Below are 59,603 nucleotides of genomic sequence, written 5' to 3'. Positions count from 1 at the left end.
GGACGCCCGGTCGCGAAGCAATCCGCCTATCATTCGTCAGCAAGGTAGCGTGCCGTGTTGCGATATTTCTAAAAGCAGGGTCGCAGAACGGAAGGCGGAAGGAGGGAAGGCACAAGAGAGCCGTCACTGTCTGGGCGAGGGTCTGGTCTTCTGCCGTGGGGATGCCCGAGACAGAAGGCTGCACGCTGCTTGCTTGCTATTGCTTTCACAATTTGTATACAAGTGCAAGCGCTCGCGGCTACGTGGAACACACCGCAAGAGCTTTTTGATAGGGTAATGCCAGGACAGGGTGTTGGCCGTAAACCCGACGGAAAGGTGGTTCACGCCAATTCGTTTTCAGCATAAAAACCTCGCGATATGAAGAACCCCATACAGCGAATGACGGCGTGAACTCAACAGACGCTCGCATCACCAGCAGACTGTAATTGTCTACCCGGAACACCAACGAGGGGCATAACGCCTCTAGAACTCTAGAACCTCTTTCCTGCTGTTGCGTAACGACGTTTCAACAACGCTGCTGTCTTACAACGAGCATTCGGCGGTCGTGGGCATAGCGCCTTGCAGTTGTAGGCAAGCTGCGGTTTTACGGAATTCACTGGAGAAGACTTATGGCTATGTGTCTGCGGCAACCTGCTAAGCGCGGAAAATTGTAATCACTGTCGCTCATTCAAAAATTAATTTCGAGGGCGTGATTTGCCATTGTTGACGTTCTTGGTCAGAGGTGTTATGATGAACCCTGAGTATGTATGGCGTTTTTCACCAGTCGGGTGCCACAGAGGATCGTGATAATCATATTTAGACTACATGTGGCAAATATGGCACGTGTCTTCGCCACATGTGAACACGTAGCAACCGTCCGTTTCAAGAAGTTCATAATGTAACACACCGGGAGTGATAAAGGTATATTTCAGAATTTTTCCACGCTATATTGGAACCAGACAGAAAAAACTCACGATATCTCAATTAATCTCCAGTCGTTAAAACATGGACGCAGAGAGTGAAAGGAAAAAGGTAGCGTATCTTGGTTTACACGGTGAAAACACCTTACTGCGCTGCATATTGCTCACGAACACCTAGAGGATTTTGCAGACCAAATGATATCTAAAACTAGCACCATGTCATCAGCATACGTGTCATATTGCCTACCTAGGTAATGGAGATCCATACAGTGAACAAAACGGTAGTAATACACCTCATGGTGGAATGGCTTTTCCATCGAAAAGTCACGTGACGCATAGCTACATATTCCAGAGGGAGTATTTGAGACCCACGCGACGGCCGACCAGCCTCACCACACGCGCATTCACACTCCCACAGGACAGTTTCTCATGGAGCCAGCCAGAACGCAGTTATATGCTTTACAGGCGTGCAGGAAGCTAAGGGGCACGTGGCCGTTGATACACTCAATATATGCCATGATTTTCTGGACAACATGATTGTGATGTCATGATTGGATGATTCGATGGATGTGGTCAGATCATTCGCCTAAAAAGAAAGGTTGTTTGAGGGTACGAGTTAAAAGCTATTTCCCAAACCACACATCAACGATTTCCATCGGTATGCCGCATAAATTGGCCCGTTTCCAGCTCCAGTCCCCGGTATGGTACAGTGTGCTACGGCTTCAAAACGGCAGAAGAGTTAGTTGATTGCTGAACCTCCCCACTGCATTGACGGTGGCCGTGGAGACACGTGACCCCGCCGCCTTCCGCCGCAGCCACTGCTGATGTTCCTGGACAGTGTGGATCAGCTGACGGGCGCAACAGACGTCAACAAGGTGCTCTGGCTGCCCACGCGCCTACCGCCGCACGTCAAGGTAGGTCAACATCGTGTCGAAGGCACGAGACACAAGGACCTGCTCTGGTTCGCTGTGAGCAGACGCAGGCGTGTGAACAGACTGACATGAATGGTACTGCGGCGAGACTAGCGCATAGATTCATCGGACATTCAATTGATATATATATATATATATATATATATATATATATATGTATGTATGTATATATAACCTATATATATATATATATATATATATATTTATCTCGACAGGCAGTGTCGCCTTCCCTTCACATCAGCAGGTGCAGTGTTGTATTTATTGGTGCACTCACGACTATTGCGCATGAGTTGGCGATATGTAAGCTTGTGTGTGATGTCTGCAGATTGTTGTGTCGTGTGTGTACGAGGAGAACGACCCTGCCATATCACAAGACTGCATCACGCTGCGCAAAATAATTGAAAATGATGACAACTTCCTGGAGGTGAAGTCTCTCGGATATGACCTCGCCATGGACGTGATCAAGTGAGACATTGCTGGGCACATACGAAGGGAACCCCGTAGTGCACCTATGACAGCAGCTGCCTTTCAGCTAATGTAACATTTACGACGAAGGCGCAGGTGGTGCGGCTTGGCTTCACAGGAAGCTTTTTGGTGTAGCAAAAAAGCAAAACGAAAACGGGGATGTATCTTCAAGCATATCAAAACCATGAAAGTGACGATGACATTCAGGCAAAACACATGGGCAATAAAGCCGCCTGCCGGCTTTCCGAATGGTACATTTTTAACACGCGCTTAGGGGCCAGATTGATCCTTATGAACCTTCCCAGAGTTATTTCCGAACGGTGCGGCGTAGCCTCGCCAAACTTTGCATAGTTGTAGCGAATTGAATAGCGGATCTTTTGATGCGAATAAATGTACCTTGCAAAGCTGCTGGCCTATGGCAGGTCAAACTCAGGCCATGGCTGTCAGCGAAGGACATTTCGGGGGAATTCTTCAGTGTAATGCAAGAAGGAGTGTTAGACAAAACCATGCACATCTGAGATCGTTTCTTAGACAATAAAACAGCTGAAGTCAAAATTAGTACTAATTCATTGGCCTATGGCCAAGTATGAAAGCCACACCGAGGTCAAAACTGTCCTACTTTTTAACTTGTGAACTTGATTTTATGGGGTAGTTTATTGTGCTCATCTCGAATTTATTAATGGCGGGGATCGCAGCAGACAAGTTCCATGGACTGTTAAACGTCAGAGTAAGTCACTGACTTCGAATGACCGAGTTCAACACTTTTTTAGGACCATACCACCTAGTATAATCCCTTATTCGAATGGCAACATGGCAGCAATCTCGTGAATACCTTGACCTTGTAATGTCAAACCACCTTGACCTTGTAATGTCAAAAAAGGTCACTGACCTCATTAACCTTTGGCTTAGAAAATGCATCCAGCTTCACGGTGGATGCACGAGGACGTCTGGGGCACTTGAAATTCTTACCTGGTGTCTGACATTATTTGACCTTAATTGACTCTAAGGTCATGACTTAGGAACCTCAAATTTTGACACAAGTGAGTCCACGTACGGGACAATCCATTCTGTGAATTTGGTGTCTCTACCTGTCTTAGCTTTTTTAGATCTCAGGGGGTCAAATTGACCCTCACTGGAGCGAAGGGTATTCAACCGGCCACCCGGGCGCGTGTTAATCTCCAGTCATCCCTTTTTTCTTCCACCTTCACCTTGATCGTTTGCACAGATACACCGTAAGGTCAGCATCGCAAAAGGGAACTTGATCAACTCTAAACTCTCGCACAGATATCAAACTGGCAGGGAGCAGAGACTACCGCACTATACAAACACGACCAGAATATGCGAGCGCGCAGTGCACTGCAGGGGCAGCCCCTTACAGCCGTGGTCCAAAGCGCCTTCCATACTTGATGCACCGCAAAAAAGAGCTGCAGAGGCTCGAGTCCGAAGAGCGGAAGTGGCAGACCGTCTCACGATAGTGCGAGGCTCCAGCCAGACGACGCTTTTGGTCTCACGCCGTTACAGGCCGAAAATAACCTGGCTGCCAATTGTTATATGTCCACACAATGCACGCTTCGTTAAAGCACGTTTGTAAGTAGGCGAGAAAAACACCACCTCTTGTACCAGCTTACAAAACCGAAGCTTGTGCGTACCACTAGTAGAAGCCGACGAGAAGGCCATGCGACACATTTCAGGTTGGTCATGCATGAAGGCTTTGGCAGTGAGCCTAGTTCTTCCGCTGTCAAGCAGAGCAAGCAGACGTCGCTCTGACAGGCAGAGCAGGCAGGTGCCGCCCGGTGAGGCAGGCGTCGCTCCGACAGACAGAGCAGGCAGGCGTCGCTCAGTGAGGCAGGCGTCGCTCAGTGAGGCAGGCGTCGCTCCGACAGACAGAGCAGGCAGGCGTCGCTCAGTGAGGCAGGCTCCGCTCTGACAGGCAGAACAGGCAGGCGTCGCTCCGACAGCAGAGCAGGCGGGCGTCGCTCTGACAGGCAGAGCAAGCAGGCGTCGCTCTGACAGGTAGAGCAAGCAGGCGTCGCTCTGACAGGTAGAGCAAGCAGGCGTCGCTCTGACAGGCAGTCGCACATCATTTCTGTGAAGAGCGGGGAGCACAGCAGCAGCGGCCATCACCCTGTCATTGCTCGGGGATCAGTGCCCCTCGCGAGACTTACGGCAGCCCGGCTTCCAACACAAATCTGGATGGAAACGTGACAGAGCATTCCGAACGGCGCGGCCAATTCCGTGGAAGAGCCCTGAGAACTGGCACACCGAGACCGTCGGAGCCACACGCGCCTGCACAATTCAATAAACCGTTGCTCCAGTTTTCCTTGCCGGCGTTCAGAGTGCCCCAAGACAGCTGTTTTTAGCACAGCAGCCTGCGAGACATAGTTAGCGGGGGTTGGGGGGGGGGGGGGGCTCTCAGGGCGTTTGCAAATACAATGACGAAAAAAGCTGGTCCATTGTCAGCCACTTTTGTGGGTGTTGCCCTCGTGAACGAGTATGGGTAACGAGCAAGAGGAAGATCTCAGTTACCTTGTGAAGGTTAAAAGTATTTGAGGGCATTCTTAAAACAGCTGACCAGGTGTAGTAGGTACTGGCGGCAGTTAAATCGGCTGATATTTTTTAGGTTAAAAACTGCTGGACATTATTGGTGAAATGATGGAGTCGATGTCCTGATACTGAGAAATTATGTCCTTGACAGGGACGTAGCTTTCCAAAATAAGCTGGTGGTAGGGGGGTGATGAGCGGTGAAAAATGACTCAACCTGTCAAACCCCAGATAATAACCTGAACCGTAAGATATGTGAACAAACATGCATCTCCCCACATTTTGTTCACATTTTTCCTAACGTTGAGAGGGCTGAAGCTCAAGTTGGGGATAGGGGGTTAAAGCTGTCCCAACTGCGCGGGAAACTATACCGCTGCTCCCTGAGAGGGTACCAATCTGTGTTTGCATTCATTTGAGATGAAGTGTTCTCCAGACATTACGGTCAAATGACGATGGATGTCACCTCCATAATATTCCCTAATTGTCGACTCCATAACCATGGGTTAGAGAGTGTTGAAATTGAAGATCGCCGCGATAACAAGGTCATATTGTCCGCATCTGACACACAGGGGCGGGTCTGACACACTGGGGCAGGTCTGACACACTGAGGCGGGTCTGACACACTGGGGTGGGTCCGACTCACTGGGGTGGGTTTGACACACTGGGGCGGGCCTAACACACTGGGGCGGACCTAACACACTGGGACGGGCCGGACACACTGGGGCAGGTCTGACACTGGGGCGGGCCTGCTCGATGGCGTGTTGATCTGAACCGACGTGATACCGTGATATCGGACGGGATTCGCGGCATCCGCCACCAGATACCACCTCTGCGCCTCCGGACACCTCCAGGTTGATCGCTCTGACGAATCTGCAGAAGAGAACTTTGTCCTTGTGCGCGCCAGCACATGCCAAGGGTGCCTCGGAGAGACAGGTCGTTGGCCAGTGGTAATGGATGGCGACTTGCACGCACCTTCGCAGCAGTTTGCCATATTATCCATGTCAAAATTGGCACCAGGGAGACCACGCCATAACACGACCGTCGCCGAGGTCGCACCCCTGTTTGGGTGGCGAGCGGCGCACAGCGGGACGCCAGGTCCGTGTGACGGATCAAACACGTGCTGCTGCGAGTCGCGCACCCCACTCCTCCGTCGTGGCCGGCCCGATCTTGTTTGAACCGAGCCCGATATGGCTGGACCGTCCACGATGCGGGCGAAAAGTTGTCATCCTCCGAGGTGGCAGCCTCCGACGCATACCGTCGCTGCAGATTGGAGGCATGCCCGACAGGAAGAAAAAAATAAAGGAAGGGTGACGCCTGCCTGCTGTGCTTGACAAGGGACGCCTGCCTGCCCAGCCTGACAACAACAAAAAAACAGGAAGAAAAAAAGAAAAATGTCACAACGACGGATCATTGCGCGCGCACACGGCGTATAATAGTTATATGCCAGCAATTGAAACTGCTCCGAAACATCTTTGTAATACAGCCGGAGCAGAAAACGCGATGTTTGGATTGCTTTACGAAAATAGGCAGATGGATCGGTGCCCGCGTTTGATTTCGTTATATGGCGCATGCGGCGCGTCAATGTTCCAGCATGTGTGCTTTCAGTAACCAAACCTCATTTTTCAGTCATATTGCAAACATTTGCGGCTAACCCACAGCATGTCGTTGAAATTAACGTATTGTACTTATATTGCACTTATTGCACTTACACTCCATGAATATGGAAACTCAAAATGTCACTGAAATGCGTTTAGTTACTTAGGTATAGCAGTAATCAAACGCAGACGCATTAGTTCGGCCACTCAAAGACCTGCCAAATTTACCCCTTCACGCACCGAAAACTGTCTAAATTTATAGGTAGTGGATATCGATCATGGAAAGTTGAAATTCACTAATGATAGCTGTGTCTTTTACAAGGGTTCCGGAAGTGACTATCTCCCTTGCATTAATCTCCCTTACTGCTTGCTGGTCTGTGAAAGGACTCATCCTTAAAGAAGGGTGAGCTAAATTCCACAAGCCAAGGAAATTTAGGAGCCTTCAGAGAAGCCGTGGGACACTTTCAGGTTCCGAGCTCCTCTGACAAATTCGCCCTCCCGCCGTTGACAGATCCCGGCTTGGACTCCAACAGGAACTAATTCGGAATCGATTTGATGCTAGTCGTTTATACCTTGTAGCTCCGCTGGACTGGAGAATGAGAAGGATTAGGCAGTTGTCATGGGGAGCTGCTATGATCTGAAAAGTTCACTAACGTAAATATTACACGCAATTCCTTCGCACTGCATGCGACCTCATTTGGTATGAGATTCATTTCAGTTGTGAACTGTTGACGTCTTGGTCTCGCTCTGTCCCATCCGTCTCATGGGTCTTCACATTGACAACTTTTCTTTCTGGCAAAACTGCGAAAGCGGCTGGCTTATAAAGTTTGATGCTGTTGGTTACGTAACTTGAGACAAAGTGGCCCCAATTATTTACAATCACAGACTGACAGGGCTCCTAAGCGTCATGCAATATTCGCAACGGACAAACTACGGTGCACGTGCGTTTATAGGCCGTGGATCCGCCAGAACCGGTGTGCACGTTGTCACTCCCCGCATCTCCGCCAGCCTGTCAGTAACCATGCAGAGAACGGACACGGCCTGTGTTCCCCGCTCTGCCGACATGGGCCCCGTCAGCGCCGGCCGCCGCGTCACCTCGTCCGTATGACGTCACTCCTGGGCCAGGCGCTGGATGGTGGACGGCCACCGGGACCTCAACAACTACCAGATGCGGATGGTGAGCAACGCGCTCGGCCGCTGCTCGTTGCCCATCTTCGTCAAGCTCGTGTTCGCCGAGATCTGCCGCTGGAAGAGCTACTCGCGGCCGCAGGACACCCACCTGGCCAGCAACGTCATGGACTCCATCATGATGCTCTTCGAGAAAATCGAGAAGCAGGTGGGAGAAGGGTGACCGTCTTTCGTGCCTTAATACGGTAACTGCGCTGAACATGGCACTGTCACGTGTTGGAGCGCGAGCAGGTCTCTCAGAATGGCCGGCGACCTGGGGCCGGTAGAGTCCCCAGATAAGGTGGCTGGTGGTCTGTCATTCACTCGGTCGTTATCACGCAGCGAGTTTAAGTTCGCGCCCACCTGCCTCGGATGCTGTGTGTTATCCCTTGCTGGCCGTCCTTCAAGTGCTCTGTGGAATGCTAGAATTGTTTACTAAGAGCCTTTACCGACATCTTGGGAGCGATAACAGATTCTGCGTTTACGGATTGTAAGTATACAGGCTCTGTGATGAGAGAGATTACCTTCCACCTTGAGTTCCGCGATCCTCCCGTCTCCAGAAAGTGTGTATCGTTTTCTCAAGCACCAACGAGTGATTGGACAACACTTACTTGAAGCCTTGTCGTGGCCTGTTTTCCCCGTTTTCTGCGACTCTCCGTCGTCCCGCTGGCGCGCTATCTGGCGCGCCTGGAGTACCTCCCGTGGCGACTCCTCCCCTGCGTGACGCTACACCCCCTCCCCTTCCCGCCCACTCACTCAGCACGGACGTCTGCTGGTGTCGCACGCGCTGGCCTACATCACCGCCTCCAAGTCTGGCCTCTCCGAGTCCGAGCTGGAGGACCTCATTTCACTGGATGACAAGGTACCCCCTCCGTTCGCCGCGCCGTGCGACGCTGCTGCGGCGGGCAGCGGCACCGCCGGATCGTGCTTCCGTCGACGAGCCGCTCCAGCGCGCGCTCTAACAGGACTGCTGCATCAGAGCCGCGTGAACCCGACGGCCCCTGTTGGCGCGAGCGGATTCTCGGGCTGCAGAGAACGCAGGCTCAGAAAAACGCTGATTAACAGGGGCTCAGAAAGAACGCTAATTAACGGAGGCTCAGAAAGAACGCTGATAAACGGAGGAACGATGAACGCTGATAAACGGTGATCAGTCGCCAATCGCTCAGGTGCTATTCATAAATATCACGTGCCGTCATCACCTGATGGGGAGTTTGCCTTCCTTGCTACTGATCAAGTGCCCAGTCTATCTTGATTAATAATGGTGTGAATAATTACAACGGAACATTACGCTTCCCACGAGTTCCGGCTATTGGTAGTACCCCGATGCCCACAGCATTGCGACTCCATCTGTCAATGAGACCATTAACGTTGTCTAAGCTCATAAATATTAAGCAGCGCCCAGTCCAGGTGCGAGTGCTGCCTCCCACCCAAGTTTGGGCCCAAATTGAGCACAAGCTGAGCCCAAGTTGAGCCTAAGTTTCCGGGCAGTGGGGGACCGGGCAGCGTCGTCAGGCACCGATGTTCCCGGTGCTCGATTCCGCCTGATGCGGGCGCGACGTAACTTGTCATGGCTCGCAGCTGTGACCGGGCCTTTTGCCCCCCCCCCCGTCCCCCACCCCTTACTCCTGGCATTGGCAATGCGATCCAGAACGCGTGGCGTTCTCTCGTAGCATTTTGACACTTGATTGTGAAACTCTACGTTGCCTTAGATGCCTCATAGAGCCTTGCTCATGTGTTACCTGTGTATGGGTATTCTGTTTGTTTGTTCGTGATGCAAGTCAAAGTTCAGTAATTTTGTGGACCGAAAATCAACATAAGTCGTCCCGATTTTCGGGCCGGTCAAAATAAGGCCTTTTGAACATTTTTGGTAAATATTAATGAAACCCTACCGCGATGAATTCATTAAATGCATCACTATGGTTGTGGAGCCCAGTAGTTTTGTTGTCTGTACAGTCCTTCCAGCACGCATTTTTGAAGGTTGTCCAGAATCATAACCGATGAAATGAAATTCTGCATGTTTTCAAATTTATGAAAAAAGAGCTATGACACATAAATTTGTGCTGTCTACCCAAGCGGGTTTCAATTCTTCTGTCGAATCGATGTCGTCCCAGACAATCTTTTGCAACTGCTGAAATCTGACCTACATATTTCGTGCGTGCCGTTCTGTTCCTGATCGCCGCACGGTTACATGTTCATCCATGTAGCATCCGCCAAATGTTGACCTGACCGTAGTTTTGGAAAATGCCTCGGGGGAACAGCAATAAATGGCTAAGCCCACACGCAAAATGCTCGTGAAAAACAAATTTCTCTCTGAAATCGAGCCACTTTCATTTCGGAGGACCAGCTAAAACTCGCGGAGCTCTGGCTCCCCCCCCCCCCCCCTCCAGCCCAACCGAATAGGAAACCACACCTGGCTGCTTGGAGACCAGACCTGGCTGCATATGCTTGGAGATTGCAAACGTTGCGTCGGCGCTTGCGTTGGCGGATACACCGTTGCATGTTTTGATCTGTAATTCAAAATTAACCATTGTTTGCGCAGCCCGTGGCGTTGCTTAGCATATTTGCATAGCTGGACCCACCGCCATTTCGCAAGCATTGGTGAAGCAATTACAGCCACTTCCAGAGATAAAATAAGCCGTATGTTATTCCAAGTCCGCCTCCTGGTTATTATAGAACCTTAGCTCCTTGACTACCCCACTCCCTTGCATGTGCCCGCCGGTGACTCTGATTTCTTGATGTCTAAATGCCGGCGGTGTTCTGCTACCGACATTGTGCGTCGAACATAGCGGGAATCGGGTCTTTCCAGCCTCACAAGCCATGTTTCCTTTGTTCGTTCGTTCATCATATGCGCAGGTTTCCAGTCAAGCTGTGGCATGTACCAATGTCACCGGCACCCGACGTTCCCAGGCATTCTCTGGTGTTTACCCGTAACACCTGCCACCGTTATAATGAGGCACTCGATTACCTGCACCAGCGCTACCTGCCGCCAGTATTATCAGGTACTCGATGACTTGTACCAGTGCCACCTGCCTCGGTTATTATCAGGCCCTCGATGACTGTACCAGTGCCACCTGCCTACCGTTATTATCAGGCCCTCGATGACGTGTACCAGTGCCACCTGCCACCGTTATTATCAGGCCCCCGATGACTGTACCAGTGCCACCTGCCACCGTTATTATCAGGCCCTCGATGACGTGTACCAGTGCCATCAGCCACCGGTCTTATCAGGTACTCGATGACGTGTACCAGTACCACCTGCCGCCGGTCCGGAGAATCCCACCGCTGCTCTGGACCAGGATCAGGAACGATCTGCCCAACTATCTCTCCGAGCGGGAGGCGGACGGGGTCAGCGTCCTCAACTGGTACCACAGGTACGTACCGTTACCTCTGCCACTGGGTAGGTACCGCCACTGCTGCCACTGGTACCACAGGCTAGCCCCGTTAGTGCTGCCGGCCGCCGCTGGTTTTATGATGGGCGTAATCAGCAGCGCGGCCGCGGCGGCCACGACCGATTCGGGTCAGCGCTCTGGTAGACTGACCCGCTCTGCTCCGGAGCACTGCGGCGCAGTTTGGCCGTCCGCCATTTTGCCGGCGCAGGGGCTCAGAGCTGATTGCTGGCCGTCCAGGTTCCCTCGGAGCGGAAGAGGCATGGCCACCTGTTTCCTACAGTTACTGGTAATTGAGGGATGCGGATGAAAGGGAAACAACCGAGCTGGGCCAGACATACCGACATTAAGCAATAGAGTCGGGGGTTGAAGCCGCCAGGGCCCGTCAAAAATTGGAAGTTACGAGGAAACTGCGGCGCGATGGTAGAGGCTTTGTAGATGGCATAAAAATAGATCAAATGAAATATTAGGACTGAGCGATGCAAGAGAAGCCAATCGGAATGCATTGCTCTGCCCCCTCTTCCTCCACCTGTCTCTCCCCGCCCGTCCCACAAACCTGGGCGAGTCCTTTTGCTACTCTCGTTTGTATATTCTGTGTGGCTTAAACTGTAAGCGTGCAACCGTAAGTATAACCTGGACTAGAACGCATTGCCTAAACAAAAAAGGAAAGTGAATTTAACGCGTACCAATAGGCAACGATCGCTTTCTCCTTTTCACTGTCTGACCCATGAACGAACTCTGAGTTACACTTCGTCCACTCACCCTCCACAGACAGTTCAAAGAGGCGGCCAAGAAGCGTTACTTCACGAACCAGAACCTGAGCCAGTATTTCCACTCGTCCATCGCCGACTACTTCCTGGGCATCTGGGGCGGTGGCACGCCCAAGCCATTCCGGTTTACCGAGATACAGCGGCACAGGTCAGTGGCCTCTCGTTGGGATACAGCAGCCCAGGCCAGTGGCCTCTCGCTGGGATACAGCGGCGCAGGTCAGTGGCCTCTCGTTGGGATACAGCAGCCCAGGTCAGTGGCCTCTCGCTGGGATACAGCGGCACAGGTCAGCGGCCTCTCGTTGGAATACAGCGGCACTGGTCAGTGGCCTCTCGCTGGGATACAGCGGCACGGGTCAGTGGCCTCTCGCCGGTATAACACTGGTCGTTAGCGTGTGCTCAAACATTGTTGCTGGCGCGGAGCGTTGGCCGTCCTTCGAGCCATGCCATTACATCGGAGTGAACAATCGTCGATGCTGCAGACATCCGTGTTACCAAAAGCGACCGGGTGATTGACATTTTTCGTTGCCTCGGGTTGATACTGCAGGCGGATGTCGGCTAACGACCTTTTGAATTTAGCTGTTCCCATGCCTGCTGAGACTTACATGGACATATCGATCATCGGGAAGGTATCCAGATAAAGCGTTGCCGCGGTTTTGTGGCAGTTGCGGAGAGCACCGCGGCATTTCAGAAGGCTGGTTTGGTTTAGTCCTGTCTGTCAGCGCTCCTCAACTTACTAACACTAGGCAGCGTGCTCGGTTTCGAAGGCTAGTGAAAGATGCCCAACAAGTGTGGACGTGATAAGTTCATTCACCATCGTGCAGCGGGATTTGCTGCGGTACGAATGCGAGGCTGCCATCTATGTGCGTTTGCAGGGCTTATGTGTTTATGTGACTTTCAAAGAGTAATGAGTCTCATTTATAATAAGGAGGCAAAAAATAAGGCAAAAACAGGACCTTGAGTGCATCTCCCTCATTTGAAACAACGAACCATGAACCGCAGTATTGGTCTGTCCGTACCGACGGCAGTGTTCATGAAGTTAGATCACAATGAAGTCGTCGTCACTGCCGTGCCTGCGAATCCCTGTAGTTCAGTATTTGTCCTGACCAGTAGCGTTTTCTGTTCGTTTTGCCGTGATAAGAAGCTGTTGGTCCTGTGCCGCCTAGAGCTGTTCGGGAGTGGATGTCCAGACGCGATCCAGCAAACAGTGCTGCAAACCGTACATCAAAACGATAAACATAATGTTTGTCACGACTTTCAATATGCGTGTGCGCTATTACCTTTAGGTATAACCCTGCATCGTGGCTGAAATAACGGACACAAGGTGTCCGAACTGTGCAATCATGGAGCATTTAGGGAAAGAATTTCAGAAGAATTTCAGAACACTTCAGTTTGCTATGCAACTGTATTCCTATGAAGCTATCTGATCGATAACATATGTGACACGTAAGCCAATGATAAATAAGTTAAGCAATTAATTTTTGTGAATAGTTTCATTCCCTTGGGGGTTTTTCGAATGCAGTCCGCGAAACTAGGCCGTATTACCTCTTGGAGGTGAAGCGCTTGAAGCACTACATCACCACAACACCACTCCAAGCTCCACAACGTTTTCCCAGCGAGGAGGTTCTCAATAAGCAACGCACCGCTGGTGTAAGGTGTCTTGTAATTCGTGCTCTGAGTGGCGACGCGTACCAAAGCGAAACGAAAGTGATGAAAAGTGAAACTACCAGTGCTTTGAGGAATGGGCACCGAACATGATGACTTGGTTTAGTCGGCAGCTGTCTGATTATGTTTGTAATTGATCACATTTGGACACAGTTTCACACATGTTGCGGTCAGGGGGTCGCGATGCCGTGATCATTCTAGATAATATGCACGTTGACATAAAACTGGCGTAAAAATAACGCACTGAAGCATTGAGACATATCTTCGTCAGATCCAGGCAACCATTTCAGTTTTTATTTTATTTGGCCATAGAAGTGGTAGAGCGTCTTGACATTTGAATCATGACAATGATTATGACCATTTTTACAAGGAATGTTTTTTCTTGTATCTGTCCAGAAGCAAATGATACCGAAACGCTGAGATCAGTGTTGCATGCGATGATGAACAATTTTGACATTGGCTTGTTCGTGTACTCGCTCTTCGTTAAATTGCGCTGCTTTTTTGTTTAATGTAGTTCTGGATATTGTGTAAGCGCGCTTTCCTGCTGCCCACTCGGACGCAGCCATTCGGTCGGACTGTGAGAGAATGTCGCTGTTTTCATTCGCGCAGGAGCTTTCAAATTCTGAACGCATTGGAAGAGCGCTGTATTTGATGACGAAGGCCGTGAGTGATTGTTACGAGTTTCCCTTCGCCATTACCACGTCGGCGAAGTGACCACGGGACACGTGGCCAGTGAGTGAGTGAGTGACCAGTAAGTGACCTCGTTGGGGCTCACAGGAAATTTGCACCGTAATTGCTTGTTGGAAAATATGTGACGCAAACTCCTCTTGTCTGTCAGATTTACATACGTCATAAAACGCTCAACACATGGATGCAAAATGCTCGTTTTGTTAGTTTTCGAGTTTTCTTCCGCGTCTGGCCTTAAGATTATAAACTGTCACCGTAAAAATACATTGCTTAGAATATGCCTACGGTAATGTTCCGATTTTTATGCGATGGTGTCATCGTCGAACTTGACGATGTTAGACGATCTTTCGAGATTTTCCAAGATCAAGGCAAATGAAGGCCATGGAACGAGCTAATAATTTTGTTTTATCCCTTACAAGTAAAAAGGGTCATGCGTTGTCTGCAGTTAAAGGTCGATAAGCCGTAACATGACTGACCTGTTATTGAAAACTTGCAGGCTGATAAATGAGCAATGATCTGAGGAAGAGTTGAGGAAATAATTTTTGGCATTGGTTTTCATCATGTTGGTAGGGGAGAGAAAGTGGAAGAAAAGAAGGCAATACCCCTACACACGCACGCCACGTCAGTAAAGGTCATAACACTTGACGGTAGATACTGATCATAAACCCTAAAAAACTGACCTGTTTGCCCTTGCGACTTGTAAACTGAGAAATGAGCGAAAATGAGGGAAAATGGGGTCATGAGTTTTTGAAGTTTGGTATCATCAGATGCATGGGAGAAAAAGAGGAGAAACAAAATGGAGTGACGCACCCACGCGTCCCTTGCCACTAACGTCTCTGTTGGGTGGGTGTAACACTTACTCAACAGCTGCCACCTCCTACTGCAGCATCGAACATCACCACCGAAGGAAAGGCAAACGCTCGCCATTCAACTTCTGCCTATTTGTTTCTTTCTTTGTTGGTTGAGCACATTTTGTATGGGATCTGAGAAAGCCCTTTTAGCCTGCACGGTGCAGGTCGACAAAACAGGCGAAGCTGGTGCAGCTCAATAATAGCGTGGGCTTGCAACTCAACAGAGCCTTTGTGAAGCTATACACTCGTGTGTAACTAGCTTTCCCGGCGGAGCCGTCTTGACGAACAGTGGATTTTTAAATGTTTTTGGTACACAAAAGAGGTCTACGGTGGCAAACGAGTTCAACAAATATTTCATGTTGCCAGAAGGCGACTGAATTACAAATTTTGAACAGCCTGGCCCTGCCAAATTAAATCTCCAAAGACGAGGTGGCGTTATCCATCAGACCTGTGCAGATAGCTGAAAGGAGATAAGTGATGCCGAGTCGTTGGTAGACGTATTGTAGATGGATATTGGATCGTTCTGTGCAAACTGGTGATATTAGGGATATTGCCAGTTATTTGTTATGAGGAACACCAGAAAGTGTGCGAGGAGAGTTTTGCAGTCCAGTCTGTTAGTACAGCACCAGGCCAAACTACACTGCTATGCACCATAAAGGTCCGCGCATGTGCATCAAACGTGCCAAGCGAGCTCCGCCATGGGCGAAATGAGCGTGACGGTGTAGATAGGGATTTCACGCGCTGGGTATCATCAGCCCGGACATTGGCTTTGCCTTTGAGTCTGCTGCGCCTACATGAGCGGCAAAAGTTAGTTGTAAGTCGAGCATAATGAGGTCCGACAGCGCCTGCTCCGCGCCCAGCGCTGTTCTGCCGGTAGCATGCAACGATTGGGCATTATCTTTGTCAGTGCAAGCATTAATGCTGCATTTAATGGGGTTCAGTTTGGTCCACACGTTCGGAAACGTCATATCTTGCAGTATATCATTACGTTCGGACAAGTACAGAAGTAATTTTTTTCATGGCATCAGCGCTACGTGACCCCTGTAAAACGCCACGAGCACATTTTGTGGGCGCTCCTCAGCCTCCGGCCACCTTCCGCTTGGCACGTCTTTGTTTTGAGGCGGATTCAGCGGACCAGGTGGTCTGCGGTGTCACCCAAATATCGTCTTCACAGCCGTTCAGCCATTTTTGGTGACACTCGAGATCATTGGTATCATACTGGGCTTTTGCTGACGACATTGAGCTTAATGTCTGTGAGTTTCGGAGAACGGACTTCGGGGCGTGAATCGGACACGATTGTTCTCAGACGCATTAGCTTTTTCAGTTTATCTGGCAGGCTTCCCTAATTCAAAAGTTGTTCATTAGCGGCGCAGTTTTTGGAACCCAGGGAACTGCACGTGTGTCAAGTGCCAAGCGCCTCAAATGCCAACTTAGATTGGTCGTTTCAAGTTAAATTGGTTTTCGTGCCAAGCTGTGCATTGCACCTTCAAAACTTGTCCATATTTGTGGTTTCCCTCCGATACGTTTGAACAAAGCGGCAGCAGCGATGCTGACGTACACTTAATCGATGTTTTTTTGTCGCCCTGTTGGTAAACCACAATCGCGATGGCTTATTTTCACCGAACCGGAAAATCTTTTCTGTTACAGTCAGGCGGTACAACATTGAGCTTGGCACTGGCAGCCTGGGAGCGCGCTCCAAGTGTCGTCCACTTAAGCCAGCTGGACCACATTCCTTATATGGATCTAACTCGAGCAGCCGTCGCTCCTCTTTGCACGACGGAAAATCGAAACAGTCAAGGGTCTCATATTTTAAAAGGGGAACCTCTGGGACCTGGTCGTCACGTGGTCGATCTGGTCGATGTAGTCGTAGATCTGGTCTTGGTTCGTAACTCTTTGGCGAAACAGTGGTGGAAACCGTTTGCCCGCTCAGAATTCCTGCTGTCTACAGCGCCTTCGTGGACAAGGATGGGCGATGGATGAGAAGATTATGTAAGCGGCTTTATGAAATACCTAAGTGTTTGATGGTTACCTGAAAGGCGTTAAAAGGAATCAGAAAACCCTCGCCGTATTTGACATTTGTAGCATTTTGAACTCAAACCTGGCTTTGGGCAATCGCCGTCGGATGTTTCCACAGAAGTCTGCCACGTCTTATTAGCTCCTTGCTTTACTACGTGACCGGGAAGTTATGAACACACCCCATGCTATCGATCACAAGTATTTGCCGCATCACGACTACTTGCAGTTATATATATATATATATATATATATATATATATATATATATATATATATATATATATATGTGTGTGTGTGTGTGTGTGTGTGTGTGTGTGTGTGTGTGTGTGTGTGTGTACACATGCATATATACAAAAAGACAGGCTTACTTTGATATTCTGATATTCAAGGTGGCGACTTTCGTGAATGGCAGCATAAAGAACACCAGTTTCGTCCTGATTTACGAGGCCTGTGTTCGTTGGACGCCTGTGATTACAGTACCGCGCACAAGGATTCGGAATACAGGCTTATAACAGTGCCACTATTTTGTATAAATCCAGCACCCCAGGGCCTCAATGTAACTCCATGCCACACGCACGTGACTAAGTGTTTGCGGGGAGGCTTTCCTGAGGCTCGTTCTGCCCCGTGAACAGGTTCAACCTGAAGGAGAAGGAGGGTGAGGCGGACCGCAAGGTGCCCTTGCAGCCGCTGGTGTTCCACGCCAAGGACGGCACCGTCTCCCGCTACAACCTCCGCAAGGTGGGGTCCACGCCTGCGTCGCCGCGATGTCGACCGTGGAGTACAGCTGAGCGGACGGTTTTTTGTGTCTGGCGGGGGGGGGGGGAAGTAACGACTAGGATTTGCTGGCTATGTAAATTCTGACGATAGAGAATATATGCAAATTGTGTAATACCAGCAACATTATCGCACCGGTGATTCCGTTCACATGCCATCGTAAACTGGGAGATGTTCCCTGTTGCGCCGGATGGACCACGGCGACCACCGGTTATGTAAGCCACAGGTGTATAAGCGAAAGAATTCAGTCTATATTTTCCAGCTCGCTCGCACATTGCAGCGGTCGGGGATTCTCGTGATCAAATCGGGGTCGTTCTGGGATTCCCATGGTCAAAGCAGCTCCGCTGACGTTTGCAACCTGATTCCACTTGGATGCACATGGCTTGGCAATGCCGTGTGAAGATTGTCAAAATAGCGCTGCAGACGTCACGCGCCCTGTCACCGGGCGGTCCACGTGACCGTCCAGCCTGTCACGGAAGCTGAAGTCCTCGGCTCGATGTGGGCCGCCGTGTGACCCTAGCCGTGGCTCACCTCCCCCCCCCCCCCCCCCTCCGCAGTTCGGAGAATTACCGTTCCATCTAGTGCGCGCCCGTCGGTTCGCCGGCCTCTACGAGCACGTCCTCTTCAACTACCAGTGGCTGCATGCCAAGATGTGCTCGTGTCCGCTGCAGGCGGTGCTCAGTGACTTCGAGGACGCGTGCAACAACGTCCACGACCGAGAGGCGTCTAGGTGAGAGTGGCACGACTGCAGCGCCGCCACCGGCCGTCGGGAGAACCGGCAGTGACGGGATCGGCGGCCAGGGGCTGTCGTACGGTTCAATGGCGGCCTGCCTGCCCCCAGAAGTTCTTTTGGTGGTTTGAAAACGGGTAACGTATACTGTTTAATCGTAGAGCTACGTAAGAAATTGGCTGCGGTGATTAACAAAATTCGAAGAGTTGACCGTTTAGCATGCGTATGGTCTTCTACCACCCGTCTCGCGTGCTACGTTATGCCTGCTACGTTATGCCCTTCGGCACCTAAATGATAATAATGTCACAGCCAGCTGTCGCGTGGCCGGATCCGTCACTGTCGGGCCCAATAAACTGCATGAATCTGACATGAAACTCAATCTGAAATGTTTGTTCGCCGATAAAGTTGTGGAACAAGTTTATCGTTGTTCGTGAATTTTCATGCATTAAGCTCGAATAAACTGGCCTTGAACAATGGTTAGGGTGTACGCTCTGGCAACGACATTTCTTCTTCAGGCTCATTTTCAATGCTGAGCATGGTGGGGTTGCCGCTTTTCACTGTGTTCGCATGTTTGGAATTCTCAGCATCGTGTCGCTCCTCAGCCATTACGGTCCGATGGCATGAAGAGGCGTAACAAAAACACCAATCTCGAAATAAATGCAGTGACTGTGCAGTGATCACCGTCCTTGATTGCATCCTGCCCCGCCGTTGAGCTTGTTTTACATGAATGATAGTCTTCGAACCACCACGCCCAATCAGCGGCTAAATGCACATCATCGATTGCTGCCGACAGCTTGCAGTTGCTACAGATGGTGGCTGCCAACCGCGCATTGCATGAGTTTTTACGAATCGGCCCCATCTAAACTGTGCAGTACCCCAAATAAACTGCCTGGCGTTAAGTGATGGGCCGCAAACCAGTAAACCAATGTACCGCCAAAACGAGAGCGCTCAAGGACACAGTTGTCGTTGTCACCGCTAAAGGAAGGGGTCCTCCATTTATCACACCACGTGTGCTTTTTCCTAGGGTGATATTGCCCTACACCGACCTCGGCTGCCTGGGTCATGCCCCATAGCCCGTGGCTCAGGGGCTGTGTCCTTGAGTTGAGCTCTTGATAAATGCGTTTGGTTTGGCATGCGGTGAGGCGTCTCTCCCGTCTCTTGTCTCACACTGTCATTGCTCGACACCGCTGTCGCCCGCAACAGAGAGGAGATCTACCGGCGCAAAAGGCGAGTTCCGTCGCTGTCACCTCGTCATTTGAACGGAGTCATGGTCTGGCAATGTTAATGGCGGGTGCTGCGATCGTGTTACCGTCGTTACTTATGGCATTTACGGTGATTTGTCACGGATTCGGAAGACTGAGTTCGAATCTTGAATGGTGCATACTTTATCATGAGCCATGTGGATGCGCTGCTGTAGCCAAACGACATGGGCAATGTGGGACGCATTCACCACCATCGAGCTGAGCGTAACGAAACTGACCTCGGCCTTGAAATGTCTCTCACTGCACCGGTATTACGAAGCCCAGATTGCCACGGGGTGTGGAGCACTGGCCAGGGCTGGTCACGTTCCGATCGCGTGCGCTGGACCTGCGCACGAGCGCACGCGCAGCAGCCGCTGACCGACCACGCGGCGCCGCCCAGGGAGATGATGCTGGTGGCGGACGCGCTGCGGCTGGGTGGCGCCATCTTGTCCGTGTACCCGGACATGCTGGCGTCGCAGCTGGTGGGGCGGCTCCTGCCCGAGCGGGCGGCCAACGCCAATGTGCGCGCGCTGCTCGAGCTCTGCGACGAGGAGGGACCGCGCGACTGTGCCCTGCTGCCCACCTACCACTGCCTGCACACGCCCGGCGGCCCACTCAAGGTGGGCTCCGCACCAGACCCGCCTACGCCTCCGTCACAGGGGCACATCCTCGGTCACGTGACCGCTTGGAGGGAGGGCTCCGGGTGCGGGACACGGGGTCGGCTTTGTGGACCAGGCGCATATGTGTGCCGTCCTGGTATCTACCGCCACGGGCGTATACGTTCGCTCAAGTCACATGCCCATGGGCTTACACGAGAGGGACAGACCCCCCCCCCCCCCCGTTGTCGCTCGGTAGGGGCTTGTCGCGCTAGGTCCCCTGCATCGCCCGCTGTTGTTGCCGCGCCACGGACCGTCCCTGTGCAGTGTGTTGATCAGCCGCTCGGCCCGCCAGCTCGCTCCTCAGCTCTCCTCCCGCTCGCTGCCGCCGCGCTCGTTTGGCATCGCGGTAGGTGGAATCCCCCACGAGCGAGTCGATGTAGGCAGTGGCGTGCGAGACGTGCCCGGGCAGGTACTGGCAGTGCTGTCGCCGCAGACGTGCGCTAGTAGTGAGGAGCAATCTCTTCAGAACAGCTTGCTGGACAATGCACCGGTGACAGACGACTGGTGGCGTGCGCTTCCAATGGCCGGCACGCGGCCTGAGGTATGACGCGAGCGGCGGCCCGCCTGCCGCCAGTACTCGCTGGAGGGCCACCAGTTCGCCGTGTTCGGGTTCCGCTTGACGGCCGACCTGCGCTACATCGTCTCCGTCAGCAACAAGTTCGTCACCTGGGACCTGAGCACGAGCGATCTGACGCGCGAGACCAACCCGCGCATCGAGGGCATCATGCAGGGTCTGCAGCTCAGCCCCGACAACAAGTACGCCTCGGCGCACAGCAGCAATAACCAGGTGCGGCCGCCGGCGCCAGCGACCCGCGCTGCGGCCCGGCACAGCTGCGGCGCTGGTGGCATCGACTGGGTGGGCACGTAGCGGGCTGCCACGGCCTGCTGCCGGCGCAGCTCTTGGTCACGCCACGGCTGGCACTTGGCCAGCGGACACTCAGCCCAGGATATCTTCAGTTCGTCATTGGAACGAGGCTGGCCTTAGATACCTTCAGCTCGGCATTGAAGCGAGGCTGACCTTAGATAGCTTCAGCTCGTCATTGGAGCAAGGCTGGCCTTAGATACCTTCAGCTCGTCATTGGAGCGAAGCTGGGTCTAGATACCTTCAGCTCGTCATTGGAGCAAGGCTGGCCTTAGATACCTTCAGCTCGTCATTGGAGCGAAGCTGGGTCCAGATACCTTCAGCTCGTCATTGGAGTGAGACTGGCCTTAGATCCCTTCAGCTCGTCATTGGAGCGATGCTGGCCTTAGATACCTTCAGCTCGTCATTGGAGCGATGCTGGCCTTAGATACCTTCAGCCCGTTATTGGAGAGAGGCTGGCCTTAGATACCTTCAGCTCGTTATTGGAACGAGGCTGGCCTTAGATACATTCAGCTCATTATTGGAGCGAGGCTGGTCTTAGATACCCTCAGCTCGTCATTGGAGTGAGACTGGCCTTAGATACCTTCAGCTCCTCATTGAAGCGCGGCTGGCGCTAGAGATCTTCAGCTCTTCGTTGAAGCGAGGCTGATCTTAGACACCTTCAGCTCATCATTCGAGCGCGGCTGGCTCTAGATACCTTAAGCTCATCATTAGAGCGAGGCGGTACTTAGATACCTTCAGCTCCTCATTAGATTTAGATTCCTCCGTTCCTCGTTCCTCGAGCCCTTACAGTTTTATAATATATGAATATATATCAACATATATATATATATATATATATATATATATATATATATATATATATATATATATATATATATATATATATATATATACACACATATATGTTGATATATGTAGGCAGCAAATAATCTTCCGTCGGTGCTGATAAAGACCTTGGCATAGGTGCATTTTATAAGCTTTTTCTGTTCTTGCTCTAGTTTTCTAATTATGGCTCTCTGCTCACCATTACGACTAAAAAGTAGCTCGCCGATGTTTGACACCTATTGATCGTACTAACGTTTCGGAATGATATATTCTATTCTCAAAGTTGTGCACACGGCATACAAGTCACGAATATATGATTACATATTACAGTTAGGTATAGCAATTAGATTTCACCAAGTTCAGTTCAACCGCCAAATTGTACAGAGTCTCAAGTAGGTGGTTGACATTTTTTAGGAACGTAAGAATTCAAGCAGCAAAACACGTGCTGAATAGTAAGATATACCACCCACGGATGGTTTCAATCTTCCCTAAATGAGGTGAAGAGCGACTGAGGGGTTAGTTTGCTTGTTCAGTTCCATCGATGATGTTTTGATCGTGACAGCCTTAGGAACATAAAGATTCTTCCTGTTTGATGATGGTGTTACGACGGCAGCATTTCCGGTGAGGTCGTCTCGGTTGATGTTCCGGCCGTGCTCTTTTCGCACATGCTCTTTTCCAGCGCCGTCAACCAAGTGCATCGTAAACCGCCTCGAAAGTGCAGTGGTGGTGACACCAACATAGCGTCATCGACCATGAGATCAGCAGCTTTATTTCTCCATATCAGACAAAAACTGTCGCCATCAAACATAAAACAATTTCAATCGAGCTGTTCTATCCGAATCAAATGTCTTATAGGTATAAGACGGACGAGCGTATCCTCAAGAAAATGATATCTGGGAGCGTCATGCCAGTCAACCAGGGCGACAGGATAACGCTCACCATCTACTACGAAAACAGAACGACCACTAAACTCATCATGAAAAATAACCTCACAGCACACTCTGGCCCTCTGAAACGAACCAACGTCGTTAACAGATTGCATTGTGACATAGGAGATTGCAGGCTTCTAAAGCAATCAAACTGCGTTGGTGTCACTACCACTACACTTCCAAGATGGTTGACGATGCATTTGGTTGACGGCGCTGGAAAAGAGCACGTGCAAAAAAAAAACACGGCCGGAACATCAACCGAGACGACCTCACCAGAAACCCTACCATCATAACATCATTAAACAGGAGGAAGCTTTATGTTTCTAAGACTGTCACGATCAAAACATCGCCACCGGAACTAAAACAAACAATCCGGTCCCTCAGCCACCTTTCACCCCATTTAGGAACGATCGAAATCATCCATAGATGGTACATCTTACTATTCAGTACATATTTTGCCGCTTGAATTCTTGTGCCCTTAAAAAATGTCAGCCACCTAATTTAGAATCTATACAATTTGGCAACTATATTTAACTGAAATTGATGAAGCCTTATTCTTATACCTAACTGCAAGATGTAATCATATATTCGTCACTTGTATGCTGTATGTTCAATCTTGAACATGAAATATGTCATTCCGAACCGTCAGTACAATCAATGAATGCCAAACATCGGCGGACTACTTTTTAGTCTTAATGGTGGGCAGAGAGCCATTGCGCAGCAGAGAACCATCCAGAAAATTGGAGCAAGAACATAAAAAACTTATGAATGCACCTACGCCAAGGTCTTTAACAACACTTGCATATATATATATATATATATATATATATATATATATATATATATTGGGTATAAGGATAGTAATGTTTTCCTTCGTTGCCGGCGCGCAATTATGTGAACAAAAGAAAGATGCAAGCTCCACCTTACACCTTCAGCTCGTCATTGGGGCGAGGCTGGCTTTAGATACCTTCCGCTGATCATTGGAACTCGGCTGGCCGATAGAGCGGAGCGCTGTCGGGAACTCCCGTCGGACGTGGTTTGTGGCGAGGTAATGTAATACGCGCGTGACTGCGCAGGCCGCTGTGTGGGACCCCCCCCCCCCCCCCCCCCCCCCAAGTGCGACATCCACGCTTGGCTCAATGGCGTGTAATCAGCTCACATCGGACGCCGGATGGGGTCCGTCGTCGGCTTTGGTCGCACACGTCAGATCCAATCTACTGACTTGTTGTGAGGTTGATACCTTTCTGACTAGGAGTATTGTATGCCATTCAGTTTGGGGCCTTTCCCTCTCTTGTACTTTGAGAAAAAGGTGGATCAAAGTTGAAGAGAATATGTTTTTTGCGTATTTCAGAGATAGGCTTAGCCACTTTCCATTATCAAACCTCTAACTTGTTCGCAAAACGACACCTCCTTTAAGAGCTTGATATTGCAGTTACCGTCTGGCCATGAACTGCCGCGCGTCAGCAGCGCCTAGTTGTTCCTGGTGCGCGTCCTCCCCCCCCCCCCCCCCACCCCCCGGCTGCTCTCTAGAGCTGTTTCCGCTGTACGCCGTTGTGTCCATTGACACCGCCCACCTGGACTTTTGTGGCCCCCTGTGAGCATTGGCATGGTCCACATGTGGCATGCTTGCAACTATCGGCCCTATTCACCTGGCCTCTCCTCACACCCTGTGAATGCTGACCGCATCCACCTGACTTGTTCTCACCCCCTGTGACTACTGGCCGTTCACCTGACCAACTCGCGCGGTTGCCGACCGTCTTCATCTGACTACCTCAAGCAACCATTGACTGTGCCCACCTGATCATCCCCTGTGGCTGCTGGCCTTCTCTCCCTGACTTCTTATCACTCCGGGTGGCTGCAGATCCGGTCCGATTCGGTCCACCTTTCGCGATTATCCACCGTATCCAACCGACCGCTGTCTGCGACTACTGACCCAGTCCATCTAACCTTATTTTGACCCTTGACTCTGCCCACCTGACTACCTCCCATCACTATCGGTCGTGTCTACCCGATCACTTCCTGGAACTATTGACTGTCCATCTGGCCGCCCCTGCTACTATTGATCCTGTTCGCAGACGGTAGCTATCAACCTGATGACCAGCGAGTACGTGGTGGTGGAGAACCCGCACCCGGAGTATGACATCGTGGGCACCCAGCTCTCCAACAGCCGACTGGTGATCTACAGCCAGGCGGGCAGCGTGCTGTTCGACCTGCGAGGCCAGGAGCTCGAACGTTGGGACAACACCACCGGACACCAGGTGCTCGGTACGTCTGGGACAACATCACCGGACGCCAGATGTTCAGTACGTCTAGGACAACACCACCGGACACCAGGTGCTCGGTACGTGTGGGACAACATCACGGGACACCAGGTGCTCAGTACGTGTGGGACAACATCACGGGACACCAGGTGCTCGGTACGTATGGGACGATGCCACTGAGCGCCAGGTGCTCGGTACGTCTAGGACAACACCACCGGACGCCAGGTGCTCGGTACGTGTGGGACAACATCACCGGACACCAGGTGCTCGGTAAGTGTGGGACAACATCACCGGACACCAGGTGCGCGGTACGTATGGGACAACACCACGAAAGACCAGGTGTTCGGTACGTTTGGGACAACACTACTGGACACCAGGTGCTCGGTACGTGTGGACAACATCACCGGACACCAGGTGCTCGGTACGTGTGGGACAACATCACCGGACACCAAGTGCTCGGTACGTGTGGGACAACATCACCCGACACCAGGTGCGCGGTACGTATGGGACAACACCACGAAAGACCAGGTGTTCGGTACGTTTGGGACAACACTACTGGACACCAGGTGCTCGGTACGTGTGGGACAACATCACCGGACACCAGGTGCTCGGTACGTGTGGGACAACATCACCGGACACCAGGTGCTCGGTACGTGTGGGACAACATCACCGGACATCAGGTGCGCGGTACGTATGGGACAACACCACGACAGACCAGGTGTTCGGTACGTTTGGGACAACACTACTGGACACCAGGTGCTCGGTACGTGTGGGACAACATCACCGGACACCAGGTGCGCGGTACGTATGGGACAACACCACGAAAGGCCAGGTGCTCGGTACGTTTGGGACAACACTACTGGACACCAGGTGCTCGGTACGTGTGGGATAACATCACCGGATACCAGGTGCTCGGAACGTCTGGGACAACATCACCGGACACCAGGTGCGCGGTACGTATGGGATAACACCACGAAAGACCAGGTGTTTGGTACGTTTGGGACAACACTACTGGACACCAGGTGCTCGGTACGTGTGGGATAACATTACCGGACACCAGGTGCTCGGAACGTCTGGGACAACATCACCGGACACCAGGTGCGCGGTGCGTATAGGACAACACCACGAAAGACCAGGTGTTCGGTACGTTTGGGACAACACTACTGGACACCAGGTGCTCGGTACGTGTGGGATAACATCACCGGACACCAGGTGCTCGGAACGTCTAGGACAACATCACCGGACACCAGGTGCTCGGAACGTCTGGGATAACATCACCGGACACCAGGTGCTCGGAACGTCTGGGACAACATCACCGGACACCAGGTGCTCGGAACGTCTGGGACAACATCACCGGACACCAGGTGCTCGGTACGTCCGGACGCCGATTTACGGGCGGCGGCTGGTGCAGCGCTGTGAGGGAGGAGGTGCGCAGGGCAGCTGTCGGGGGTCGCCGAATAGCCGCTGCCGCTCGCTTGGTCTTATTATTGAGTGCCATCTACGTGACCTGTGGTCGAAATTGATGGGAAGTGGTTGAACTGGTGGAGGGAGGGGGAAAGCGGCAAGCAAGGCCTTACTTCAGATCCATTGAGCTCGGTACGATGCTTGAAACTGGCAATCTTGAAGCGGTACTTTCACCAAACTTAACGAGTAACTTCAAAGTTAGGACTTATGGACTGCACGAACCAGATGCACGCAGTTGATAAACAGGCACTCAAGTTCAGGCATTAGAGGCAGCTGACTAAGAGAGAGTTGGTCTAGTAGTAGAAGTTTACGTAGTTCTGCGTAGTGATGAAAGCCGTCGGTTGATGCTTCGAAGAGTGAAGGAGCGCTGGTTCAGTTGTGGCATCCGGGGCGTGGCCGTCGGGCCCTGGGGCGTTGTGTGATCCTGACCAGTGACAGTGCCGGTCGTGGCTGCTTCGCTAATACCAACCAGCGTGCCGGTGACGCTTCCGTCCCTTCCCTGGGCTGGTAAAGTGTAGCATTATGATGGTTGGTATGCTGTAGCATCATGCGTCTCCCTGCGCGTATCAGGACATCCCACCGTATAACCGAGTGTGCTGCAAGGTGGATCTGACTAGATTAAGTATTGACATTGTTTTGTGAACCGCGTGTGTGTGCTTGAGTTGTGAGTCAACACGGACGCCTCCAGTCAGCAGTGTGAATCCGTCAAAAGCCCGCTCTGCTGGTGGTGCGCTGGCGGGTCGACGGCCCCGGTCCGCGGCTTACGTCGGCACCCGGCCCGCCTTTGTCCGACAGCGATGGACTTTGTGTCCGAGAGTGAACACTCGACCATCTACCGAACGAGCGACGATCCGAACAGGATGCGTCTGGCGTCCGTTCTGGAAGGCCGGGTACTGGAGCCTCTGGAATTCTTCAGGTCAGCGTCCGAGACACGTCGCCATTGTTGGTGATCGCTGACTGATCGGAATGGCATGGCGTAATTGTGAAGCTGTTGTCATTCACTCTCGCACTGGAAACACCCTGCAGTCAGCCGCTCTCGGAACTTTCAGTTTTATTGCGTGCGCCACTTTCTCAGAATGGCAGCGATATCACCGATACAAATTTAATGAAATGGTGGCCAGGGAGCTCTAAATTGGCGGCGGAAAGTAATATGTTCTCCGTGATTCCAACTGCCCTTTACACAGGTAACATATTGGACCGATGGGAGCGGAAACCTGAATGACACCTCATCTTATCTTGTTTCCGCTCTAATTCGTGATCGCTGCTCGTTGCTGGGTTGTTGCGAGATGCCAGCCTCCCGCCTGCCGGCGCTGGCCCACGTGTTGACCCGACAGAGCAGGGAATCGCACCTCCGCGCCGCCTGTTCGTCTCCATGCGCTAACGACCGTCCCCCGCCCGGCGAGTCTGCTCGAGCAGGGGCAGAGTTTTGCATCATAAGTTGAGGTTATCCCCGACCGACTAGTCCACTGCACGCGCGCAATCTGACCTGGTCGGCCGGCCGCGCCGCCAGCGCCCTGGTGACGGAGATGCCCGGCCGGGGCCGCGTGTTTACGTGCCAGGGCGACGACGACCTGGGCGTGGCGGTACTGAGCCGCGGCCGCCAGCGCTACTCCCAGCTGGAGTTGCTGGAGAACAGGCAGCCCCTGCTGCAGCTGCAGCTGGAGGACAACGGCGCCTACCTGCTCGGCACCTTCATGCAGGGGTTCCAGGTGCGCGCCCGTGGCTGATGCAGCCACTGTCACGGGCGAACTGGACAGAGATGCCCCTCGCGGAGACATTTAGCCGATGAAATATGGCGCAGCCAATGAAAATGAGCCCTTGTGCTGTCTCAAAGGCAGTTCAAACACTTCAGGTGTACAACGACTATGTGTACAATGGGGAACTAATGAATCCTGAAAATGGTTGCTGAGAGAATATTGCCGGGATCAGGATTGTATCGTAGTACATTTGAAATTGTGCGTTAGATCATAAGTCAGCATAGCGACTGTAAAAAAAAAACTGTACTTCACATAACGTGATGCAGAGAGGTACAAAGGCCACCTTCCCTGTTCATACATGCAGTCTTGCAATGTACATATGATATGCCCGGTGGCCAGTACACCGAGTAAAGCCTGCGAGTGGGGACCAAGTCTTCGGCAAAAACCTTTGTCGCACCACTTACAACACGGCTCCTTTCGCTTGTACGGCATAACCTTGATTACCCAAGTGGGGCGCGAACGTTTGCGGCTTGAGAGGTCCTCAGCCTCTGCTGATCTCTCGGCCTCGCCAGATCTGGGACCTGAGGACGACCGTGACGGACAGCAAGAGGCGGCCGTGCACCAGCCTCCTGCTGCCGCACGGAATCCGCAACGTCAGCTCGCGACCGATGCGGTCCAACTCGTGTGTGCTCAGCCTGGAGAAGGACTACGCCATTGCCGGCGTCAGGTCAGTCACTGCGGGTCACGCCCGAGCTCCCCAGGTCACGGGAGAGGGGCTCCCCGAGTCACGGCGGGGCTCCCCGGGTCACGGCGGGGATCCCCGGGTCACGGCGGGGATCCCCGGGTCACGGGAGAGGGGCTCCCCGAGTCACGGCGGGGCTCCCCGGGTCACGGCGGGGCTCCCCGGGTCACGGCGGGGATCCCCGGGTCACGGGAGAGGGGCTCCCCGGGTCACGGCGGGGATCCCCGGGTCACGGCGGGGCTCCCCGGGTCACGGCGGGGATCCCCGGGTCACGGGAGAGGGGCTCCCCGGGTCACGGCGGGGCTCCCCGGGTCACGGCGGGGCTCCCCGGGTCACGGCGGGGATCCCCGGGTCACGGCGGGGATCCCCGGGTCACGGCGGGGCTCCCCGGGTTACAGCTGATCTCTACAGGTCATGGGAGGGGATCCCCGAGTCACGGCAGGGCTCCCCGGGTCACAGGAGAGGGGCTCCCCGAGTCACGGCGGGGCTCCCCGGGTCACGGTTGGTCTCTACGGGTCATAGGAGGAGATCCCTGGGTCACGGCGGGGCTCCGCGCTCAACACCGGTCCGGTTACATGGGATGACGAGCCGGGGCTGCGGTTGTGGACGGTTGCGTTGGCTCAGATCCGGGCGTGCTCGCGCCGTGTCCGGGTCTGACAGGCGCAGTACCGGTGACGGGGTGTACGATTACGCAAGCGATATAGGTAACTGTCGGGGTTATTTTATTCACGTGTGATCGCATTTCTCTTGTGCGCGGTGCTGGCTGTCGCTCTTATTGCGATTTAGTTCTCCGGCGAATAGGGGGCCGGTGTTCATGTGGCAGGGGAGTTCCTGAGTATGCAGAACCCGGATCAAACACTGAGTGCAGTTAGATGAGAGAATATTTGACATTTCCCTGTCCCATTGTCGGGTATTCGTTTCAGGAAGAGTCTGTACGTGTGGAGTTTGCAGACCTGTAAGCTGATGAAGGTGTTGGACGCCCACTTCGGCCGCATCATCCACACGACGTCACTCACCGTCGGCACGTGGAACTCGGTCAGCGCAGTTCCCCTTCCCTCGCCCCCCCCCCCCCCCCCATCAGGGCATGCTTACTCTCGGGTAGATGACTACCTTATCACGGATGGGAAGAGGGCTGGTGTATTCTCAACTGCGAGAAACCCTTGCAGATAAACGTTGTGGTGGTGACGTGTGGCTCCGCAATTTCTGACCATGCGTCTGTCTCGGTGAGACCGAGTGTCCAAGTTCACCCTCAAAAGCCGACATCTGTGCCACAAATGGCCCCAATGCAACTGAAGCACAGCTGTACTGGAGCATCCACTGAGGCTGATCCACCGGCTGAAACACAGCTGTTTTCTAAATGTCCAGAAATTTGAATGGCTGCCGTGACGTAGTCAGAGACTGGGCACCACTCCACGCTCCGCTTATTGTATCCCATTGCCCATCTCATCACCCTGCAGGAGTGCACATGCAGGCTCGTCGTTTGACACAGTCATTTTGCTGAACCACACTGCCGACCTTGTTTAAAAGCTTCTGTCCGTACTTGGGTGTCTGTGTGTTGCCTGCAGGTCATCACTTCATCGCTGGACCGGACGGTCAAGGTGTGGAACATCAACAACATCTTCGAGCAGGTGTACCACATCGACCGGCACGAGATGCAGGTGGACTCCATCAGCCTCTCCCAGGTGAAGTGAACCCGTCCAGGTGGTCGATCGCGCCCCCACGCGATCACCCTGGATCGAGCCGACCGGCTTCGGCCTCTCGATGCCGTCCTTGCGAGATCTTTCACTCAGTGACTCATCAGCCACAGCGAGACTTGGATAAATAGAAAACGACCAGTAAAACACGAGAAACGTTTGGCAGGATGGAGTAACAACATCACAATTCGGAGGCTTCATGCGCGTTGGTGACCGGGATATCCCGTGAGGAATACAGCTCTTTAATAGCGACCCATTGTGATGCGCACCCTTAGGCGACATTCTTAGTGTCCAACAAACAGCCATTCTAGGCTGTTCTGCTAATCCTAAACGCTACGAAGCTTAAATTCGGCTCAGCACTGCGTCTACACATCGTCACGGCTGACTTTCAATATTATCAAAACTTTCAAAAACTTCAATCCAGACATGTCGTGGATGATTCGGATCGGGTCAGCCGGTGCCGTGACTCTGACGCCGGCGTCGGTGCCGTGACTCTGACTCCGGCTCCAGTGCCGTGACTGACCCCGGCGCCGGTGCCGTGACTCTGACCCGGCGCCGGTGCCGTGACTCTGACCCCGGCGCCGGTGCCGTGGCTCTGACCCCGGCGCCGGTGCCGTGACTCTGACCCCGGCGTCGGTGCCGTGACTCTGACCCGGCGCCGGTGCCGTGATTCTGATCCCGGCACCGGTGCCGTGACTCTGACCCGGTGCCGGTGCCGTGACTCTGACCCGGCGCCGGTGCCGTGACTCTGACCCCGGCGCCGGTGCCGTGACTCTGACCCGGACGCCGGGCTGAGCGGGGCGCGCGTGTGACGGGCCGGTGCTGTGACGTCAGAGGCGCGACATTGCCGTGACGGTGGCGCGCAGCTGCGTGGGCATCTGGCACCTGAAGCTGGGCAAGCTGCTCAACCGGCTGGCGGACTCGCCGCTCGGCGCCATCGTCACCCACGCCGAGGTCACCACCGACGGCAGGTCAGAGTCACGTGTCAGCTGGAGCCCGGGCTGACTTCTCACGCTGTTTTGACGAGCGCGGAGTCACCACCGACAACAGATCCGATGAACGTGGGGTCACCTGTCAGAATGGCCAGGGGTCACCTATCCGGCTGTTGTGACTCGGAGGTCACCACTGACAACAGATCCGCTGAACATGGGGTCACCTGTCAAAATGGCCAGGGGTCACCTATCCGGCTGTTGTGACTCGGAGGTCACCACCGACGTCAGGGTAGGTTCACAAGGTTACATGCTGACCTGACCTGTTGCTTGTAATGACCCAAGGCTGTGGTGACGCTAATGGAAGACGCCATGGGCACAGGACAGTTTAATACACCACCGCACTCTTTGAAATATTGGTTCTACTCTCCCCAACCAACGCTAACCCACAACATTGTTGGAACGAATGGTTTTAGGCCTTGGCTTGGTTCACGTTCCCATGGTTACGCTGCCCAGCACTAAAGGCATGCCTGTTTATGCTCTTGTGCTTTGCCTGAATGTGTTTATTTTGTTTGATCGATGACGCGTTATGCTGTCTTCATATTGGCAGCAGCCATAGACTGTGGCGTGTAACTCCAGGCCGCTCAGACCACTCCTTCCTATGTGTCAGACACATACGCGGGTTGCGGTGCCGCCTGAACGGCACCCCGGCCAGGCGCCACGCACGCGCCGGCCCGGTGGCCCCGCCCCTTTTCTTGGCTCACCTCTTCACCGAGCGTCGGCAAACTCCTGTAACCTGCCCTCCGATCTACACCTCCGGCTCCGCCTTGCCGCTGCGACAAGACACGCCAGCGTTGCCAACTGTTACTCATGCTCACCATGCATCTGTAACGAATGCGACCAAAGGGTACCAAATGTGATGACGCCATTTTCATCAGCTTACGCTGCCCACTGGTGTCCCCATGTCGTCCTGCACACACAGCTACATCGTCAACACCGAGTCGGGAAACATCTTGATCTGGAACGTGACGACCGGCGAGGTGCTCTTCCGCACCGAGGAGAAGAACGTGAAGCAGCTGACCCTGTTCGACAAGGACACCAAGTTTCTGTCCGTCTGCAAGACGGGCTCCATCGGAGACAGCCGATGCGTGGTGAGTATGGCGGCATTTGGTAATGTGAAGGGTATGCGGCCACCCAGCGCTGGTCACGCTGGTGTTCACAGCATACGGCCACCCAGCGCTGGTCACGCCGGTGTTCACAGTATGCGGCCACCCAGCGCTGGTCACGCTGGTGTTCACAGTATGCGGCCACCCAGCGCTGGTCACGCTGGTGTTCACAGTATGCGGCCACCCAGCGCTGGTCACGCTGGTGTTCACAGTATGCGGCCACCCAGCGCTGGTCACGCTGGTGTTCACAGTATGCGGCCACCCAGCGCTGGTCACGCTGGTGTTCACAGTATGCGGCCACCCAGCGCTGGTCACGCTGGTGTTCACAGTATGCGGCCACCCAGCGCTGGTCACGCTGGTGTTCACAGTATGCGGCCACCCAGCGCTGGTCACGCTGGTGTTAACAGTATGCGGTCACTCAGCGCTGGTCCCGCACCGCCTCATCTCGCAGGTTGGCGGTATTCTAAAGCTCATTTGGTTGAATGCCAAGGATGTAAATTAAATACAGGCTACCAGACTCATGGCTCCCTATTGCACCACGCCAAGCATGTTGTTGCATTGGTAATGCGTTGTCGTTTGACCCTGAACACTACGCCTGACCTGCCCGGTCAATTTACCAAGCCTGATGCCCAGATGCCGAGTTGACTAGATTCCGGTTCGATGCTGACTGGCCGATGTTGAGCAGGGGAGGGGCAACAAACAGTGAATCTGGAGCCGGCATGGATGGTATGAAAAATATAAACATCCATGGTGCTCAAGTGACTAAATATTGCCCCACTGCAGCCTGGTTATTGACTTACGAGCACCTAAAATATAGTTAATTAGTTTGTTATTGAGTTTTAAAGGCGCGTCTCTCGCATTGGTTATTCGCGCCCATCTAAATGACAAATGTTAGTGGAAGTAATGGGAGCAGTGATTGCGCCCGTCCTGCACATCACTGACCTACATCTGCAAAGGAAAGCGACGGATCTTTCTAAGTACACTTGTGCGTCATTAGGTATCACCGGGTCGTACCGATCCCTGACCACGCGGGGTTCCCCCCGGGCGCCCACCCGTTGTCAATGTACATCCTGCAGTAATGGGTGAAGGAAGGATGGGAAGGTTACTGCGTGGTTGTCCGTTTGTGTACCGATAGCGCCCGTCACACGTCCGCCGGCATGTGCACGTGGATGGGGAGGTCACTGCCTGGCTGTCCGTTTGTGTATCGGGAGCGCCCGTCACACGTCCGCCGGCATGTGCACGTGGATGGGGAGGTCACTGCCTGGCTGTCCGTTTGTGTATCGGGAGCGCCCGTCACACGTCCGCCGGCACATGCACGTGGATGTGGAGGTTACTGCGTGATTGTCCGTTTGTGTATCGGGAGCGCCCGTGACACGTCCGCCGGCATGTGCACGTGGATGTGGAGGTTGCTGCGTGATTGTCCGTTTGTGTATCGGGAGCGCCCGTCACACGTCCGCCGGCACATGCACGTGGATGTGGAGGTTACTGCGTGATTGTCCATTTATGTATCGGGAGCGCCCGTCACACTTCCGCCGGCATGTGCACGTGGATGTGGAGGTTGCTGCGTGATTGTCCGTTTGTGTACCGAGAGCGCCCGTCACACGTCCGCCGGCATGTGCACGTGGATGTGGAGGTTGCTGCGTGATTGTCCGTTTGTGTACTGAGAGCGCCCGTCACACGTCCGCCGGCATGTGCACGTGGATGTGGAGGTTGCTGCGTGATTGTCCGTTTGTGTACCGAGAGCGCCCGTCACACGTCGGCCGGCACGTGCACCAAGTCTAGCGTTCCCCGCCCCGTCCACTGACCAGGTGACGGCCAGGACCATCCCGTCCGGCGAGCAGCTGTACCAGATCGAGTACCCGATCCGGCTCCTGCGCAGCGTCGTGGTCACCTCCGATAATGTCCACCTGGTGTTGCCTGGCAACGAGGCGCTCAAGGACACGCTGTTCGTGCACAACGCCAAGACCGGCGCGCTCATCAACAAGATGGTTCTGAAGTACTCCAACTACAAGGACTTCCACCAGATCGTAAGGGCTGGTCAGCCAGCAGTGATTGATCTTTGGCCGGGAGATAGCACCAGGATATGCATCTAGTTCGGTGCATCTAATGGGACAGCGCATGGTTATGCTCAATTGATTTTATCGTCCGCGTGATGATGTCATGGACGGAAGCGAAATAATGCGTGCACCCCGACACGGAGAATTCCAAACAGGACCCGACAAATATGTCCGTGGCCCTCGTTTTACCGCGCCACCTCTGAGGAAGGAAGCGTGGTAAAAACCACTTGCAAAAACCATGATCTCAAAAGGCGCATTGTCAGGAAGCCAAGCTAAACACCCCCAGTGCATGACCATTTCATTGACCTCCGGTCTGTCGCGGCAGCGGCCGCGCCAGCAGTTACCGTTACTTCTGCGTGTCTTCGCGTGATGTTTCACCAGCCCTCCGCACCGCCCGCCAGGTGGTGATGCCCAACAAGCCGTCGCAGGTGGCGCTGATCGACTCGGACAAGGGTAACCTGCTGGACGTGCGCACGCGCCGCTTCCTGCGCTCGGTGCCGCGCTGGAACGGCTCGGTCACGCGCGACGGCCGTCACGGCCTGTTCGCGCCGGCCCGCGGCGGTCTGGAGGTCAGTTGGGCTGACCACCTGGTGACCGAAAGGTCTGTGGTGCTGATAGTCACGTGGTCGAGAGGTCTGCGGTGCTGGCAGCCCGCGGTGCTGACGGTCACGTGGTCGAGAGGTCTGCGGTGCTGATAGTCATGTGGCCGAGAGGTCTGCGGTGCTGGCAGTCACGTGGTCGAGAGGTCTGCGGTACTGACGGTCACGTGGTCGAGAGGTCTGCGGTGCTGACGGCCACGTGGCCGAGAAGTCTGCGGTGCTGACAGTCCGGTGGCCGAGAGGTCTGCGGTGCGGACAGTCACGTGGTCGAGAGGTCCGCGGTGCTGACGGTCTGTCCGCCGGCGCCGGCCTGAGCTTCAGTGGTGCTAATAGCACGTCCGGCTGGGACGAGGAGCTGACGGCTCGCGTGGCGCGTTAAGCTGCCTACGATGGTGGTCTCCGTTGTGGGATGACACCTAAGGACAGCGCTGGCGGAGACCTGGCGCCGAGCCCGACAGCCCCGGGCCATTTTCCCGCACGCGGTGCAATGGGACTGTCCTTGTTGCGCGAGCAAGTTCATTCGAATATTTTTTTGGTTTTGCTTAGAGAATGAGGTAATCATGTCACTGCAGGATGGATCAACGAAAAAAGAGTAGTACATTTGCTCTGATGGCACAAGTTTTGCCGTGGCTTCGAGGATTTGAAAGCTCTAAAGGCTAAGTACATGTCAACAACCTGCGTGTTCTAGATGTTGTTGTCTAAGTCATTCAAGGCTATGCCTGTACGATAAATGTACGACAAAACTCTCCCATTGGATTGCAACGTGATATGGGGCGTAGGCTCACGTCGCATTCTTGTTTGAATCTTCAAAAGTGTTCACAATGCCATGTGTGTACGACAGAAGCTGGCCTATTTGTGTGGCCGTTACGGTAGATTACGACGCTCCAGCCCAACATGTTTAGGTCAGAGGGGTCACAAGTATATGTCAAGGTCTTAAGGTCACAATAACATTGACCTGTCGTCGCCTCCTGATCCGTTGCTGGCGCGTAGCGAAAGACGACAGCGAATGTTAATGACAGCATCACCAACCAAAACCACATCATTGTTACTTGACCCACTTTGGCCAACTTGGACTTTTATATAAGCCATGCTAGGGGTATGTTTAAAGCTACTGAACCTTATCCAGAAAGTGTCCTGTCACTTCGCCCTTTTCCTGACAGTAATTGTAGAACAACTGAAAGTGAAGGCACGTTGGGTGGGATTCAAGTCAAAGTTTTAGGCACGGTTAGGTCATTCCCTGACCCAACTTGACCTTAAGTGATCTTCGGTAATCATAAAATGCTTTGGTACGTGATATTGGGGCACTGGAAGAGTTTTGCCGGTTAGTTCGGGCTTTTTTATGCTTGACTTGTGGTGAGTTGGACATTGAATGGCAGATCGTTGCTGCCACTTGTCAGACATTTTTGTTCAAAATGCTGTGGCGTTCTTGTGGACCAATTTGATCTCAATTAAAAATTTCCACAAAACGGATCTAAGTTTGCCATCGAATGAAGTTTGCAGACCTCAGGGGCGATGGCGATGTTCAGTTTGCAATCTGGCCCCTCAGATCAGTGGCGTGGCCAGGACTTTGCCAGACTGAGACCAAATCGAATCATGAAGGCCCTTTCAGTCAAGGGTCACAGGAGCCCCCTTTTTTCGTCGCTTTCGTCCCTATGCTGCATTCGGAGGACCCTTTTCCGGCTCGAAACCCTGGCTGGATTTATCAAGGGCCGTTATATGTTCAAACGTTTCACAGGTATTTTAGGCTACCAAAAAGTACTGGGGGTCTTCGGCTCCAGGGTGACCCACGCCATATAGCACTGGGTGGGGGGGGGGGGGGGAGCGTAGCCCCAAAGCCTCCCCTGAGCAATGCCACTACCTCAAACCCCTACATAGTTTTCGCACCCACGCTTGAAGCTGAGTTGAAAAAGGAAACGTCAGCTCCGGTACAAAGCGAATCCTCATCCAGCAGCCCGACACCCACACCGACCTGCTGAAAGGCTCAGCAGATACGTCGGAAGACCCGGAGGTGAATTACACCGACCTGAAAATGATTCATTTTTCCCTCGCGAATTCGTGCTGCATTGGACGTGGCTTGTTGTATGTTGATAGGTGATCGAACTCCGCCACGGCACCAGCGTGCGGACGCTGATTCCGCGCGTGGCTCAGGGCGTCTTCAGCGTCATCACTAGGTTCACCAAGACGGACCGCTACGTCCTCTACTACCACAGCGGCAGCAAGACGCTCCGGGTGTTCAGGTCAGGCTCGGCCGGTTCCCAGCGTGACCCCAGACGGCGTGGCTGCCACAGACAGCTGCTGTGGAGCATTAGCGGGTCTGGTTCATGTCAGTAAAAACGACTCGCTCTTGCGCTGTGTGCGTGGTGGCTATGAATGGTTCACATGCAGCCACTACGTCTTGTTTGAGTGCATTTTATTGGTGGGACGTAGACTTCCCGAGCACTTTTGTCCTGGGCACACGAATCCCGTTGTATTACGTACAGAGTTGACTTGTAGCGTAGCCATACAAATTTGAGAAATGGCAATACGCTGTTGATCCAACGGTTTTCTAAAGTGGCTTGCGTTTTGAAGAAGTGTCACGTCTTTTAGCGACACGCTTATTGAGCGCTCTCGCCAACATCCGCGGGGTAACAGCTGACGCAATTACTGCATGACGAATGAATAACAATATGTCACTTACATGGCGACTCGGGTTTACGGCATACGGCTGCGTTTCGGAACCGGTGACTGTCATGCTGCTTAGCCCGTACCGCTGAACGCACTACCATACGAATAAATGCTCCATGACAACTACAAGCCACTCGTCCCACCCGCCGCCTTCTTCAGAATGAACGACGGCAAGATGGTGGCCAACTACCGCGTGCCGGCCGAGCTCACGGCCATCAACAGCTCCGACGACGGCAAGAGCATCGTGCTGGGCACGGTGGACGGCTGCCTGACCTGCCTGACCGTGGCCGACCCCAAGGTGGCCGAGATGGCCGGCTACGTAACTCGCCTGCCGTCCAGGTGAGTGGCCGGCGATAATAACGGTGTGCTCCGGCGCCCACGTGATTGTGCGATGATTAGGCGGGATCGCGCGGCCGCCATCTTGTGTGGCTCATGAGGGGCGGGGGGGGGGGGGGTTGACCGCGGCTCCAGCGCTACAGGTGTTATAGGTGTCGGTCAGCAGCGTACTGCGTCTTCACCTCTGTTTGTATCACATTTCAGCCGTATGTCGACCTGTGAGCAGCCTGTTGCCTCCTAAGTCATTATGTGTGTATATCCTAAATTGCTTACTTTTACGATGCGCGGAATTCTAGCTCATGATTCGTGAACGTTTGCACTCATTACGATGCATTATTATTAGATATTGGCAACGTCTTATGATATCCATTCTTTTGTATACGGTCGGACGAACCATTTTCCTTGGAGTTGAGCGTTAACGAAATAGCTTGTCTCATTTGCGATCAATAATGGTGTGTTTTTACTAAAAATGCGTATCATTCCAATTACTACTTACCTTTGCAGAGGCTGCGTCGCCCGCTGGCGAAAGCTGCCGCCGGTTGTTTGACCGTGAGCGTTTGGCCTTACAGGAGCGAAGAGTCGTGGACGGCTGCGGAGGAGGCAGCGAAGCAAGTCATCCACTTCGCCGACCCGGTAACAGCAGATGAAGACTGAGCTGTTCAACAGCACGGCCTGCTTGTGTATGACGTCATGGGTGACGGTCTCACTTCAACCAATCGACAGCGCTTTGTATGAAGTTGTGTATCGTAAGCATTTTACCGTTTTTTCTGCCGATACTGTTTCGAAAATGGATGCATTCCCTAGAAAGGCGGCCTAGGGTGTGCGTATGTCATAAATAGCATATTAGCCGGCACGAAGCTTCATTCAAAATCATCACGTACTTCGGATCTCCTCAATGCTTTAGTGGGTTATTGTGCAGCTTTGGCTTCATGCTGGGAGGATGCAAGGCAAACGTCGAAAGTATTTTATTCCCTATTGTGGGAAGATACACTTGATATCTTATCAATCTCGCACAGAAGTGAAGATCGACAAGATAGATTGATTGGCTCTGATATTTTACGGCGTGGGAGCAAATGGTTGTGACGGTCTAATAAGCACGTTTGGTACATCATGCTGAAGAGAGCGCGCAAGTTCTTGGCGCTTTTGGAGAACGCAGTTTTTCCCGTCTCTCGCCTAAAGTGGTTTTGGCATGCGAGTGGATACAGCGTTGCGTGGTTGTTTTAAAATATTTTTCCCAAAGGGACATGCGTGTGTTATGCGAATGGCAGGGCAATGAGTGAAGAAAGCGGCAGTGTTTCAAGCCGCGCATTATCATGGAATTCAGACCCCGCAGGCACCGAGTGGCACGATTGACGTAAATTAAACATATTGAAGTATGTGACAATTTACACCCCAAACATGTACATCCAAGTATTACACCATAGTTCATTACGCGCACAACATAATTATTTTGGCAATAGTGATTTTTTTACAACGCTGATTACACGTTTTCCCAGGCATAATCAAGCAAAAAGTGTCTGTTCATAGAGCATCTGGTCACACAATCTTCAACTAAAAAATGAGAAACCAGAAATGGCATGAGAGCTACAGTTGTATGTTTCCGTTAACGCAACCTCGCTATTGCTGCGCGGCAGCGGTAGGGCGTTTCCGCGATGCAATTTTCATCAGATTCGTTACCTCTGTCTTTTTGTGGATGCGCTAAGTGCGAACTCACATTCCACGTTCATATTATGTTGTCTCGGGAAACACAGGATGGAATGATCGAACAAGTCTGTCTTCATGAGGCTATTTTCCGAGACAGTCCAAGTTTTGCCACGTTCGCAATTGCTAAAAAAAAAACTGTCCCTCTTGCCATTTGACCACTACGTTTATATGGCCATAGTGCCACCACTCACAAATCAGCCGCGCTTCGCGCCTAACAAACTCTTGGAACTCGAAGGTGCTGGACAATCGGGTGTGAATATTTCATACCACAAGGGGGCCGCTAAAGGAAGTATCCAGGACCGAGGTCGCTGTTGCAGTTTCTGCCTGAGACCAAAGGCCGGAGAAGACGTCCCTCGGTGACCAAGATCCTGGAAACGTTATTCCGACACAGGTGCGGTGGGCTTTTTACCAACTGTTGTTTTGTGACGGAGCATGTAGAGCAGGTTCAAGCCCATCTTTTTATCATGCTTGGTTTATGACATCAGACATGAGGAGAAAATTAAAGGGGTTATTCGGTTTAGCCTCACTCAAACACCGCCATGCAAAACCATTATCGTTTTCAACATCGATGATCTTGGAAAATGTATCATTCTTCCACAAACGCAATGTTTTACTAAACGCTGCTCTGATTTGTTGCAAAGCTTCCTCATAAACAACTGCGACCCGAAGCAGTCTTGAAATTTCTGGTGGCTTATACGTTTTTGGATGCGGATTGGTAAATTATTTCGGCCCTCGGTCGCAAGCGTCTCTGCAGATCAGGGAGCAGTAAGACAAAATGTTCCGCCACACGCGCGAACTACTGCTAAGTGGATATCCCAGCATTTAGTAGAATGTGAGAAGCTGTGTACAAGATGCTGTCATGTTAAGTGATTCTCAGCGCGATAGCTTGATAAAACTTGGCGACTGTGTTGGTGCATTTTGTCTTCAATTGTTTGTTCACAGAAGAATATATTCAGTACTTGAAATGATTACTGTTTCACTGATTGATTAAATTGATTTGAAATTGATGAAAAATTGATTGAAATGATCACTTTCACTGATTGATTCATGGGCGCTACTATTTGTTGTGGCAGCCACATTCATCAATAAGACGGTATGAAAGCGACACACATAATTCAAACTACCCGGAGCTAGAGTGCTGCCTGACATACCAGGCAAGCATGAGTCACAACAAACGGAGAAAGACAGTCCCTTTGTGGGGCTTAACTATGAACACACAATTATCCGCGTGAACCAAAGAGAAACGTAACGACCGCACGCACTTTCCGCTCCCGAATTACGTTTGTAACATCCAGGACAGATAAAGGGAGCACTTGGCCAATACCTGCTAGTTTATCTATGTTGGGGTGCGCCGGGAGAGCACGTGGACACTGCCCACAGGGGGGGGGGGGGGGGGGCGGCTCCGAACGGTAGATGAAAGCACACTGCTCTTTGGTGCTGTCTAAACACAAAACATGGCCGGTCAAGGGTGCGCCATGTTGGTCGTGACACAATATCTAAAAAGCAGTATTCTCCAGCAACTGTTCAAGACAAGGATGAGAAGGGAGCAGGAAGGCAGAGGTACATGGTGGTATTTCTCCGAGGCTTTTGTCACCTTTCTTGAAAATCCGAACAACCTTCGCCCGCCTCCACCGCTTTGGACAGGATCCCGGCTGCAGGGACAAAACATATGTAGCTTGACCAGTGGCACACTGAGTCTGGCGGTACATTTACTAAATGCACGAGCACTAATGTCGTCAAAGCATGCATTGGAACCAAATCTTCTGGGGATGTATCTCAGGGCCACATGCCTTATTCGCATCAAATAACACAGCAATAAGCTGCACCTCGCCTTGATCAACACCTGCACGGTTAACGGCAGAACCACGACGCTGGGGTGGATCATGGTTGCACGCTGACCGAGCTTGTTACGGAAACGGTGCTGCGGAAAACGGCGTGCGCGATCGAAATCAATAGTTTCTAATATATACGGCCAATGTGATCGGAAGTGACAGACAGCAGTGTGCCAAACCAAACAGGTTGAGCATTTTTAGAGACGTGAGCTTAAAAAAACATCTAAACCCGCTTCATTGGCTTTGAATGGTGGTGACGTCTGGTCAGAAGGGCCCCAAATGTATACCACCGACATATTTCTGCTTGTGGAACGGCACTGAATGGAACCTGGCCTGTTCAAAGACGTCAACTATAGTTAGGACTGTATTTTCTCGACGACAGTCAATGTTTGGCAACATCACGAATGGGCATCACGGTTTTCCACGCATGTACTAACATTACCTCCGAAAAGTGAAGATGTGCCGCGTATGCAAGGCCATAACATAGTCATAACATGTAGTCACAACATATCATAGCATATAGTCATAACATAATATAGTTATAACGAAGTCGTGTACAGTGGTGAAGTACCTATATCCATTATCGAGTTAGTGCGATAGCGAAATGAAACACGCCGGCGCTGAGCTAAGAGATAGGTTGCAATGACATGGCATTGCAGTCTCTGTGTTTGGTAACATGTAAAACGGGGACTGGGATCCGACCGTCGTCGTCGCTCCCGGTACTGCCGGGCCGGGGTCGCGCCAGACGCGCAGCGCATGCCGCATCAGTGCTGGGCCGTGCGTAAAAAAGTGCGTGGATTATGCGTCGTCCAGTTGATTTCATACCGCCAGCGGCCGAACGGCACCACACTGGGGTTTGGCCACCCACGCGATGCGAATCGTAACGGCGCCGCAACAGACGTCGGTTTTCGCCACGCCGGAGTCGGGCGCGCGTACAACCCAGCCGCGCGCGCGTGGAGACCGGAAGGCACAGTGGAAAAAATAAACGAAAACACTGACTGCTGAAAGTGGGACCACGGGAATGTATGTTGCGAACGCCGGTGTGGGCCACGTACGCCAGCCCGACACTCGCCACAGACCATGCCCGGTGCGAGCCGCGTGGCGGCCACCGGACATTGCTGGCTAAAAGTAGTGGACCCCTACCAACTTAATCTGCCTATTTTTAATACGAACACAGCTTTTTATGACAAAAAGTGGAAGGTGGCAAGCTCCCTTCAACGCGCCGACGTAAGTAACAAGTATACTACAACGCATCGTTTCCGTGACCAATCATGTAACACTGCGGTAAGGCCCTAAGCGAAACGAAATAAGAGCAGCATTTCAGAAATGGAGGCTTGCTGAGAGAAAAATGACAATTTTTTAATCAAAGGTATTTGTCCGCGTTTCATCCAACAAGAAAGGCAAAATTAGTGTGGAGACCGAATATGTTGCTGGTGAAAGGCAGTCACTGGTCCTGAAGCTTCTTACCCTTTCTGAGCACTTTCAGCTCATCGCTTTTGGCCCTTGAGAATAACTACTTTGATAATTCTTTTGACTGATCCTGACACTTAGAACGCAGGCTTTTTCAAAGATTAACCAAATCAAATGATTTTATCTTGCCCCGATTTTAAGTGTAAGTGATTAAGTCTCGGCATAATGCCTGCCGCGGAATGACTGGCAGTGTTTTAAATGTTAAGGTCCGGGCAGCAGTTTTGGGCAACTTTGGCATGCGGCTAGATTACACCCGAGGCGGCGTTGGTGGTGTAATGGAGATGGGGGATGAGTAGGCGTTGAGAATCGTGTGCCCCTCTTGAAATAACTATTGCTTTTGTGGTGATGTGAGCATCTTTCAGGAAATGCTTATAAGCATGTGCCTTTGGTCGATCTTCCGAGAATAACTCATCAGACGGAGAATGGAGTCCCGACTTTCGGTAAGGCAAAACTTTGGGCTATGTGCTCGCTCTGGTTGGCTATGTGGGTTCATATAACTACAGTTGTGTTGAACAGGCAATGGAAATTCGTGTCAAAATTTGATCGAAACGTCGTATATGCTTTGGAATGCACTGGAAAGCCGAGTTGAGCAATCATGAGTGGAAATGGCCTCCCACGTGTGGTACCGTTGCGCGCCGTTTTCGTCTCTGGCACCTGCCAGAATAAACGTTTTTCGCATTTAGCATGATGTGTGCAAAAGATTGAAATCGCATGGCATTACCTGTGTCTTCAATAGAATGATAATGACTTAGTTCTGCATTTTGACCCCTTGTTATGCTGGATAGATGTTGGGATAACTTGTTTTGGTGGGAATGGCTTTACACTTAGTCCAGTAGACCTTGTTTTGCATGTGCACCATGCATCTTTTGTCCTGAAAAGTGGTTTTCTACCTAGCCAGTTAGGTTTGTTTTGGGATTTTCAGGATGGTGTGATTCTTAAATGTTGGAAATGGTAACTACACTCCAGTCTTCAACCTGTAACAATCATGCAAACAAGACCTTTAGGGCAGATATTGTGCTAAAATGTGTATATATAGATATGTACTGATAATATCACAAGTTATGTTATAAAGTCATACAGTTCAATAAATAGTGTGCATGTCACTGCTGCCACTGAAAAGCCAAATTGTGAATTGATGCTTTCTGAATCAGAAGTGTGGAGAACACATCTATTTTTCTGATGTTAAACTAAGAAAATGAAGTTGAGTTATTACACTAGTCTATAAAATCACCTCTTTATTGTGTAGGACATGTCAGCAGGCTGTTCTTTCTATATTGTAATACTTGAATGTGGTGGAAGGTAGTTGGCCTTTTCAACCTTAATTTGTTTTTGAGTATGAAAAATTATTGTTTGTTTTTACTACAATCAAGTGTAAAGCACATATAGTTCATCAATACACCTGCATGCAGTTTTGTGAAAGAACTGACAAGCTTTGAGGATTGGTGCAGGCTTAAGCTCAGAGTTATATAACAATCACTGATTGTTTAACATTGGTAAGTAGGTACCTATTTTCTTTCTGAGGGTATCAAAATAGCAGGCTTGAAGGGGCCTTCAGTAATTTAAATGGTCTAAGCAGCACTCATTGTAAAGTGGCAATGTTATTTGACCATGAAAATGGCTTATGAAGCAATAAGGCTGTGTCACATGTGGTAGATAGTGTTTCAGTGAAACTCCCAATGGAAGTTAATGCTGTTTCCCCTCACAAGAGCATAATTTAACATGGTGTTTCCATTATTTTAGGTCAGTTGCCCTATGGAGGGCTCAACTTTATCATTATCTCTACGGAACAACAAAACTCAATAAGACATTAACATTTTTGCCTATTATTATGGACAGGGTAATGTATACACAGGTCCTAGGTGTAGCTTCAAGTTTAAAAAAAGCAGAAAATTCAAATTGTATCATAGAGTCAAACCCGTTATTGTGCCTATGTCTGAATGATCCGTGCCATTAAAACACTGCCTCTGTTTTTGGCAATCACATACATTCTGGGCTCAGTGTTAGGTGTATGGAAGTGCATGTGGTGACATCAGCATCCAGTCAGCACCTACTTATTGGAACAGCCCAGAAGGTTCTTTGAGACTCAGACATTTTTGCATTACACTGCAATCCATCAAAGACCCTTGTCTTCCCATTAGGCCCATTATATTCATTCCTGCTGCCCCCCCCCCCCCCTCCCACACCCCCCAATTTAGGAATATCTGACATAGTGCATGCCACCCAGTAGGTGTTATGTTTTGTTACTGTTTCCTAATTTGCTCTAATTAGTTACATATTTTTTAATGAGCTGGATTTCATGCTTCTTGTATAATTGATGCCTCCCACACAAATGTCTGCTCTTACTGGCTCTCACTGGTAAAAACCAGTTCATCGCTCCTTTTGGAAAGGCTCATCATTGTAACTGAAGCAATGAAATGTTGTCACATTGTGTGGAGTGCATTTAGTTGGACTGGCCATATATATACTTGACTTTCAGTCCCATTTGATGTAGGTGTTGTAGATATGACTGATATGCAGTAACAGTGCATGTAATATGACAAAACATTAAGGCGTAGCAAGCTTTGTGCCATACAAAAGGTTTTACTTTGCCCCCACCCCAACCCCCCCCCCTGCCCCACCCCACCCCCCACCCCCCCACCCCACCCCACCCCCACCCCACCCCCCACCCCCCACCCGCACCCCTAGGGATTTGTTATGGGCAGGGCTGAACTGTTGTAATATAGATGTCTGGAAATAGCAAGAAAGATGATGCACAAAATAGTTCTAAATGAATTATTTAGATTTTTCAATGCTGGCTGTACCATCAGAGGCATGTTGCAGCTTCCCTTTTGCACAATTCTTCGTGGACATCTTTCAGTCATGTAATTTCTGCACATATGTTGGCCTTACTCATGCCATTTGCTACCATGGTCTGTAGCTGGAAAGCACCTGCAACAAACATCTGTTCAGTGGTGATCATGAGCTTAAGTTTTCTGAAATGTGTGGATACTGTGGCATTTGTTTTCACTCATGATGTAAGATTAACTGGCAGAGCTCAGCAGACACCTGTGGCTGACTTCAGGTCCTTGGCATCACAGCCAATCAGTGTCACCCAAGCAAGCAAAAGCCCTCTCATGTTAAGATGTTGACTTAAACATATGATTTTCCAAGCATCCTGTGTACACTTATAAAACATGTGTGCCCAGGCACCATTGAAACTTGACTCACAATCACTGCTGCTATCTGGTAGAGTTGAACTGCCCTTGTGGATGTACCCTTAAGCTAGACAGTGCAGCACACAGCTTGGATATGATGGAGGTGAAGGATGAGCTCAGTGGTGCAAGCTGTTGCTCCAAATGTGAAGCCATTGCCCATTCCTATTCATTTTCACTGGTGTTTTACAATGGCACAGGACAGGTTGAACCAAACTACACACATGCTCACCATGTTGGCACATTCATGTGTGCATGCATTCAATGTCAGTTTTGCTCAGCCCAGCCTCTGTGACCCTCTATGATGCAGTCTTGTCTACCCCCACCACCCTTCCCACCCAGCAGTCATCTGTGGGACCAGGAGATCCTGCCTCCATCAAGCTAGATCATCTGTGGCATTGAGACTGTGCCCTGTCTGTCCAGCCAGGTCCTTTGTGGTGTTATGTAATCCTGAACCCCACCCCACCCCATCCCACCCCAGGCCAGGCTGTCTGTGTCATCTTGTGATCCTTCCCCCCCCCCTTCCCCATCCCACCCCAGGCCAGGCTGTCTGTGTCATCTTGTGATCCTCCCCCCCCCCCCCCCCCCACCTCCAAGAGAGTCTTCAGCACTAGGTTCCAGTGTCCTCTGGCTGCATAGACCCCCTGTGACATCATGACTCCTGTTCCCCTCCCACAACCAGGTCCTTTTTTGGCACATGATGTCCATCCCCCCCCCCCCCCCCCACTTAACCACACTGGTCTGGCCCTGCCCTGAGCAGTATCTCATGACCCTACTCTCCTTCCCATTTGCCCAGGCTCTCTTAGGTGACCCTGCTGGTCAGGCCTGATCCTCCGGCGTCACGGGGCCCTTGTTCTGCCTGTCTGGCCCCTGGGGCCACGTGACCTTTTGTCTCACGTGACCTCTGGCGTCTCGTGACGGCCGTCCGGTCTGTGCGGCGACAGAAGCTGCAGTTCCTGAACCTGACTGGTGCGTCACCGGAGGAGCTGGAGCTGCTGCGCCGGGTACAGGACCCCGCACACAGCCGGGTGGAGCTGCCCAATGACCCGCCTCCCCACCAGGTCAGTGAGCTAGAGTCGGCGGCGCCCCGTCATGCCGTGGCACTGTACGACCGGAATGCTTGTGAGTTCTCATTTTGATGCAGCAGGCCAGCAGGCTGCTGGACAAATCAACAGAGATGTGTTTCAGTAGGTGCTGAATGTAATTGTTTCAGTATAGTGATGTTGTATCGCAGTGCTTCCATATAAACAATTATAAACAACTTGTTTGTTTATAATTGTTTATTTATGACGATTATCTACAATTATAAACAGTTTCGCGAAGAAGTTGACTACCCCACGGAATGCACGGTTTTTACTACCAAGAAGTTCAACCGTAGATTGTGCGTGATGTTAAATGCACTTGTTGCGTCATCATCAATGCGTCATCAGCTATAATGACTGGTGCAGCCAATTCTTGCTAATGTCTAACATTTTTGTCTTGCTCTCATGTTGACTCGTGCAGGGTTGGATATCTGACCTTACTGTCCGTGTCGTCGGGCAGATAGCATGATATCAGCGCACGGCGCTGTTCGTCTTGTCGGGTGCATCTGCTAACTGGGCGCGCGCGCGTTCTGGCCGTGCGTCTGCTGACCGAGCGTGCGCGCGTTCTGGCCGTGCGTCTGCTGACTGGGCGTGCGCGCGTTCTGGCCGTGCGTCTGCTGACCGAGCGTGCGCGCGTTCTGGCCGTGCGTCTGCTGACCGAGCGTGCGCGCGTTCTGGTCGTGCGTCTGCTGACTGAACGTGAGCGCGTTCTGCTCGTGCGTCTGCTCGTGCGTCTGCTGATGGAGCACGCGCGTTCTGGCCGTGCGCCGCAGGTGTATGAGACGTGTCGGCTGCCGCCGGACGGTACCGAGTTCGCCGCCGAGGAGGCGGCCCCGGCGCCAGCCAGCGCCGACTCGGCCTCGCCCCAGCCACACCCCTCTAACCGTACGTCGCCGTCGCCGGGCGCCGGGGCCACCCTTGGCCGCGTGCCGCCGCTCGGTAAGCGGGCAGCAGGTCCGACTGATGTGGCGTGGCAGCTGGTGCCTGACGCAGTGGTTGTTGACGGAGCCGTTCTAGGCTCCCGTGCACCTTCCTGTTGGCTTTCCGCAGAAGGAGATCCGACTGCTCGCGACGGGCGGAGAATGTAGCGAGAACTGGAGTTGGCGTAAGCATTGGAATAGACGCCTTTCCATGGCGAGATATCAGAATTAGGACTCCCTTAATTAATTTTATTGGAAGTTGATGCGTTTTCATCACACTTATCACACCACATTCTCCGCCCGCGCCGCCTACCTTCGTAACATCTTCAGTACCAGAACCATGTACGTTTGTGGAGACTGGTGTGATATTCGCTCTGTGTGAGTTAATCATCGAATGTACTGTGTAAGTTATCACTGAATCTCCCTTGTATTGGCTATCTGCAGTCCACGTAATTCCAGGGGCGCTGTTCACCAATTATTTGCACGTGGTCTGACCCACGGGTCATTGGGCTTAGCCGCTGCACAAGGCGGCTGGTCCATCGGGAGCGCGCCTGTGTCGTCACTAACCGGGTGCTCCGTCTGCGACACGCGCTTCCGTGCTGTTCCACCCGCTCGTGCGACGGCGGCCAGACCTGGCGCACGCGCCCCCGCCCCCGCCCCCGCCCCCGCCCCCGCCCCCGCCCCCGGCCCCAGCCCCCGCCTCCGTCCCGCCCCCGCCCCCGCCCGGGAGCGGTGCCAGCCGGGGAGCATGCTGACGCGCCGCCCTCTCCGCCGCCAGAGGGACTGCCGGGCGAGCTGGCGCCGCTGCCGCTGGCCGCCATGCCGCACGTGACCGCCCAGCACCCGGCCATCTCGCATATGGTGGCCGGCGGCGCGGCGCCGCTCTACCAGCAGCAGGCCGGCTACCCGTTCCCCAACATGTTCGTCAACAGCATGCCGCCCGGCGTGAACATGATGTACCCGATGCCGGGCGGCTACCCGCTGCAGCCGCCGGCCGGCTACGGGCCCGAGCCGGTGAGCGGCGGCGACCAGGAGCGGCGGCGCTCCGGCAAGAAGGCGGACAAGATGGCCGCCATCGCCGGCCACTACTCGCCCTACCACATCACCACGAGTGCCGCTACGGGACATCCGCTCGTCATGCCGTTCCCGAACGGTCCGTATGGCCAGGTGGTGCCGCTGCCCTACCACCCGTACCCCTACGCGTACCCCAGCCCGGAGATGATGATGGCCGCCATGCAGCCACCGCCACCGCAGTCGCCGCAGCAGCCGCTGCCGCCGCCACCGCAGCATTCCCAGCAATCGCCGCAGCAGCGGCAGCATTCGCATCAGCCGCAGCCGCCGCAGCTGCCGTCGCCCCCGCAGCATCCGCCGTCGCAGCAGCCGCCGTCGCAGCAGCAGCAGCAGCAGCAGATGCTGGACGTGTCTGTGCCGCCGCCGGCCGTGGCGGCGTCGCCCGAGGAGCCGCGCGCGCCGCTCTGCGAGCCTTACGGCCGCGCTGACGACGCGGAGCGCGCGCTGCCGGCCGACGCACCGGCCGCGCCCGCCCGACTGCGTTTTGGCTTCGACCTGGACGACAAGCTGGGCGCGTGCGAGAGCGGAGCCGTGCAGCTGGAGCCGGACGCGGCGGTGAGGCCGGCGGCGGCGCGGGCGCTGGACCTGGAGCTGGAGCGGGAGGTCACGGAGGAGCTGGGGCTCGACCAGCACGGCGCCGACAATGGCGACGAGCGCGCCGGTGACGGCCGCTCGTCGTCGGCCGAGCCGTGCGACGCACCCACCTCGTACGTGGCCACGGTGACTGTGAGCCAGCGGCACGTGCCTGCTGGCGAGCGCTGCTTGCCGCCGGCCGGCTCGCCGGTGGCCGAGCCGGACTGCGGCGCCGCCTCCCCGGCCAGCGCCTCCGCCGCCGAGCCGGCCTCCTCCGTCACGAGCGACGAGGCGCCGGCCGAGCCGGCCGCGCCCGTCAACGGCGAGGCGGCGCCGGAGCCCACGCGCGAGCCGGAGCCGCCGCCGCCGCCGCCGCCGGGGCCGCGCTCCTGGGCCAGCCTGTTCCAGACGAAGGCGGGCGACGCACCCGTGCCGCCACCGGCCGCCGCGCCGCCAAAACCGGCGCCGGCGCCGCCGACCAGCGCCGCTGATACCGGCCTGCTGTCCATTGGAGGTGCGTTGGACTCTGACACGCGAGACTGTCAGTTTCCTGTGGAATCTTGCCTTGTGTTTGGCCTTGCAGCTGTCATACCAGTCACCTTAGCATGGGTGCCCACCCTCGAGGTGGACGCGTGTTAAGCATTTTCAGGTGGGCTGGTTCGTGATGGTCCATTCTCTATTTGATAACTGGACCACGCTGTGCGGGGTGCCGGTAGTGTAGTGACGAACGTGTCTGCGTTAACCATTGCGCCTCTGTGCGACCAGAGGAAGGGGGTTCGATCCCCCGCGGGGCCTGTCCTTAATGCCAGGGTGAGAGGCGGGCGACGCCATAAAAGGACTCGGCAACTGAGTGTGTCGTAAAGCCCCGATCACGCAGACGACCGCGCTGTGCATCATGGCTGCCGCTGCCGGCGCTGGCTGATGGCCGCCTCCTCTCGCCGCCAGCGGTCCTGTCTCGCTTCGAGCTGAGCTACAAGAACGTCTACCTGCAGCCGCGCGGCCTCACCAACAAGTCCAACTGGTGCTACATCAACGCCACGCTGCAGGCGCTGGCCAGCTGCACGCCGTTCTACCACCTGATGAAGTCGCTGCCCTCCAACATCGGCCTGCAGGCGGACAACAGCCGCACGCCCATCATCGACGCTGTGTGAGTCGCGTGGGGGAGCGGGGCCGGGGGGGGGGGGGGGGGTCGGACGCACTGGCTTCCGCAGCATCAAATGTAACGATGGCGGTGGCTGGCAATGTTCTGGCAATGCCAGAATTCAGTAACAGGCCAGCCTCACTGTTGTGCTATTGTGCATGTGGACGGTAGCCCACCAGCGAGCATGTTGCCGTACTTTGTGAGGGCGCAGAATCAAGCCCCTTCGTCGCAGAAGTAGCATCATTGTAGGAACCAGCTTAACATCGAGTTTTTTGTTCTTATCAGTAATTTATTATACTCTGCTATCCCAGATGGCAGGGTGGTCAAATATTCCACTTTCGCCATTTCCAAACTGGCTTGGTATAAGACATGTGGAGGTTGCAAAAATTTTGATACGGGCCTCGCACACATAGTGGGTCTAGTTTGCTGAAGATAATTGCATACAATAATGTTGATGGTGGCTTGGAAGCTCCATTTGGGCAGATGTGTTTCAGAGCAGGAGAACCTGCCTGTAGTTATGGCATCTGGTAGGCTCTTCTGTTGTTAACCCTATATGGAGAGCACTGCCCCTGAGGGCCACCAGAAGTCTCTGCAGAAAAATCGCGTTACTTTTTACCCCTCTGCATTACTGAAGCCCTCCGAGACTAAACCAGAAGTTACAAGCAGAAAGGCGTGCTCATTATATTTCAAATTTGCTTTCCCTGCTACAGCAAGATTATGAGCGAGGTCCCACTGCTGTGCTGCGAGGATGGCACGTGTGAGCAAGGGCCCACTGCTGTGCTGCGAGGATGGCACGTGTGATCGAGGTTCCGCAGCTGTGCTGCGAGGATGGCACGTGTGAGCAAGGGCCCACTGCTGTGCCGCGAGGATGGCACGTGTGAGCGAGGTCCCGCAGCTGTGCTGCGAGGATGGCACGTGTGAGCGAGGTCCCACTTCTGTGCTGCGAGGATGGCATGTGTGATCGAGGTCCCGCATCTGTGCCGCGAGGATGGCACGTGTGGGCGAGGTTCCGCAGCTGTGCTGCGAGGATGGCACGTGTGAGCGAGGTCCCACTGCTGTGCTGCGAGGATGGCACGTGTGAGCGAGGTTCCGCAGCTGTGCTGCGAGGATGGCACGTGTGAGCGAGGTTCCGCAGCTGTGCTGCGAGGATGGCACGTGTGAGCGAGGTCCCACTGCTGTGCTGCGGGGATGGCACGTGTGAGCGAGGTTCCGCAGCTGTGCTGCGAGGATGGCACGTGTGAGCAAGGTCCCACCGCTGTGCTGCGAGGATGGTACGTGTGAGCAAGGTCCCACTGCTGTGCTGCGAGAATGGCACGTGTGAGCGAGGTCCCGCATCTGTGCTGCGAGGATGGCACGCGTGAGCGCGTCCACGCTCAGTAGCCAGGAGGATTGAAACAAAATTCCAGCTGGGCCGAGCGTGTAAGTGAGCTCTCTGCCGGCAGGGTGGAGTTCATGAACGAGTTCTCGTCGCTGCCGGAGCTGCAACGCGTGAAGCGGCGCGAGCGCGAGCGCGGCCACCTGCGTGACATGGCCGTTGGGCCGCCATTCGAGCCCTCCTACGTGTACGCCATGCTGTCGCGTGTCAGCTCCGACGCCTTCCGCGTGGCCGGCCGCCAGGAGGACGCCGAGGAGTTCCTCACCTGCCTGCTCAGCGGTCTGCAGGACGAGATGACCGAGGTCCTCAAGGTGAGCCGCCGCCGCCGTGACCGCGACCGCTCCTCGGACCGGGCCGCCGCAGGTGTCGATGCGACGCGTCTCTGAGACGCGACGCGCTGCAGTCGCCGTAGAGGGTGGGGCGCGCGCGTTAGACTGGCGCAGTCAGCTGACTGTCGGGACTGGTGACGGCGTCCGCTCCCGCCGAACATCCACCCGCTTTTGCGGAATATCCACCCGCTTTTGCGGAGCATCCACCCGCTTTTGCGGAGCATACACCCGATCTCGCCGAACATCCACGTGCCCTTGCTGAGCATCCACCTGCTCTCACCGAACATCCTCCCGCTCTCGCCGAACGTCCACCCGCTCTCGTCGAACGTCCGCCCGCTCTCACCGAACATCCACCCACTCTCGCCGAACGTCCACCCGCTCTCGACGAACATCCACCCGCTGCCGAACATCCACCCGCTCTCACCGAACATCTACCTGCCCTTGCTGAACGTCTACCTGCTCTCGCCGAACATCCAGCCACTCTCGCCGAACGCCCACCCGCTCATGTCGAACATCTGCCCGCTCTCACCGAACATCCACCTGCCCTCGCTGAATATCCACCCACTCGCTGAACGTCCACCCGCTCTCGTCGAACATCCACCCGCTCTCGTCGAACATCCACCCGCTCTCACCGAACATCCACATGCCCTTGCTGAGCATCCACCTGCTCTCACCGAACATCCACGCACTCTCTCTGAACGTCCATCCGCTCTCGTCGAACATCCACCCGCTCTCGCCGAACATCTACTTGCCATTGCTGAACATCCACCCGCTCTCACCGAACACCCACCCACTCTCGCCGAACGTCCATCCGCTCTCGTCGAACATCCACCCGCTCTCACAGAACATCCAGCCGCTCTCGTGGAACATCCACCCGCTCTCGTCGAACATCCGCCCGCTCTCACCGAACATCCACCTACCCTTGCTGAACATCCACCTGCTCTTACCGAACATCCACCCACTCGCCGAATGTCCACCCACTCTCGTCGAACATCCACCCGCTCTTGTCGAACGTCCACCTGCTCTTGTCGAACGTCCACCCGCTCTCGCCGAACATGACCTGCGCTCATCGAACATCCACCTGCCCTTCCACGAAAATCCACGTACTGTCACCGAACATCCACCTGCTCTTGCTAAACATCCACTTGTTCTCACCCAACATCCACTGCTCTTACTGAGCATCCACCTGCTCCAATCGAACATCCACCCGCTCGCGCTGAGCATCCATTGTATGACAAAGTTATCAGCTATGTTTATCAATTGGTCTTGCAATATCGGTGCTACCGTATCGAACCACCATGCAAATAGAATGAGATCGAAGAGGTGGTGCTAGCTAGTTGGTGTGAGAATAGGGAGCATCTTCCAGTGGGATGTCTTGTGTCGCCTGAAACAGCCTACCGTAGGCGTGCTGTACGTGTTGTTGGTGTTCCTCGCCTGTGGCTGCCAGGCCGGTCACGGGCTGACCCGTCTGACCCCGACGTGCCGATCCCGTGTATTCTCGCTTTACCCGGCGTGTCGAGCCCGTGTCCCACCGGCTGACCCTGGCGTGTCGAGCCCGTGTCCCACCGGCTGACCCCGGCGTGTCGAGCCCGTGTCCCACCACGTGACCCCGCCTGCCCCGGCGCGTCGAGCCCGTGTCCTACCATCTAACCCCCGCCTGCCCCCGGCGCGTCGAGCCCGTGTCCCACCACCTAACCCCACCTGCCCCCGGCGGCATCGAGCCCGTGTCCCACCACCTAACCCCGCCTGCCCCCCGGTGCGTCAAGCCCGTGGCCCACCGGCTGACCCGGGCGTGTCGAGCCCGCGCCCCACCGGCTGACCCCGACGTGTCGAGCCCCTGTCCTACCACCTAACCCCGCCTGTCCCCGGCGCGTCGAGCCCGTGGCCCACCGACTGACCCCGGCGTGCCGAGTCCGTGTCTCACCGGCTGACCACGGCGTGTTGAGCCCGTGTTCCACCGGCTGACCACGGCGTGCCGATCCCGTGTATCCTCGCCTTAACCCGGCGTGTTCAGCCCATGTCTCACCGGCTGACCCCGACGTGTCGAGCCCCTGTCCTACCACCTAACCCCGCCTGTCCCCGGCGCGTCGAGCCCGTGGCCCACCGGCTGACCCCGGCGTGCCGAGTCCGTGTCTCACCGGCTGACCACGGCGTGTTGAGCCCGTGTTCCACCGGCTGACCACGGCGTGCCGATCCCGTGTATCCTCGCCTTACCCGGCGTGTTCAGGCCCATGTCTCACCGGCTGACCCCGACGTGTCGAGCCCGTGTCTCGGGAGGGTTGCCGGTGGGCGTGTGCGTGACCGGGCCGGCCGTCTCGTCAGGTGTACAAGAAGAGCCAGGAGGAGGTTGAGCCGGCCGTCAACGGCTCCACCAACGCGACGCTGACCACCAGCCGGACCAGGACGACGGCGACAGCGACGACTGGCAGGTGCGGCCGCGCGCTGGTGTGGGGTCGCGCCGTGACCGGCCGCCACGGGGGGGGGGGGGGGGGCGAGCGGGTGAGCTTGGCGACGCCTGTGCTGAGGTCGTGTATGGATGGTGGACGGCGGATTTTATCATCATTGGTTTTGGCTACGTGTTGGCGGCTTTTGCGTGACGCTTGCGTGAATGGGAGCGTTCCACATGTTTATGGGGTTTTGAACTGAAATAGCCATCATGGAGACCTTTCGATGCTGTCCACAATCCCGTCCTTAACGCCTAAGGCTCTTTAGTTTTGGATTACACGCGAACAATGCTAAAAGGTATGTCGCGGAGAGTATTTTTCAAACTCGCCTTGGCATTCATGACGCCATAATAACGCCATTCAAATTCTGTTATTCCATAAGCCATGCGGCGATTAAAAGCTCAGAGAAATGCAGCTGTCGAGGCATTCATATCTGGCGTTCGTGAGCACAATTTCCAGCTATGGCGGCCGTCAATTGGCTCTCAATCACTGTTGTGCAAGGCACAAGGATGTACTCAACCATGATGCACCGAGGAGCGGATTTACTAAACAGGAATTGTGCTGTCTGGAGCAGTCGTTTCCACTTCAAAAGTATACCATTAGTTTATAAATAAGCTTGTTTCATCATACCGTTGCTTGCTTTAATATCTTCAGATGTGAGACGTTCCTTTAACGCGCCTGTGTGCGCGAAACCCCGTCATGCAGAGGGTTTCGGGTGTGCTGGATAATTCTGACCCGTTGGGTCTGAATTATTGAGCACACACCATAGTCCTGGCGCTATTTCTGTTCCTGAGAGAGTGCTGACCCCAGCCGGCATGTGGCGGTCTGAGGCCTGACCGGACTGGACCTGACCTGACCTGACCTGACCTGACGCCGCGCTCCGTCCGCGCAGACGATCATCGGCAAGAACCGCGGCCAGGTGACGCGCTCCGCGGAGCTGCAGACCACGCCCGTCAGCAGCGTCTTCTCCGGCCAGCTGCGCTCGTCGCTGCACCGTCATGGCACCAAGGCCACCGCCACCGTCCCCAGTCCTTCTTCAGCCTGCAGCTGGACATACAGGTCAGGGGCGGGGCGAGACTTGCGGCCCGCCCGGGCGGCCCGTCCGTGCCGGGCGCGCCGGCAGTCACCGCCGGCTTGCGCTGTGGTCGGTCCCCGGCTGCTGGTCCGGCTCCCGCTGTCGTTTATTCGGAGATGGGCGTAAGGCGGTCCTCGCAATCGGCGTGTCTTATAACTCCAATCATCATCGTGCATTGGGGAAATGTTCGAGCGGGGATGCTTGCAACGACATTGAAACTGCGTGCTAAAATAAACAAAAACCAAAAAACAGCTGTCCCATAATCATATTTTAGTTCCAGACAGATGGTGAAAACTGCGTGCTATAGCGAACATAAACAGCTGTCCCATATCATATTTAAGTTGCAGACAGATGGCCCCGATGGATTTGTGATTGTATACGAATGTGTTCTGCTTAGATAGGTCTGCTCCCCCCCCCCCCCCCGCCCCTCGTCAGTGTGCGAAGGTGCCCAGTGTAGAGTTGGCGTGTCTCCTGACCCGCGTGTTCGCCCCAGTCGCCGCAGGTGTCCAGCGTGGAGCAGGCGCTGGAGGCGCTGGTCGGCCGGGACCAGGTGGTGGGCCTGACGTGCCCTCAATCGGGCCAGCCGGTGGACGCGTGGCAGCAGGCGGCGCTCGAGGGTCACGCCGCCCATTCTCATCCTCCACCTGAAGCGCTTCCTCTACGACCCGGCCAACGACGGCGTGCAGAAGCTGCTGAAGCGCGTCACCTTCCCCGTCGACCTGGAGCTGAAGAAGGGTGAGGCGACGCTGCCAAGCGGGGCGGACTGGCATCAGCTTCCGGACTGAGCGGTCTGTGGCAAAACGCGGTTGTTGCCAGACAGGTGGCGCTGTGGATAGTATAGTGTAACGTGGTATATATAGCGTCGGATAGTATAAGTATTTATGATTTTTGTGGTGTAGCCGTAACATCACCTCACGGGCCCACGTGGCGTCCCGCCGCGGAGCAAGCACTGCCGCCGCTTCTGCCACAAACGCGCTGGCGATCACGATACCGGGGCTGTACATGTCGATGCGCGCGCCGTCTTGACGAAATCTCCGAACCAACGATCTGAATAATTCAGTATGTTTTCACTGGCGGTCCAGACGCGTGGACTCGTGGGAGGGATCCTGCGGTCCGAGTGATGTTTCTCGCGTTGGTGAGCGGGGGTGGCAGCAGGGCGCACGGCCGCTCGCTCCTGACGCCCGCTGTGATCGGCAGAGCTGCTGTCCAACGTGCGCGGCAAGATGGCGCCCGGTCCCAAGCGCTACCGCCTGTTCGCCGTCATCTACCACAGCGGCAAGGAGTCGACCAAGGGCCACTACATCACCGACGCCTATCACCCGGCCTACCAGCAGTGGGTGCGCTACGACGAAGCTTGGTGTCGGCGGTGGCCGAGGCGGCCGTGCTGCGGCCGGAGCCGCCGCTCGTGCCCTACATCCTCTTCTACCGCGGCTGGACACAGTCGCCGCCCACAACGGCAAGTGAGCCGCCCCGCCAGGCCGGCAACCAGGCTTTCAGCGTGCGCGCGGCCGCCGGCCAACCGCGCTAGATTGTGAATATTCGTGCTGTGAGCGGTCTGCCGCGCCCGTACGGTGCGCATGCGCCGTGACCTGGCCGCCGGCGGGTCGGGCGCGACCGGCAGCGGCGGCGGCGGCGGCGGCGGGGTGACAGCCCGCTCCGGTGCCAAATGCGTGGCCGCCGCTCGGCGACTCGCGTCCGTTTTATCGTGAGCGTGTTTGTTTTAACGTCCGGGGTTGGGTGCTGTGTCGGCGCGGCGCCCGGCCCGGCGCCGAAGGGCGCGGCGCTCCGCGCGCGCTCCGTGTGGCCTTACGGCGCTGGAAGTCTCATCCAGACCTGCGACCCGTTCCGCCGCGTTGATCGTGTTAAGAGCAATTGCCCGGCCGGCTGGGATCCGGCGTCGTGTGTTGATTTGCCGTTGTAGAGGTGGCCGGGCCGCCCGATGTCTGTCGCCCCGTCGTTTCGCGTGCGCCTCACTCCGCGCGCTGGGCCCCACTGACTGCACGCGGCCGCTAGTTTTTACCCGTCATTGCTGACTTGAATTGCTGACCGCGCTCCTGCGTGGCGTTGGCATCGGCCGGTATTTTAAAGAGGCACGCGGTCACAACAGGCGGCCGAATATGCAACCACCCGCGCCACAATTGTGACTTGGTTTCTCTGTTGCGTGTAGGCCGGCTGCAGTGTGTGATTATTCAGCTTGGCGCGTGCTCAGATGTGTTTTGTTTGAGGTCATGCGGGCGCGGGTGCTGTACTCTGTCCGAGTTCTTGAGGAGCGAGCCGACTGAAATGATTGGGTTGTGTTGTTTTTAATAAAACTTGCGGCCCACAGAAGGGGACCTGTGGGCTGGAGCATGTCAGGGATGAGCTGAGCAGCTGTTTGCTTCGAGTGGTCCTCCGTTGGCCTCACACAAACGGCAAAGGCGAGCGGCGTTGGTGGCGACGAACAAAACGAAAGCAAACGCACGTGTTCGTAGGGACTGGCACACGAAAACCGTCAGTGCTCCAGGACGAAGCATACTAAAACCAGCCGCGTTTACTGCTTTTTTATGGAGTGAGAATGAAGCTGCTTTGTTCTCAGGCAGATTCTCAATCTCAGCAAGTGATAGATGCTCGGACCATCGTGACTCCTGCAGCTGCTCGCCAGCAGAAGCATCACGGACTGAACGGTGCCACAATGAATTAATGAAAGCGTGACCGTGTGTTAACCGAATAGGCTGAGCGCCTTCAAGTACGGCGTCAATGGTTGGGGCGGGAGTCGCGATGGCCGCACTGCATCGCACTATGGCGCGGCCAGCT

At 54.0% G+C, this 59,603-nt stretch overlaps 1 protein-coding gene across 1 annotated transcript; it reads left to right on the top strand.

Annotated features, from left to right (window-relative positions):
* Positions 1-1,714: 1,714 nt before the first annotated feature.
* Positions 1,715-39,257, top strand: LOC119106021 (NACHT and WD repeat domain-containing protein 2; the record flags this gene model as incomplete). Its single annotated transcript, XM_037229616.1, is given in 23 exon segments — positions 1,715-1,813; positions 2,157-2,296; positions 7,558-7,768; positions 8,360-8,461; positions 10,828-10,970; positions 11,757-11,903; positions 17,604-17,709; positions 18,303-18,475; positions 20,117-20,336; positions 20,950-21,162; positions 25,070-25,259; positions 27,515-27,635; positions 28,230-28,428; positions 28,989-29,143; positions 30,082-30,193; positions 30,724-30,840; positions 31,687-31,823; positions 32,764-32,932; positions 34,756-34,974; positions 35,406-35,573; positions 37,695-37,840; positions 38,427-38,606; positions 39,173-39,257. Coding segments are annotated over 23 exon segments (3,552 nt in total), but the record flags the coding sequence as incomplete, so codon positions are not given.
* Between the last annotated feature and the right edge of the window lie 20,346 nt (positions 39,258-59,603).

The sequence above is a fragment of the Pollicipes pollicipes genome, unplaced genomic scaffold, assembly GCF_011947565.3.
Source record: "Pollicipes pollicipes isolate AB1234 unplaced genomic scaffold, Ppol_2.1 Scaffold_6138;HRSCAF=7277_pilon_pilon_pilon, whole genome shotgun sequence".
NCBI classification, from domain to species: Eukaryota; Metazoa; Arthropoda; class Thecostraca; order Pollicipedomorpha; family Pollicipedidae; genus Pollicipes; species Pollicipes pollicipes.
The sequence above is the reverse complement of the archived record's forward strand: the minus strand, read 5'-3'. Positions and strand labels throughout refer to the sequence as shown.